Source organism: Apis laboriosa, unplaced genomic scaffold (genome assembly GCF_014066325.1).
Source record: "Apis laboriosa isolate Shangri-la unplaced genomic scaffold, ASM1406632v1 scaffold5_cov152, whole genome shotgun sequence".
Classification (NCBI taxonomy): domain Eukaryota; kingdom Metazoa; phylum Arthropoda; class Insecta; order Hymenoptera; family Apidae; genus Apis; species Apis laboriosa.
Genome location: NW_025223857.1, coordinates 3,037,131 through 3,108,880, shown reverse-complemented (window position 1 = coordinate 3,108,880; position 71,750 = coordinate 3,037,131). Strand labels below are relative to the sequence as shown.

Genomic DNA, 71,750 nt, shown 5'->3' with positions numbered 1-71,750 from the left:
ACTGTTTTCAACAAATACAAAACGATACACGAGACCGACCACCCCCTTCCATTTTATATATACACTCCCTTGGCACCCTCCTCGAATTCCTCGAGGCTCTTTGGATTTCTCTCTGATACGCTTTTCAAATTGATGCGTTTATGGATCCCTTTCTCGACTCGAGTCCCAGGTGAGAATAAATTAATAAAAGTAAAATTTTCTTCGAATGAATATATTGGAAGTAACACGAATCTTTTTCAGATTTAAGTAATATTTTTATTAATTCGGATATTTTTAATAGCTTGGAAGTGTTTATAATTTTTATTTAAATTAGGAAACTTGGAAATTCTATAATTTTGAACAATCATTGAGAAATTAAATTAATGTAAATAGAGAGAATAAATTAATAAATTTCGATTTTCGATCGAAATTTTTAGATCGAGAGTTAGTTTAATTTTTCTAAATAATTGCACGGAGCGGGCAATTTTATCGGAAGCACGTGGTTCCTGCGGGTTCCCTTTCAACTGGGCTCAATAAACAACACGACTGCGATTGCGACTGATTAAACGACGTAACGAGGCAACGATACCTCGTTTATCAACCGACCACAGGAAGTTGGTCGATAAGCCTTCCTCAGACGAAATGAGAATGTAAGAACGGAAACGAAAAACGCGTTAATATTCGCACTTATGATATATAATTTTCGAAAATAATCTTTCCGCCCTTTTCTATACACGACACGTTCGATAATTTCTCCGTTCAATAATTGTAACAAAAGGGGGAAAGAAAGGTTAAGTTCTTGCTTAAGCTCGTTTCCATTTTTCGTATCCATCGTTTCCAACCAAAAATCCGGAGCCTAATCCCCCTAATGTAAAAACAGAGAGAAAAAGAAAGCGTATTCTAAAATACGAGCAACCGGATCGAAGCCTCTCGAAGGCACGATCCTCTCCGTTCCCCCCTCCACTCCTGCTCCATTCTCGTCTCCGTGTCGTTTATGTTTTGACAGAAAACGCATCCGCCCGCTTCCACTCCGTTCCTCCAATCATTCCCCCTCCTTCTCCTTCCCCATCCTCTTTAAACTTCTCACCGAGAGGCGAGGTGCAAAGGGGGAAGAGGAGAAGAAGAAGTGGGGATCCTCTCTCTCGAGGATTTGTAATCTTCTAATGATCAGGCGCAGGTTGGGAATGGAGTGGGGACCCTTTTTCAGGAACCTCGCATTAGAATCGGAATTACGCAGAGAAATTTATTTTCTCCTATCTTGGCTTCCTAAAGTTTCGAAAAATATTCTTCCTTCGTTCGAGTGTGTATTGCGATTGTACGATTGTTTGTTTTGCCTGTTCAAATATCATCGGGATTATATACATCGTTTAAACGAGGGAGAAGACGGAAGATTCGAGCGTTACAATAAGCGCGCATATGCACGCACGCCTTCGACACGAACGAAGTTTTCAAAACAGACGAGAATCTCTCGTTTCCACGTGGTGGGTCCTCGTAAAACGCGTGCGCAATGGTTAATGTGCTCGTTCGAATGTTAACACGTAGCGAACAGTCGTGCACCGGTAGATACGTTTATTTCAATTTTTCTTTCGATCCCCTTCTCCAAGGATGAATGAACGTAATATCGTACGAATTTCTCGAATTAATAAAAAGCGGATATAAGGAATTTTTCCTTATTATCGTTAATATAGATTAACGATCTACAATTTTTAATTCATTTTATTTTATCTCATTATTGCTTTTAAAAATAAAAACTTATTTTTTTCTGTATTAATAAATATCAATTTTATTTTACATTCTTAATTTTTAATTATTCTATATCTCCAATTTTACTAACAATTGTTATTAAACGAACTTTAATTTACACGATAATTTTAAGAAATATTTTTTAATTAAATATTATTTATCAAATATAATTATAATTTAAAATTGTTCTATTCTGTTGAAAAATTGTCGTATTTTTATTATTAATTTCAACATTTTTAAATTATTAATTTCAACATTTTTAATTATAAAAAAATCAAAATCTTAAAATCTCAACGGAAAGAGGATTTTTCGTGGAAAGAAATGTAATCGATCCACGATTTTTCCACGATCCCGGCGAGCGGAACTTCTTCCTTATAACGAATGAAACGTAGCTTGGCGCCAATCCACGGATGCGCGTGGATCGGCTTCGTTGTTGGGGCCCGTCGAGTTTTGTGTGCCAACAAGCTAAATGCGTTTCACGGATGGCCGCCTTCGATCAATGCAGCCCGATTCGACGAGTGCGTGCACTCGTAAGAACTTGCTCGGCCAAGCGGACCAAGGGGGGGATCACCAGTCGTACACCGATGTATACCTTTCAGCTTTCCCTGGTAGACGTCGATTAAGATGACACTCGTGTCTCCTCGAGGCTGGCAAAACGGCAACGCCTCTCCCGAGAGATTCAGATGAAGTATCTTTAAANATATATATATATATATATATATATATATATTATTGGAATACTTTGAAAAGAATATATATTGTATATTCTTGAGATTACTTTAAAATATATATATTTGAAACAGTAAGAATATTTGTTAGAATGCTATTGCAATCACATATTACTTTTTAGTTTGGTTGATTAATAAGAATTACGATAATGAACGACATTTATGATACATAATTTGTAATATTGTTTAGACACTGTCTTTCGCTGGTTGCAACCTGTTCATTCGACAGATGTCTCTTCCTTCGCATACTTTTTTACTTTGGAACAGTTTTAATAATTATTACATATATTCTCTGACACGATCGCTTTCAAGAGATACTTGTTGAATCGCGAATCGAGCCATTCTTCTCAGCTCGTTTCGCGAGCGGAGACGAGACGAAAAAGGGGCTCATTAGTGAACGTGGAGAGGCACCTGCCTGCGCGATGTCATAATTTATGAGGGTGGGGAGAAAGGAGGGTAACGATTAGGTAATAAATAGTAGGAGAGGCCTATCCACCTTTCTCTATCTCCCTCGCTCTCGCTCTCCCACTCGTCGTGCGTATTCGTTTCCATTCGACTCGGGGGAGTGAATTAATAAAAAGACCCCCGGCTGCTCCTCGCCGCACAGATGTCGCCCCTCCGCGAGGGGGGTGTTTCTTTTATTTTTATTGCCAAGGGTTAATAGAATAGTTTGCATTCTCCGAATGTCAGAATACAAAGCGTATATATATAGAGGGACAATAATTATTTATCTTGCAAGAAATGTAAATGATAATCGATTCCCCGAGAAATATTAGCCGCGAAAATAAAATCCAGAAACGAAGAAGAATCGAATCGCGAAAGTTCTATCGTTTAAAAAAAAAAAAAAAGAAGAAGAAGGGTTTGATAGGGACTCGTGTAACGACGGGGTTAATAGTTTTCCTTGGGTTTCGCGCGTCGAGTGGCCACACGTGCGCGTTTATCGGCTCTGATTTATGGTTCTTTTCCGCGGCCTCCACGCTCCGTTTCAACACCCTCCTCCTTGTTTTGCATTTAACGGGGGCGGGATTTTGAATAACGAATGGAACGCTCCACGTGGCGTTTCGTGTAATTGCGATTGAAGCAAGGTGAACAAAAAGGGGAAGGGTGGATAATTTATTTTTTTTCTTTTTTTTTTTCATTAGGAACGTATGCTAATCAACTGGCTGCTTAAATTGCATATTTTTTTTTTCTTCAAATTTTTGCTATAATTCTTAAAAATATCACCATTTCCGATCGAATTTAAAAAAGAAAATGATCAAGGAAGAAATATCTGTCCTTTTTCCCCCTTTTATTAAGTATAATAACAGCTTAATAAATTTAAATTTCTCAAAATTTCTTACGATTTTCTAACGTATTTCAACATAAAAAAAAAAAAAAAAAGAACGTGGATGATAAATCTTTTTTTCCTCTTTTCCGACAAAGAAGGCGATTGGTCACGGAAAATTTGGAAACCGGCCGATTTTCTTCCTCGATGAACTCGATCGAAGGAAGGAGAGAAGGAACGAATCGAGAAACGAGAAACGGGCAAAGGGATTGCACCCCGCACCCCGTTCTCGATGATTCTCGACTTTCTGGATCGGGATTGAAGAGGAGGAGAATTTTTTCTAACCCTTCGAAAGTTCGATTCTTCCGATCGAACGCGCAACCCTTTACGGCCCGGAATCGAGTTAACCAGGTGATAGGATGACGTGTCGTTGCGGAAAATCGAGCAACCGGAGAACTTCCGGCCGATTTCACGAGAACTCCGTGAAACGGTCGATCGTCCCTAGTTTTTTTTTCTTCCGATCATCCTCTCCAATGCGCCTCGATTTCGAGAAATAGATTAATTAATTGAAAATCCTGCGAAAAAAATTCTCTTTCCGTTCATAAATCTGTGGACGAGAATGTGTTTGAAACAAAGATATTTACATTCTTCTAAAAAACGAATTGATAAACAAATTTATAAAGGTATATTATACAATTGATAAGTTTGGACAGAAAGTTTGGTTGAAAATAGAAAATTGTCCGATCCGAATAATGAAAGAGAAAAAATAAAAAAAGGTTGCGGACAGATATAATAACAAAGTTTGCACCAAACGACACGATTAGCATGTCACTTAATTCCCCGTATCCCGTAGCTCGTAGCCCGTTCCACGACATTTATTTAAATTTTACGCTGTTCCCCGTTGCAGATGCGGATTGGAAAGGGGTACAACATCCGTGAAATCGCGCGCCCTACGAGGACAAAGGGCCGCGTATCTCATCGTGTACGTTCGGCAACCTAATTGTCTCGTCCTTCGAGATATTAATTTTCCTTTCGTAACCCTCCTCAACGAGCCTGTTTAGTTTAATTTATCAAAGATAGAAAAAAAAAAAGAAAGATACAAAGAAATATAAAAAAATTCTATTGAAAAAAGATCAATGGAAACTAATTTTCTTCGTCGAAATTCTTCAGAGAATGCGCAATGTTTATTTGGAACGTTTAATTGAATTTCCATCCGTGCTCGAGGCAACCCTCGTACGATACGAATCCCAAGGATTCCATGCGATCTTCGATTCTGCGGGGCTTAGAGAGACCTAACCTATCTCTCTCTATTTCTCTCGCATACTCAGGTGTCCGCTCCCACAGGATTGATCCAGGGATGCGTTCGAGTGTTTGACGTTCGTATTACGCCGAAATCCACTCGTTTCTCGACACGTATTCACGAAAAGAAAAAGAACGATCTATCGCGTGATCAAGATGATATTTGATCGAATAGGATCATTGGATCGGTTGATTTCTTATAAAAATATTATAATTTGAAAAGTATGTTATTAAAAAAAAAAGATAGTATCGATGTATATTTTCATGACAATGAAACACCAAATCGTTTCACGCGATCATCATTCGAACTCGACAAATTCAATCTCGCAGCAATTTCTCGAATCAGTTTGCTTCAATCTTTATTTTATCTTTACCTTTATTTTGTCTTCGTCAGCTTCGACTGGTGTTTCAGAACGTGGCGCATCTTTAATGTCGAAATTGTCGGAACGAAAACCACTGGCATACTATTGATACACTTTCTCCGTAGATTTCGCGTAACTTTTTTCTTGCCTGAACAGTATTCTTACTTTTTCGATAATAAAAAAAGTAAAATATGCTGCTCTTACGTCTTGCATCTTTGTTATCACACACGAAAAACACAATCGCACAGAATCGAACGAATTTTTCTTATAAATAAACTCTCGAATTATATAATAACGGTTTAGAATGAAGTTGGCTGGAATAAACGTTCGACTAGCGACACTCGTGTGAAAAAATGAAATTACTTACTACAAATAACACACACATATATATATATATATATATATATATATATATAAGTAGTGGAAATAGATTTCCAAGATAAAATATAACAAATTTGAAACGAATAATATCGAGGTGATATTTTTTAAATCGCGCAGGGTGGAAGGAAAGAAAAGAAAGAAATTCGTGCGTGGAAAGACGGAGAATTGATTGAAATAAATATCGGCTTCCCTTCCGTGGAAAAAAGAAAAAAGAGGAAGCCGACGTGGAAGTTCACGGGACCCCCGGATTGAAATCCACGCACGGCTTATCCCGGCTTATTTCGGCTTATCCCAATCATTTCTGCCCCGCTCGCCTCTCCTTCCTGGTGCCAATTACGTCAAATCAACGTCACGGGACAATGCGTATGCGCGACGCGTGCACGTTGCAGGTACCGAGATATCTAAGGTAAGCGGGCAATGTCGATCGATCGATAAAACAGGGAGAGGGGGACCATTTCCATTCATCCTTTTTTTCTTTTTTTTTTTTTTCTCTCATTTCTTTGCTCGGGATTCGATTGAAAATTCTTTCCAACTAGTAGATGAGAATTTCTCTTTCGAATCAGTTTTTTTTTTTTATTAAAAATTCGATATTTCGATCTTAGTGACGAATAAAATGGAATGGAAATAATATTAAAATCATTTTTACGATTCTAAACATTTTTCTTTCGTTAAAAAAATACGCATGAATGAATCAACGATGAGAATGACTAGTAGGGACGATAAAGATCTTGGACTCTGGACGATAAATCCTCCATATACGATGACTTTAAACAACCTTTCGTCCCCGCACGAAATCGAAATCGCATTGAAAGCGGCGATTTGCATATCGCAGTGTCACGAGCGACCCTTGTTCTACGCCACCGAAGGAACATCTGCATCATAAAGAAGGCAGAAGTGCAAAGTGGATTACGCGGTAATGGATAGGCTCGCGATCGATCCTATTAGACTGCTCAACGATCTCTGCTCGACGGATAAAGATAATCGTCGATCCGAAGCAGCCGGTGTGTGAAACGACATACGTTTCTGAAATACGAATCCGAATTCAATTCGATATTCACGAACAAACGATACCTTTTGTTTCTTCTATTCTTTTTCTCAATCGACGTCGAGATTTTACAATATTCGTTCCATCAAAATTGCCACCTCTCGTCCGAAAAATAAATAATTCTCGTACAAATTATAATCGTTCAACAATTCTTTCTTTCTTTAAAGAAAAGATTATTCGATTATTCTTTTAAACGGGACAGAGAAAAAAAGAAAGACAATCGTTTCAAAAGCGCGGATTAAACACGCGTCTGGAACGGTAAACACAGGGCTCGAGAGTGAGAGGGGGGGGGGGGGAGAAGAGGGAGTTGGAAAACCGTTCGTTAGAGAAGAATCGGGCGGAGAGGAGGCAAACATTACGAGGTATTGCGTATCCTTTTCGCCATACGAATCTAATTGGCACTAATTTCCCGGGACCTGTTCCGGGAGAAACGCAAACAAGGAATAACGGGGATACGCTCAATCGGTCGCACAATATTGACCCTACCTAGGAGCAGGGAGGAACGAATGGAACATAATACTCGCCGCCCCCGCACGGCAAACGAGCTGCCAAAGCGTTCCATTCATCCGGCACGAGTATTGACAGCCGGTCATTAGAAACGAGCGGCGGAAAGTACAGAGAGGTACTGGTTGCTTCCATTCCTCGTTCCACCATCGTTCGAAAGCGACGCGAACGGTGGACAGCGAACGGTGATTATTATTATCGAGGAGGATTTTTTATGGTAACGACATTGTTATTGGAGACGAATTTGCCCGAGTTTGAAAATAATAAAATCGAGTTATTAATTATTTTTCGAATTTTATACGAGAAATCTAAGAATCGAAAATTGAGAAGAGAATTATTTATAGGATAATTATTCTCAACGAAATTCACGATCGAAGCGTTGGATATTGGAACGATGATTTTGCTAGATTGAAAGTAATAAATAATCGAGTTTTTGTAAATCTGGGATTTGAAATAGGAGGAGGGAACAGGAGAATCATTACTTTTGCAATTTTCGAATTTTATTTTTAAGAATCGAACGATCGAAAATTGAGAGGAGAATTATTTATAGGATAATTATTCTCAACAAAATTCACGACTCGACGGTCGAAGCTATTGGATATATAGAGATTGGAACGATTATTATTACTATCGAAAATAATACGATATTGATATCGGAGGAATTTCGTAAATCTGAGGATTTAAAATAGGAGGAAAAAAATCGGATATACGCGTATTGTGTCCAAAATTATCCACGAAAATTACTCGTCAGGTTTGAACCGACGAAAATACGCCCACGCCCGGTAGCGGATCTCTTTGGATCCATAAGCCTCGTAACGCGATACGGTGTGCTACCTGAGCCCTGAACTCTGTGTGTCTGTCTGCGCGTCAGGGCCTTGGAAACGTCAGTCTGGCTTTTCGACTCTTGACTTTGACTGACGTCCGTATTGGCTCGATCGAAACGTTCGACGTTTCGCGAGATTGAACGATTTTTCGAGGGTTTATCGAGAGCATCTGCCTGCCTCTGAAATCAGGGGTTCCAGATCATCGATTACAATACGAATAATATATATATGTTTGTATATATAGAACGTCTCTCATCGTCAATGGTGATTTATTCATACATTTGCTATACGCGCGTTTGGAATGGAATTAATTTTCGAAATTTTTTAAATCGGTGAAAGAAAAGGAGAAAAATTGAATTGAACGTGTTTTTTCAAGCGTTTTGCAAGCCAATGCTGCGCACGCTACGTGACAAACGGATTGTCATAGTCCACTGGCTGCCAGTCGATACTAAGCATGACGATGAAAACCTCCGCAGTCAATGAGCCATGCCCATCGAAGAAACACCGAGCAACGACACATTTAAAGAGCGAGTTATAATGAACATGTATTCTCTTCATTTTTCAAATTACATTTTTTATTTTAATCCTTTCAGGTTATTCTTTCTTCAACCGTCAACTTGGATTCCCTTACCACATCGATCGATCGATCAATCATCAAATGTTCAAAATCAAATTACAAAATTTCTATTTTACCAATCTTATCACCATCGAAAGGATGAAACAAAATAAAACTTTTCACTACTTTCTTCTCGACTCGATGCAAAGATAAAAATAAAATGTTAAAACGATATGATCCAATTAGCCAATTAAACGTATGATCATTGGTAGACAAAGAAGTCACTAGGACATATTCCCTAGGACTCGATCGACAAAATTTCCATCTTATCAATATTACCATCGAGAGGGTGAAACAAAATAAAAACTTTTCACTATTTTTTTCTCATCTCGATAACAAAAATAAAAATAAGATGTTAAAACGATACGATCCAATTAGCCAATCAAACGTGTGACCAATGGTAGACGAATCACCGAAGAAGTCACTAGAAACATATTCTCTAAGACTCGATCGAGAAAATTTCCATCTTATCAATATTACCATCGAGAAGGTGAAACAAAATAAAAACTTTTCACTAATCTTTTCTCGATAACAAAGATAAAAATAAAATGTTAAAACGATCCAATTAACCAATTAAACGTGTGACCAATGATAGACGAATCACCGAAGAAGTCACTAGGACATGTTCCCTAGAACTCGATCGAGCGTAAGAGCCAATTGAACGAACGGGCTCACGTCCCGTAGTAACGTGTTCCAGAATATGAATATTTGGAATCAGGGGGGAGGAGGGAGGGGAGTGGGGGGACACGTGGCGAGCGATTCAGTGCACCGGGGGGTGGCGTACTCCTCTGTGAACGGGCCGACCTTTGAACGTTGTCGCAGCCTTAGCCTTCCGCCCTAAGCCCTCGGTAATTGCCAGCATCACGGGGGATCTAGGCGGCCGATCCACGCGAATCGGTGCGACTGCGTTTAATTACACGTCACGTACCGTTCAAACAGGCGACGTCTCTATTATCCTTCCGTTTCAATATATATATATATGTGCGTGAAGGAATAAAAAAAAAAACTCGAGCTTCCCCTGTTCGAAAAATTTTCTTTCTTTTTTTTTTGTTCTTCTTCCTTAGATTTGTTCCAGGATTTTTCGCGTAAATTGGCACGATTTTTTAGGTTTTCGCTCTTCGATGTAAAAACGAAAGAAGAGATATTTTAATTGAATGAAAGGATTCGAGTTCCTAATTTAAAAATTTATTGAGTCTTTCACCGAGTAGCAAGCCGAGAATATTATAATTCCTCTTTTTTTTTTCTTTTGTGTAGGATTTGTGGAAATTGCGACTCGATTATGAGCGTTGATTGAGCTTTCGAAATTTCGAGTGTATCCAAAAATGTAAAGAGGAAATCTGACTTCAATATTAGAATTGCTTGCCAAACAGCAAATAAATATTACGCTTGATAAAATGATAAAATTACCATTCCTCCTTTCTTCTTTTCTTCTTCCGGAATGTTTAAAATTTTGAAAACGAACGAAGATAGAAATATTTTAATTGTAAGAGAGAGCTCGAATTCCCTTTAAACTGCAAATTTGTCGTCGTTTTAAGAAAATCATATAAAGATATTACGCCTGATAGAACGATGAAAACTACCATTCCATATCTTCTTCCGGAAACCTGTTACTCGTTCTAAAATTACTCCTTACGTTCCAGCGAGATGGAAAATTGAAGTCGATATTCCGCGATGCCGTTGTATAATATTCTTTTTTCCCTTCCTTTCTTTCTTTTTCAGCCGGGCTGAAGGAATAAAAAGGGCGAAAACATCACGATCGTGTGGTCGGAATTTCTGCGGTCTGTCTTGCGATATTCGCGGCTTCGAGGAGACCGCAAAGACAATCGAGATGGCTCCTCGGACGTTCATCTCGACTTTTACCACGCCCGGACGTGCACCGTTAACTTTGCGAATTGCGACTCCGTGTTTTTNAAAAAAAAAAAAAAAAAAAAAAAAGAAGAAGAAGAAGAAGAAAGGCTCGATACTTCCAAAATACTTAATATACTTAATATATTCTCAGTCAGTAATCGACAAATATTGAAATATAATTTTACAAACTCGAAATCTTTCCTCCTCCTCCTCCTTTCAACGTATATCATTGAAAGGAATAGAGGCGGAAGTAAAACGAGTAAGAGAGAGAGAGAGAGAGAGAGTATAGATTCTCATGGAGGAAAGAAAGGAAGGGAAGAGAAGAGAAAAAAGAGCAACGAGCGAGGCACGTTTTCCCTTTTCCACGTTTTATAATCCGCGAGCGAGAATGTCGAAAGGGGTACCCTTATTGTACGACATAATTTACTGTCTGCAAACAGACGGGGCGTCGATGTAAAACATGTGCAAACACGAGCCGGATTATACCGATGCGAACGTCTCTCGCCTCTTCCCGCCGCCGCCCCTCGCGCCTCTCGCTCCGTTCGCTCGTTTTCTCGGTGTCGTTCTCGATTGAATGCCCCGTGGAAACAGGGATTTATTTCGAGCCGTGTAAAATGACTCGAGTTGAATTGAGTCGTACATACCTATATATATATATATATATATGCTCTTCACGTTTCCCTCTCTCCTCGAGGATCGAGGCGCGTCGTTTTTCAGGTAGGTAAAATTCATCCACGAATCCCACTTTTCCCCGTTCGAAATAATAGTAGAGTGTAATTTAATCGAATTGGAAATGGATCATCGAAAGGTATATTTTTCCGTTCCGTTCGATGGAATGATTCCTTCGATTCCTCGGAGGAGAGAAGGAGGAATCATTGGATGAATAAAAAACATTTGAATTACGATTTCCAAACGATTTTCAGATCCTTCCCAAGATTCTTATTTCCTCTGTGTAAAAATTAATTAATTTTGTTTAATTTAATAAATTAATTTTTTTTAACAACTTTAATTTTCTCAAAAATAATTTCTTCATCAATAATTTCATTTATTTCAAGAATTTATTTAAATAATATTTATAATAACTCTATATCTTTTATTAATTTATTTAATCTTATATTCAAGTTATCTTTCAATTATAACATATTTATCGTGTTCAATAAATTCTTTATTAACTTTAATAACTTTAATTTAAAAAAAGAATACATAGTTGGTTTGTATTACATAATACAAAAACTTTTAGAATTCTTAAGAAAGCTTAAGAATCTCGAATTTTGGGAATCGGAGGATAAGGTGACGAGATTAATTGGCAAAAAAGAAAAATTTTTAAATCGAATTGGTGATTCTTGTTTTGGAAGGTGAAATTTAATTTTTTTATAATATAAATGAATTTATAATATTTTTTTTATTATTAATGGCTCTTACTAAAAAAGAGGTCAAATTTTCTATATGATTACCAATAGCAATAATAGCTTCAGTTTTATCATTACTTCATTCTTCAACATTACTTACAGCTGGAATTTATTTATTAATTCGTTATATGGATTTATTAAATTAATGAATTTACAAATACATATCTGATTTGTATTACAAAAACTTTTAGAATTCTTAAGAAAGCTTAAGAATCTCGAATTTTGGGAATCGGAGGATAAGGTGACGAGATTAATTGGCAAAAAAGAAAAATTTTTAAATCGAATTGGTGATTCTTGTTTTGGAAGGTGAAATTTAATTTTTTTATAATATAAGTGAATTTATAATATTTTTTTTATTATTAATGGCTCTTACAAAAAGAGGTCAAATTTTTTACATGATTACCAATAGCAATAATAGCTTCAATTTTATCATTACTTCATTCTTCAACATTACTTACAGCTGGAATTTATTTATTAATTCGTTATATGGATTTATTGAATTAATAAATTTAGAAATACATATCTGATTTGTATTACAAAAACTTTTATTCTTTTTACTTTAATTCTTAAGAAAGAATCTCGAATTTTGGGAATCGGACATATATATATATATATATAAAGTGACAAAAGCGAGAGGAACGAAGGCGCAATTAACGAGATTCGACGAGGGTCGACGAGGATTAATTGGCGCCAGGGATAAAAGGAGAAGGAAGGGGAGAGAGAAGAAGGAGAAAAAGAGGATCCCCCCTCTAAAGGGGGGAAACAATTTCGCGAGAAGAGAGCAACGAGGGTCGGCCCCGGATCGATACACCACCGGTTCACCGAGCTTTCCTCCTCGCCTCCTCCCTGGTATCCATGGTGACGCGATAGCAATGGCCGACGCGGACGTCGCGGCGCCTGCGTCCACTGCGTTCATTATAATTGAATTTCGCCTCGTGGCAAAAAAAGAAAAACACGCCTCGACTCTCTCGTCCTCCTACTAGAGACTTGGTCGAGGAAAAAAAAATTCTCGATTCTTCTCGTTGAAAAATTCTCGTTAATAAAATAAAATGTAGTTTACGAGATATAAAATATTCCAACTTGCGTTTAAATTTTTCACAAAGAAAAGAAGATGGATTTCTCCTCCAGAGAAGACACGGTTCTATTCTATATTTTCACGAGAATTTCACGGAAGAGAGGATTGTCCTCTTCGTTCCTCGATGGTGAAGGTAACAGAAGGAGGAACAGCGAGAATGCTCGTGTTCCACGGCGCAAGAAATCAGAGTGGAGATCGATCGTCCATTATTGCGAGACGCCACGCATCGCTTCCTCCCTCTTCTCCATTCCATTTTAAGAGGAAGAAAGGGAAGGAAGAAAGTATCCGTTGCGCATGGCGGAAGATAAAAATCGACGATCGCTTCGGAGGACGGCTCCCTTTCAAACCTATTTTCCCCATTCTTCCTAACATTCTTCCCAAGATTTCTTTCTAATCTTCCTTTTAGTTTAGTTTATTCGAGGATATTATCGAGGATGAAGAATGCTTAAAAATCTCGAAATGTGTCACGACGAGTAATCATATTGTGAAAGAATCGATCGATCGATCATGCAAGATCTAATATCCAATCCAATATTAAATCTAATTAAATCTTGTTCAAGCTTGGAAGCAAGAAAGTTCAATAAGCGCAAAAGTTATATCGTATAAAATTACTCGAAATTGTTAGGGTGGTTAGGTTAGCTTATTACGTAAGCTGTATACTTCTCCATTTTTTTTTTTTTTTTTTTTTTTTTGCTCTGCCAACGAAGATAAAAAATTGGAGCGAGAACGGATTGCGAGCGACAGGTTCAGGGTTCACGATCATCGATAAGTGGTAATTGATTTCACGCCCCTTGATTTACGACCGAGCCGGCACAAAAAACCTCGCTTTTGGGGTAAAAATCCAACGAATCCAACCCCATCGTTCCTTCCATCTTAACTGTCGACATGTGTTACCCCTTCTGCTCCCCGTGAATGGGGTGCAGAACCCGCGAATTTCCATCTTTATCGGCGAAAAACGAGGATCCGTGATCTTTTGATCTTTTGGCCACGTCACCATATCTCCATTCAGATCCAAATTTAATCCGATAATATTCAACAGATATTATAATCCAAGATATCGTTTCATCATTTCAACAATTATAAAATATTTGATCGTAAAATATCGGAATTGAGAAAGCTTTAAAATTAATTCCTGTTATTCTTCATTTGTCCAACTCTGGTTGAGGAGAAATATATATATCGTTTCGTGCGAATTTTTACCATACGATAATTAAACAGTGTACAATAAAACGAAAAGAAAACGAAAAGAAGACGTTCGTTTCTCCGGTCGAATAAATTCTGCTCCATCCGTGGAAATGCTTCTTTATTAATTTTTTCCACAGGCTGTTCCGAATGGTCGCAACAGTTATTCAGAGGCACGGGCCACCGGGCGTGAAAGCGAGTTTAACGTCGAATAAATCAAAATAAAGGGGAGGGGGGTGCGAACGTAGCATCCCGCTGGGCGACGGGTCAGAAAGATGAGGGGTGCTCGAAAGAGTTACCTGCTTAACGTACCCGAGATCCTTGTTGAGCGCACGCCTCGCGAGGATCCATGGTGCGTGAGCATCGACCAGTGAAATTTTTATTATCTCTCTCTCTCTCTCTGAGTCGCAACGGGTGCGAAAAACGTCAAATATCGTTTTGAAAATTGACGATTGAATTGACTCGTTGAAAGGTTTTGTAACTTTCGATCCGATTATTTTTCATCGATTTCTTATTTACGAAGAGAAATGCACGAAGGGAAAGGGAAAGATAATTGAAATTCGAAACACGATCAAAGTTTTTCGTGGCACGAATTTGTCGTTGTTGAACCTTCAACGATCGAAGGAAAAATGGAATTTATTAGAAATTTGGCGAGGAAAATGGGCAGATTTTATTCCGTAAACGATAGTTTTTACGAAATAAATTTGTTCGCAGTTAGAAAAAAAATGTCATGTTGGACATAAATTACACGGTTCTAGTTTTCGCCGTGGAGTCCATTATTATTACACGCTCGGCTGGCCTTTCTGTTTGCCTTTCCCATGTACCACGAATAATCCACGATTTCGGCCGACTTGTATCGCGCCTTCGCATTATCCCGAAACGGGTAAACAGCCCGTCAGCCTGCTCTGGAATCGGCTTAAACGCCGTCTCGCTGACGTATTGACGCGAGCGAAAGGGGTCGAGAGCGCACCGAACAAATTCTCGACCATTTTCAACCTCCAAGCAAATTTCTTTCTTCTCAAAAATTATTATCATTGTTATTATAACAAAGATAAATCATTAATTCTAGAAAGAGTAAGTTATTATTAGTATCAGAGGAAGAAGAAATGTAATGGAAAATTTCATTTTATTTACTTAGGTATTTATAGTATTCATCCATTGTGATCCAGATGACATGATATGATGTGAAAACACACAATTCTGTCTTCAATTATTTTCAACCTCCAAGTAAATTTCTTCCTTCTCAAAAATTATTATTATTATTATTATTATTATTATTATTATTATAATCACCAATTCTAAAAGTTATTATTAATATTAAAGGAAGAAGAAACAGCAAATTTTTTCCTTTTCAAAAATTATTATCTTTGTTATTATTATTATAACAAAGATAAATTATTAATTCTAGAAAAGGTAAGTTATTAGTATTAGAAAAGAATTAGTATAAGAAAAATTTTATTAGTTATTATTATAGTATAAGTTTATAATATTATTGTTAGTAGAAGAAAAGAAAAAGAAACTTGCTTACTTAGGTAGTAATCCCATCCATTATGATTTAAATGACATGAAAACAATTCTGTTGTCAATTATTTTCATTCAATCTCCAGGTAAATTTCTTAAAAATTATTATTATTGTAATAAGATAAATCATTAATTCTAGAAAGAGTAATATTATTTTTAAAAAAGAGTATCATCCATTGTGATCTGAATATGATGAAAATACATGATTCTATTCTAAACATTCTCTGACTATTATTGTAATAAACAGATAAAGCATCAATTCTAGAAAGAGTGAGTTATTATTAGTATTAGAAGAAGAAGAAACATAATTTCTAAATATAAAAAACAAAATTTCTAAATATAAACATTTTCATTATTCATCCATTATGATCTGGATGATGTGATATGATGAGAACACACAATTCTATTCTAAACATTCTCTGACTATTCTAAATAAATTTCTTCTGAAAAATTATCATTATTGTAACAAACAGATAAATCACCAATTCTAGAAATAGTAAGTTATTATTAGTATTACATAAAGTTTCTTCTTACTTACTTAAATATAAACATTTTCATTATTCATCCATTATGATCTAGATAATATGATATGATATGAGAATATACAATATTCTCTGACTATTCCAAATAAATTTCTTCTGAAAAATTATCATTATTGTAACAAACAGATAAATCACCAATTCTAGAAATAGTAAGTTATTATTAGTATTACATAAAGTTTCTTCTTACTTACTTAAATATAAATATTTTCATTATTCATTCATTATGATCTAGATAATATGACATGATGTGAGAATATATAATTCTATTCTAAACATTCTCTGACTATTCCAAATAAATTTCTTCTGAAAAATTATCATTATTGTAACAAACAGATCACTAATTCTAGAAAGAGTGAGTTATTATTAATACTATTAGAAGAAGAAGAAACATAATGGAAAGTTTCTTGCTCAAACATATAAACAGTACCCACCCACCTATGATCCACATCTCGTAATACCTTTCACGATATCCTTCGGTACGGGGTCGAGCCAAATGCACGTACGCATGTACCATACGGATTAGCTTCTTTTTCAAACCCACCTTTGATCCGACGAATTTCGAGGAGGAGAGGGACGGATATAGGCGCGATTCCAGCAGGGAGGAGGGAGGGAGGAGAAAGGAGGGGGAAACCAAGCATCGAGGAGGCATTGAGACCCGGCTTAATCCCCTGATTCCGTATCCCCGGCTCCGATTCAGCCCTCCTCTCCTTCCCTCCCCTCCCCTCCACTTGGACGGCCATTCAACGAGGCGAAGGTAAAGGTATCCTCTCTTTAAGGAATCTGTAACGCTATCCTGTTTACAGACAGGATCCTCTTGATCTATGGCGTCGGTTGTATTTTTATATTTATACCCTGTAAGTAGACACGTGAAATATCCTACGGGCTTCGAAACTCTCTCTCTTTCCCTCTCTCTCTCTCTCTCTCTGTCTCTCCTTCAAATTTTCTATTATAACAGTGTTTATTATTATTATTATTATTATTATTATTATTATTATTATTGTTATTATTATTATTATTATTATTATTGGTTATTGAAAGGAAAGGAAATGAATAGAGAGTTTCGTCGAATTTTTTTTTTTCTTTTTTTTCATTTTGCCTGGCTCTAATTCTCTTACCGTTCAAATATTCGAACGTGTCCAATTGTTGTATTCAAATTCCAAGATATATAAATTTTTTGTTTACGCGAAAAATTTCCATCGACGATTTCTTTTTTTTTTTTTTTCGTAAAAAAAGAAAAATCGCGATCGAGAATGAAGGAAGGAGGAGGGGAGAGATCCAAATGCGTTCTATCTCGATGAATGGATGCGTCAACGTTACGTTTCAATCGAAGAAGGAAGAGAGACGAGAAGAAAGAGGAGAAAAGGAAAAACGGTCCAAACGGTTGAAAAGGTGTCCAGCAGGTAGAGGAGGAGGTGGTGGTGGAGGTTCCCTTTTTAATGCCATTTCGTGCCATTTACACCTCGACAACTTATAGCTGCTATATATACAGCAAGAGAGGCAAGATCGAAGGAGGATCTCCTTTGGACTCCTCTGTTGGCTTTATTGTCAGAGCTGCCTATACACGGTGGCCATTGACGAAACGACTTCCCGTCACGCCATTGCTCGCAGCTCGTTTCCTTTTCATTGATCTCCTCTCGAGGCGACGGGGACCGAGGTTGCGCCTTTCTCTCTCCCTCTCTCTCTCTCTCTCTCTCTCTCTCTCTCTCTCTCTTCTCGCGCCTCGTCCAGGATCAAAGGTAAATTTAACGACGATCTTTTCGAAAATCGGTGCGATTTTTCAATTCCCTCTCTCTTGGGAACAGGTACCTGTGCGAACCTGGAATTCCACAACGACTATTATTAATCCACCAAAGTCGAGTTTACACGAGAGAATTTGTTAAGTGGAAGGAACAGTTTCGAGCAGTGTCTCTCATTTAATTTCTTTTTCCCTCTCGAGAGGAGGAAATTTTCACCTCGTTGAGAGGCTTTACTCTTGAAACGTGAAGGGATGATTGGAAGTAATCGATCCTCTCAAAAGTAAACTTAATGGGATAAGGATGTGCAATTACAATCACGTTTCGAAACGCGAAGGATAAACATCTTTCGAAAATACCACTCACTCGTGTATCATTTTCTCGGAGATTAGAAAAATCGAGATCGTATATATTTTTTTATAGATACTTTTAATCTAAGAAGAAAGGAAGGAGGAAGGGGAAAAAATTAGGTTTTCAGGAGAGGAATTAAAAAAAAAAAAAGAAAGGAATCCAGGTGAAATCAGGCGAGCGGAATCGGAAAAAGTGATGTTTGAGAGAGAAACGCGTCAACGTTTTACCATTTCTACGTTATATGATGGATGGTTTTTCACGTTCCTCGATCCGTGTAATTCGCACGCGTAAGAGGATACGAATGGAGTCATTGTCCGGCTGTCGTTTCCTTCGACGGCTGACGAACGGATCGATCGGTTTGCGCATTTTTGGGAAGGGAAAATAAGCGGGCCACCCTCTGTACCTGTTGGCCCCACGGTCAACCCGTGGCCGGCACGGATTGGGAAGGGCCCAGTGGCACGATTCCACGCCGATGCAAATGTCGGTTCCGCTTCTGTTACGCGCTTCAAAGAGGAGGACGCGACTTTTGTACGGGCCGGCCGTGGACAGGCCTCGATTTTACGGCAACGGCTCCCAGGGGAGAAGCTCGATTCGCCGCCAATAACTGGATCATCGTTTCCGCCCTTTCATATTCCCTCTTTCCTTTCCTTTCCAGATGCCCCCGGAAGACCGACCGATCTCGCAATAATCGATAATAATTAAACTTTTCGATCGAATTTTTTCCATTTTCCCTCCCGAATTTTATTTTACATTCCATTTTACATTATTTTACATAAATTAACATTCCGAGTTTTATTTTATTTATTCCTTTTATTTATTTTATTTATTATATTTATTTATTTTATTTATTTTTTTTAGTTATAAAATGTTAATTACAATATTGGATGATAAGAAGAGGAATAAGATTTTTTCGTTTTCTTTCGAGTAATTAAAATTTAGTAATTTATTTTTTTCAGTTATCTAAAAATAGATGAATTTGACAAAATCAAACGTTAATTATAATATTGGACGATAAGAAGAAAAATAGAATTTTTTCGTTTTCTTTCGAGTAATTCGAAATAATTTATTTTTTTAGTTATCTAAAAATAGGTGAATTTGACAGAATCAAATGTTAACGAAATATTAGATGAGAAGAGGAAATAGAATTTTTTCGTTTTCTTTTGAGTAATTAAAATTCGTAGTAATTTATTTTTTTCAGTTATCTAAAAATAGGCGAATTTGACAGAATGAAACGTTAATTATAAAAAGAAAAATAGAATTTTTTCTTCGGAGTAATTTTTTTTTTTATTTTTAGTTACTTAAAAATAGGTGAATTTGAATTAAATGTTAAAATAATTAGATAAGAAGAGGAATAGAATTTTTTCGTTTTCTTTTGAGTAATTAAAATTCGTAGTAATTTATTTTTTTCAGTTATCTAAAAATAGGCGAATTTGACAGAATGAAACGTTAATTATAAAAAGAAAAATAAAATTTTTTCGTTTTCTTCGGAGTAATTTTTTTTTTATTTTTAGTTACTTAAAAATAGGTGAATTTGAATTAAATGTTAAAATATTATAAGAAGAGGAAATAGAATATTTTCCTTTCGAATAATTAAAATTCGTAATTTATTTTTTCAATTATCTACGGGTGAATAAATTTGCTTCAAGCAATTACTAATGCTTAAATAACATTTATTCGTAGCTTATATTATATAATCTCAGATCGTTTTGCAATACAATTATTTCGAACGATCTTTCGAAATTATGGAAGTAAATTATGGAAATTGTGGAAGTAACTTCAACTATTATCGAAGTCAAACGTTAACGAAGTATGATAATGAATAATTGGTGACAATTTATTTTTCGCAGAGTTTAATTTTAATTCGATCGTCCAGGGATGAATGGATTTGACGGAAATCAAATATTATATTCGATTATGAGGCGGCGGTGCGTTTCGCTGTTGCGAAATGATGGATATGGAAACAAAGTTTTGGGCAAAGAAGCGGTTACGGGCCGGAACCTCGTAAAATCGCGAGCCCCGTCGGCCGGTTTTTCGAGCTTCTAATGGAATATGATGTCAAGCTCGAGCCGCGGCGCTTACGTTGTAAATCTCGATGAATTATCGCCGTTTAAACGACTGTGAAATTAGCGGTTTAGAGTGCCGCGTCTCGGGATCCTCTGTATACGGGACTCGTAACTGTCTTCTAGGTGCTAAATTTCGCGCGAGCCCGTCCCGAGGATGAAATCTCGGGCCTCGAGATTTATATATAAACGAATTTCTCTCGCCCGCCCCCTTCTCTCGCCTTATTTCTAACCTTTAACGCGATTTATCTACTCGCTTTAAATAGGAAAAATGCAAATACGATATATAATCATCGCTCTTCAGTAATCAAATTACAGTATCATATATTATTTATCCTCTCGTATTCTCTGGAATTCTTTTTAAGTAATTTAATTATATTAATCCTCCAATTTCCTAGTGATATAGATTTATAAGAATTAATTAGTTTTCTAGAGTTCCCTAGAATTTTTACTAGATCCCCAATTCCTCAAGCAATATTCCATAAAATAATTGATAAATTATTTTTGTATCGATAAATCACAAATGCTTCATAATAATTTTTTTTTAAGTATTAAATTTATAAAAACGTTAGTTCTCTAGGATTCTTTAGAATTCTTACTAGATCCCCAATTTTTTAAATAACATTCTATAAGATCGCATTAAAGCAAGATAAATTCATTTAGAAAAGATTGTCGCGCAATATTTATTGATTGATAAATTATTTTTCTATCGATAAATTATACAAACTCTTCGTAATGCAATTTTTTTTAAGTATTAATTATGTTAATCCACTATAGAATTCCTCTCCACCAATTTCCTAGTGATAGATTTATATGAATTAGTTAGTTTTTTAGGGTTCCCTATAATTCTTACTAGATTCCCAATTCTTCAAGCAATATTCCATAATTCGCATTAAAGCAAGATAAATTCATTTAGAAAAGATTGTCGCACAATAATTCATTGATTGACAAATTATTTTTGTATTGATAAATCATACAAACGTTTCATAATAATTTTTTTTAAATATTAAATTTATAAAAACGTTAGTTCTCTATAGGGTTCCCTAGAATTCTTACTAGATCCCCAATTCCTTAAATAACATTCTATAAAATCGCATTAAAGCAAGATAAATTCATTCACAAAAGATTGTCGCACAATAATTCATTGATTGACAAATTACTTTTGTGTCGATAAATCATACAAACGCTTTATAATTTTTTTTAATTATTAGATTTATAAGAACGTTAGTTTTCTAAGATTCTCTAAAATTCTTACTAGATTTTTATCCCCAATTCCTTAAATAACATTCTATGAGATCTTGCATTAAAGCAAGATAAATTCATTTAGAAAAGACGCGCAATATTGATTGACAAATTATTTTTGTCAATCGATAAATTATACAAACGCATCATAACATAATTTTTTTTAAGTATTAGATTTATAAGAACGTTAGTTCTCTAGGGTTCCCTAGAATTCTTACTAGATCCCTCAAGCAATATATCCACAAGATCGCATTGAAGCAAAAGATAATTAAATAAAAATAATTGAATAAATTATAAAAACGCTTCGCAGCGTGCGAATTCTCTGAATTTTAAAAAACTATTCGCTACAAAACGATGAAACAATGAACTCACTGTTGGATAAAATAAAATATCTCGTCGTTCGTCAGTGTGGAATCGTTTCAATCTCGAGCGCCGTTAAATTCCTCTGGCCGGATTCTGGCGCAATTGGCGGCCCGTCCGTCGGTGAGAGCAGCACGATCCGCGGGTGGTCCCAGAAGGAGGTGGGCCCTCGGAAGGGTTAGGAGAGCGGCGGTGGCCCGTTCGAAGCCTCGCTTCGAAATCGATGGTTCCCAGCGTGACGTCAAAATAACCAAATGTGTCAACAGTGTCGCGAGTCAACGGGGTTCTTGATCGAATTACACGGGCGGGGGCAAATTTACAAGGTGCTACCCGCGGCGTGGCCCTTTCTCTCAATTAAGTAGCGCAGCTGCGGTGCACGCGCGTCTGTTCAACAGTTCGGCTCGCGATTCGAAACTCGCTTTTTCAATTCGAAATAAAATGAAAAGGGAGGAGGAAGGAAAAAAAAGAAAGAGAGAGAGAGAGAGACAGAGGAGGGAAGAAAAGAAGGAAGGAAAGGTAGGCAGATAGATCCCTCCTCATAGATCCATTCAACGAGGAAATTCGACCAGTTTCGTCCGGGGAAACTGACCGCCCATCGAACTGGACGCACCGGTAATTTTCTCTCTATCTCCCTAATTTTACGAACTGGACACGGTTCCCCCCAAAAATCCACCCTTCTTTTTAGAGACAAATTACCGTTCCTTTGAATAGTTCCTTTCGACAATTCTTTCAAACGGTGTGTTAACTCGTTCGATTGCCAATAAAATTATTTTCGTGCATTTACAGATCATACGATTTCTCCTCCTCCAGTAATTTTTCAATAATTTTTTCCTCGATATCGAAAAAAGAAGAAAAGAAAAGAAAACGAAACAAATAATTTCTTTCGAACGTAACGGCCGAGAAGGAACGGAGGAGAGAAGAGAAAAATCGGTAGGAGGAGGATGGAACTAGGCGCGGTGTCGGCGTTGGTCAAAGGGGATCGTTTCACCCCCCCCCCCTCCTTCCTCCGGAAGGTTAAGCCCTGACGGCGGCCCAAACAGTTTTTCGTCGTAATAAAACCGCGCTTACGCCGATAATAAAAGCCTCACGATCTCACTGCTCTGTTTGTTTCTCCTGCCAGACGTCTCTGATGTCTGCTGGATTAACGACCCTCCCCCCTCCACCCACGCCCATCCTTCCGCTTGCGGGAAACGGCGACCGTTTTCCGCGACATCGCCTCCATCTACCGAGAAATATAACACCCTCCGTCTATATTTATAAGACAGCGCGTCTAAGAAACGGGGACCACCGAGCGTTTACGATGTTCATTCATCGTAAAAATCCCTAAAAATCTCCCTGTAATCTCCCTTTCGCGATTCCCATTCATACATCTCTACCCGACTTGTAATAGAAAAAATTGCAAATTTCCGAATTTCCGTCGTTGAGAAATCGTCTACGATCTTTTCATGAACCCGCCCCCGAGACGAATCGGCACACGATTAAATTCTGTGCAAGCCAAACGCGTCGACGAGTCATCCCCGAAAAAATCAACTAGGAGGATAAAAGATAGGGAGAGAGAGAGAGAGAGAGAGAAAGGAATCCGACTAATAACAGAGCGAGAGAAAAAAGGAGAAGAGGAGAACAAGGGTGAAATTCGTGTGGAGGGGGAGAGAGAGGGGGGGGTGGGTTTTTAACGAGAGGGTGCATCACCTGGTAGGACCATCGATCACGAGAAGGAGGAAGGGCGGGTATGGAGCGAGGGAGAGACGTGCATCCACAATTTGTCCTCGTCACGTTTGAAACGTGGCCGGTCTTGGAGGCGCGCGAAACGAGCGAAAGGGGTTCCCTGCACCCGGTTTATAACCTTGTTACATCGACTATATATTATGAGCGGGCCTACCTAACCGGGGAAGCCTCAAGCGTGTCCATTAACTCCTCGTCGCAGGATATTAACGTTTTGTATATTGTGCACGCTCGCGCAACCGTTTCTCAAGGGGTGAAGGGGTGAGGGAAGGGGTCGTAAAGCGCAGCCGGTGTGTTATCCACCCGCGAACATTCCTCTCCGCTTCCTCTTTCTTTTTTTCCCCTTTTTCGAGTCGACGAATTATTTGTTGGAGGAGAATTCGAGTTGCTTCGAGTCGAATTTGGATCCGATAATATTTTCGAACATTTGTTGTTTTCTTTTTTTCGAGTCGAGACGACGAATTATTCATTTCGTTGCTTGGATTCGAAAATATTTTCTTCGTTTGGAAAAATCCAATTTTCCAATTTTGTCGGGTAGAATTAGAGCGGATTGAGAAGAGATTAAACGTTATATATATATATATACATATATATATTATTAAGTGTTTACGATATAATGTTAAGACAATTGGAATAGAGTCGCTTTGTTCGGTTATAATTACGTTTACCTTGAAGAAATAAAAATTTTAGATTAATAATACCAGATGTAGCTACGAGTAATCGTTAAATTAGGGATCTAAAAGGGTCTACGGGTCTAAATCCTAAATCTTAGCGTGTCCCTATTGTCTCTTGATGTATGCCTGGTTCCCTTTAAATTTAAATCTCCTTTAACCATCATCTGCTTAACAAATATTTACTCTAACAATTATATCGTTAAATTTTCCATCTTCTTCTTCTTCACGAATAATTTCAGTTTTCCTCGATTGTTCGAATGTTGCCTACCCTTGGCGGTTACAATGAAGGGAAGCGAGAAATCTCACGTTCTCGTGTTGACGTGTTCTCGAGCACGAAAGGCAAAAGGATGTCAGGGCTCGTAAAAGTTAGCTGGCAATCTGGAAGGGTCGACATAAGGTCAGGCGATAAGCTGCTAGGCGCAATTAGGACGAGCGAGCCTTTATTTCCCTAATTCTCGTTTTAATCAACCCGATTCCGTGCATGCGACACCCATTGTTCCTTAGTCAACTTTTGTTTTTCGCGCGCGAGCGTGAGCGTGAATTGAAAACCCCCTTCCCGGCTTAATCAGCCGTTACGCGCCTTTCAATTAAAACCCACTTTAAATGGCACTACTGCGGAGAAGCGTGCACAGCGCGCCATCTTCCGATACTTTTTTTCATTTTTCTCTTTCCTTTCGTCTCCTTTAACGATCAAGACGCCTGATAGTTTCCATACAGAGTAGTTTTACGAAAGGTTTTAACATACAGAGTTGGAGAGACAGAGTTAAAGTGTTTAGATGTTTAGCGAGGTGTGCGAAAATTGATCGTATTATGGGGATACGTCGAAGCTTAACGCCGTTTGAGGTTATAACAGATACACGGGTTGACGTTGAATGTGTTGATCGAATTTAACACGGGTATTAATTCATACGTGAAATTTAATAACAAAGGATAGTTGGTTCTTTTGATTGATATTTGATATATAGGATGATGATAACATTTGAAATTAATGTAACGTGAAAAAAAAGCACATATCGAGAGGTTAAACTTGTTCGTTGAAACTTGTCGTCATTCGAATTTCGATCCAAGTGTAAAAAGATGTATAAGAGGGGGATTATGGGTGAAAGTCGTGTTTGAAAGATCGTAAATATGGATAAATATTGAACTATTTTCAGGATTGGAGGAAAAGAAGAGGCGGTCAATCCATCGATCATTTGTTTGACTTTCCACGCGTGCTCCCGGCCGGAAATAGAAAATAGCCTCGTGCCTGTTTGCCGATCCTGTTTGCGCAAGCTGACCCTTCACGGAGGCTTCTCCTCTCCAAGAGTTTTTGAAGAGGTCCTCGAAGGATCGAGCACGCAGATGTTTATTTTGACGCGACCGAGTCACGATTCCTCGAGTGCTACAATCTTTTCGATATTCCTCTTGTCCACCACTGGGAACAGAGGGCGCAGCTACATAACCATTCTTTCCGCTACAAATTCGTAGATAATAATATAATATAATCTTCTATTTGTTAGTAAGAGTAACTTACAATTTTTCGAAAACTTTGTAAAAAATTACGTACAATTCGTTCAACTTGATGCAACTTTTCCGCTCGAAAGGCGACTCTCAATCGTTTCAACTCTTTATCCATGCTGGATTTCGTAATCTCCAATTAATAAGAGCGCAGCTATCGATTTCTCATTCCTTTAATCAGAAAGTGTATAATATCATTTTTCTGCTAAGACAATCGTAAAATAATCTCGAAGAAAAGAATTTTTCATTTTTCTTCGAGAAAGAAATATCGTTTAAACAAAAATTCGGATCCCGCTTTTCCATCAATTTCGTCCAATTTTATCCGTTTCCGAGTGGAACGAAAGGGAGCATCCGGGGATACGAAAAGAAAGAAGGAATCGGCGACGAAGGGGCACAAAAAAAAAGAGAGAAAAAAGAAGATAGCGGATCGGAAGGAGCTTCCTCGAGGAGAGGCTCGATTACACGGTTACTTTGTCTTCTGTGAATGGGGAAGGACGCTGGTCATGGTGATCGTGCAGCAGCGAGGAGGACGAGAAAAATGGCATAAGCGCGAAACCGCACAAAAGAGGACTCGCCACGGTTTTACCTCGTCTCGCAACGGTTACTTCTCTCATCCGTCTTGAATTGAATTCTTTTATTTATTTCCCTCCTATTTACGAGTATGGAAGGTAAACAGTTTGCCCGTAAAGAAAGACCGCGTTTCGCGTTCAGGCGTGATCAATCGGAATATTCTTAAAGAATTCTCTCTCTCCACTCCTTTTGCTTAATTCAATTACCGCTCTGTTCTTTGTTCGATTATTTTTTATAATCGCCCCTCTTCCCCTCACCTTTTTTGCAGATTCTCGTTTCTCTTTCCCTCCCCTTCCATTCCACGTCGACTTAGCGAACCGCGACATCGACTTTCTACCAACATTCCTCCCAAGAATCGTAAATTAATAATTAATAAATAATTGGAATTTTATATCTCCTTAAAAAAAGAAATTTCTAAATTTTTAAAACTTCAAAAAATCAAAATAACCTTCAACACGACAAATCTTCGAGAAAGAGGATTCGACAAAGAGAATAATAAATGGGCAAAAATCGAGAGGAGATCTAAAAAGGAGGAGGCAGTTGGAGGAAAGGAGATTCCACGCCGGTGCGCACGGACGAGGAGGAAGAAGGAGGAGGAGGAGGAGGAGGAGGAGGATCCTTTCTCGAGGGAGAGGGAGAGAGAGAGAGAGGTCGGGCGAGTTTTTTTCCTCCACCGGTATCGATTCAAGACGGCGTATAATTCGATATCGATACCGTAATCCTATATGTAAGAGGCACACGCAAGGTCTCGTCACGTTGATCGGCGACCACGCGCATCGGTTGACAATGGTTGTCGGCGATACGCGGTGGCCGGCCGATAACGGTCCGCCTTGTACGGATGCTGACCGGATTGCTGGATCGGTGGAGCGAATTCGCGGTGTCACGGAACATTATTTCAACGCGCCTGCCTCCAACCGTTGCAATTCCACCGCGCTGGAACATGGTTTGCAACATGCCCTGCCTTTCTAATCGGCCGCAGGAACGCCGAGAATCATCATCTTCCTTTCGTTCTTTTCATTCGATTTCTCTCCATTCGATCAGATTATCGCGGAGAGAAAATTTTTTTCTTTTTTTATCCTCTCGGCTTTTAAAGTATTCCCCCCTTTCTCCTCCTCTCAATTTATTTTTCCTCATTTAAAATTTATATTTATATTTGTCTTGTTATCAATTTCTTCTCTTTTAGGAAGATTCCTCCATGATTTCTCTTCTTTCTCCTCCTCTAAATTTATTTTTCCTTATTTAAAATTTATATTATTATTATTAAAATTATATTATATTAATATATATATTATTAAAATTATATTATTTTAAATTTATATTTATATTTGTCTTATTATCAATTTCTTCTCTTTTAGGAAGATTCCTTTATGATTTCTCTTCTTTCTCTTCCTCTAAATTTATTTTTCCTTATTTAAAATTTATATTTATATTCTTTTGTCTTATTATTAATTTCTTCTCTTTTAGGAAGATTCCTCCATGATTTCTCTTCTTTCTCCTTTCAATTTATTTTTTCTTTTTATTTAAAATTTATATTTATATTCTTTTGTCTTATTATCTCATTCTCTTTTAGGAAGATTCCTCCATGATTTCTCTTCTTTCTCCTCCTCTAAATTTATTTTTCCTTATTTAAAATTTACATTTATATTCATTTGTCTTATTATCTCATTTTCTTTTAGGAAGATTCCTCCATGATTTCTCTTCTTTCTCCTCCTCTCAATTTATTTTTCTTCATTTAAAATTTACATTTATATTCTTTTGTCTTATTATCAGTTTTTCTTTTAGGAAGATTCCTCCATGATTTTTCTTCTTTCTCCTCCTCTAAATTTATTTTTCCTTATTTAAAATTTATATTTATATTTGTCTTATTATCAATTTCTTCTCTTTTAGGAAGATTCCTCCATAATTTTTCTTCTTTCTCCTCCTCTAAATTTATTTTTCCTTATTTAAAATTTATATTATTGTTATTAAAATTATATTATATTAACATATATATATATATTAATACATATATTATTAAAATTATATTATTTTAAATTTATATTTATATTTGTCTTATTATCAATTTCTTCTCTTTTAGGAAGATTCCTCCATGATTTCTCTTCTTTCTTACAGAATAAAAATTTATCGTTCCCATCGATCAGAAGGAAATCGAATCTCTTCCGGATCCGAATCGGTTGGAAATTTACAGAAGAAAGTTGTGGAAAGTGAGCGCGGAGAGGAGTCTGGTTGGAAAGGAGAGCACGTGCTCAAGTCTCCCCCGTTCCTTACGCACGCCCGCCAGCTGCAAATATCGTGCACGGGAATCCAACGAAATCCACGCGTCGTGCACGCATGCAGAGTGCGCGGAGAACACGGGACCCATCTGGCGTGTGCGTGACCTCCTTGAATTATCGCGGCCAACACTTTAGAAACTCCAAGCTTTGCCCATTTCCTATTTCGCCTTTCCTTTTCTCTTGCATACCTTCGAGAACCTTGCCCAGCCGCTCCCAATAGCTCCCATTTCTCCGAGTATCCAAAGAAACGTTTGTAACAACAGCATTCTCATTCAAATTACACGCGACAGACAGACAACGATTGCACGCGCATCTTCTTTAATTAAATAAAACAACGGATAACAATTGGTGGATTAAAAATAAGAATATCCCAATTTCGTATATTTCGTATGTATTATTTAAAATTATTATTCATTTCCTCGAAGAAGATTTCAGGCTTTCGATTTCTGTCCTCGACGCAAAGGGGAAAAGGCTGGACAATAGGCAAAACGCGAAACGAGATGCTATCGATTAACTATGCCAAAGTACCGCCTCTCCTCTCCTTCCTTTGTCCCCCCCGCTTTTCACTCGCGAAAACTTCCCAACCCCGCCTCGCCTCCCCCTGGAATTTCACGCACACCCCGTGCACGAGGGGAGCGACCCTGCCGAGCTACCCTCCGAGGGGGTAGGATCCTCCACCCCACGGCCAATCGCGGCCCGTGCACGCCCAGTGACGTCACGCGCACCCCTCCGCACCGTAATTAGCCAATCCCATCGCCGGCTGCCCACCAACCAACCCCTGCCCCGATTATATTTACGAGCCAATGATTTCCTCTCTCTCGAACCTGCTCTCTTTTCCTTTTCTCTTTTTTTTTTTAACCGTGTAAGTTGCAAAAAAGAACAAACAGGAACACGCTCCTCGAACGTTTCTTCCCTAATCCTCTTTGCCCGGTTTTCATCAGAACCGGATGGGTCCCAGTAGCGATTTTAAAATTTCCAACTGTTAATATATTTCTCGTAGGGAGGGATTATTGGCTCTCGTGGGAGAAGCTAGAATCCCTGGCTAAAAAATGAAAGATACACGGGGAAGAAAGGGCAACAAAGGCTAAGAAGGAAGAGAGAGAGAGAGAGAGAAAAAAAAATAGAGAATGAGCTCTGTTCGAAGAAGAAGAAGAAGATCTTCGGTAGATAGCGATTACACGGTGTACGATGGACAGCAGGGAGGAAGAAAAGGAGACGAGGAAACGATGACGAGGGGACGGTTTCGATGACAATAATAAAAAGACGCGTATCATCGATTCGTAGGTGTGCTCTCGAGTATCGCTTTCTGCTAAGTTGGGGATAATCCGCTTAGGCCGGCCGCCCAGGCCTTTCGTTCGAACGCCGGCCTTGGTGGCATTGTTGCCGGCGTTTTGTGAGAAAACAGCATTTTCGACGCTCGAGGTGGCGACAAGAACGGGGCTTAACTTATCTCCGTCACAACAAGAACCGACCCTCCCTCCCTTTCCGCGGAATCCTACGTTTTTCTTCCTGCACCTGATTCACCTGAGAATATCGTAAAAAAAGTAGGTAGATGCACCATAATGATCGTTGTTTCGCGAAACAAACCCTTCTCACTTTAAACGGATTATTTTTAAAATCGCTCCTCCCCTCAATTTTCGTGCTCGACGAATCTTCGGAATCGATCGTCGATCAATTTATTCCACCGCTTATCGATGCTTTTTTTTCGCGGAAAAAGGGGGGGGATGTCAAGTTGCAACGGTATTCGAGGCAATAGCCCTCTTAAATATTCGATATTCGTGATCGATGAAGGGGTTGCAGGGCCACCCCTCTCCTCGCCTCGCATAATCCCATGAATACATAATCTAGATGCAAACAGCCGCCACGCGTGGCCCGTTTTAGAACGGCCGTGATATTTCACGGATTACGAATATTTGCACTTCGTTTCACGGTATCTCGATCCTCTCCATTCTCTCTCTTTTTTCTCTTTTTATTTATCATCCAGAATCTTGTGTCTCTTTCGTCGTTCGGAAAAAAAAGAAAAAAGAAAAAATGAAGTTGATGGATGAGTTGATCGACGGGGATTTTACTTTTTCTTTTTTCTCGCCTCGTAAATTCCTTCCACGCGCGCGGAATTTTCACGTGTTATTCACATGTTAATTGATAAAGAAAGACGGATGATTATGATTTCTAAGATGGGGAGAGAGAGAGGAAAAAGGATAATTAGAAAATTGTTTTGTAAATTTTTCGTAGAATTATTATTTTTTCTTAGCTGTATATCATACGTGTGAACGGTTCAGTTTGTTCGTTCATCGTGTTAGTTTTTTCACGCGTTGAACGCGGAAAGGACGCGTGGAAACGAAGAAAAACTGATAAATAGTATAGTAAAGGCAGTAGTAAGAATGACAAGCTCGTTGAATTACAAAAATTGATCGTTTAACTCGCTCGAGAGAGAACAAAAAAAATTCACGAATCGCTTCCCTCTGTGCATATCTTTTTTTTTTTTTTCTTTCCACCTTACTTCGATAAAAATGTAATAATTTTTATCTACGTTTGCTCTACGAAAGATGCGATAGGTAAGAGGGTTTTATCGATCGACGCGTTTAAAAAAAGAAACTAAGCTTAATCGGAAAAGAACTAGACGGTACCAGTTTATATAAATAATTTCGATTAATCGAAATCATTCGATTGGTTTATTATTTCAATTCTCTAATTAGGCTCCACTAATAATAATGTAAATTCATCTAATCCATCTAGTAAGTCTAGTAGATTTTTTTTTTTTTTTATTAAATCTTCAATTACTATGATTAATACTAAGATTATTATTATTATTATTACTACTATTACTATTATTATTATTATTATTATTATTATTATTATTATTATTTCTTAAAAAATATATCAGTCCAAATAGAACTATAGATAAAATATATAGAAAATTTTGTTCTTTTTTTTTTTTTTTTCTTTTTTTTTTTACACGTAGTACCGTCTCCCATCGATCCTTTCAAGGCGATACGAGAAAGCAATGGAAAATAAAATTAATCAACAAATCGTTCCTGCGCATGCGCTCTCCGCAGGCCTTTTAATCCTTTGCACTGGTGCGAATCGCAAATAGTACGAGGAATAGTACGATTAATAATAGAAAATATCGTTATATTATTATTTACATATTAACGTACAAAACTAGAACGTTTCTAGCAGGCGATCAATATATATATATATATATATATTATATATATTATATATATATATATATATTCGTATATTAATATTAATCTTAATCGTCCCATAACCTCATCAATCGCCGTTTCATAATTGAACCATGTTTACGAATACAAATATATTCGCTCGTATATCATCGTAATTATTATTATCGCAAATTACTGTTACTCGGTAAAATTGTTTCGCAACGCTTCGAAACGATTCTTATTAACGAGAACGAAAAAAAAAAAAAAAAATCGAAATCTCTTTCCTCGATCGATTTACGCGTGTATCTGTATAATTAAACATTGATCGTTTAAAAAAAAAAAGGAAAAAAACGAGTTTTTACCTATAAACGATTAAACTGGCACGAATGATATGCAAAAGGGGAAAAAAAAAAAACAAAAAAAGGTGGTAAAAAAAAATACGCTACAAACTAACCTTAATATCTAAGAGCTATATGTTATCGTTTTCACGCTCACGCGAAGGATCGGAATCACTTGCACAAATTTTTATATACGTTTCTTCGATTAATCCTAAGTTTACAGTCGTAAGCTCTACGATTCGAGTGTGTCAAGTTACAATTAATTGAGCGTAGGCAGCTCGTAGTATTTGTTCGTTAGGAGTGCAAAGGCTTAAACAACGAAGGCGTTTATGTACATGTACACAATGATCGAGCACGAGGATGCGCTTCGTCAACTTTGTTGAACTCGTTAACACCTCGGCCTGCGAAACGTAATATTACTCGGTCGGTTGCGCGTTTCTTGGAAAGAATTAATCGTTAGTTAAATAATTTATCCAAGCGTTATATTAGCGTTCACTGTTTTCTTTACTATTCGACGATTTTTTTTTTTTTAGAATGGAACTTTCAAGTTGGATGAAATATTAATATTAAACGATAGTTTTAGATAGATGGAAAATTTTTAACGCAGCCAAGGTGTTAAAGAACACAAATCAGCAAATGGATGACGATCGAAGGAATAATAATATACATTCACACTTCCTCTCGTGGCTCTCGCACTTTCTCTCCCTTATAAAAATACGTTGGACGGAACCGACGACGAGTTTATAGTCTCCTCGTGCCTTCTTTTTCTTTCTTTCTTTCTCTCTTTCTTTTTTTATTCTGTCTACTTGTATCTCTTTTGTTCTTTTCTTTTTCTTCTTCTCTTATTTTCTCGCTTTAATTAAAATGGCGTTAAATTTGCGTTAAAACGACGATTGTGTTTTTGAGCGCTCCGATTTCAAAAACTCCTTTCCCATCTCTGTTCCATCGAGAATTCTACGGGATCGAAGAAGAAATAAATTCGAAAATTCGTTACTCCTCTCCACTTCTTTATCTTCTTTGAATTGTTTCAAATTATGCTCCTCCAATATTATAATTATATAAATATATATATACATATGTGTGTGTGTGTGTATGTATGTATATAAATCGAGAAGCCCGAAGAGAACTTCGATCGATTTTTAAAAAAAGTTAAGTCTTAAAAATTGTAGAAAGACTGATATGCAACAGGATCACAAAAAATATTCGATGTTTTTTTTTCAGCAGTAAAGGTAATTTACTTGATCACATGGTATAAAAACATGGTTTGTTAATAAAACTCTTATAGGGACGAGAGTGTACATTTTTGTAAAGTGAATATACATATTCGAATAATTCGTTTTCTTTCAACTTTCACGCGAGTGTCGAGAATATAATTGTTTCAAAAACAACACGCGATAATGATATATAGGATTCGTTGATATTCGCGTCGCTCGAAAAATTTCATCGGTTAAAAAAATACTCGAATCTCGAACAGTCGAAAAATACAACGAGGTCGAACGATTAAAAACAACCGCCCCTGGACCCTTTTTCTTATCTTTTTTTTCTATTTTTTTTTTTTTTTCTTTCTTTCTTCCTTTCTTTCTTTTCCGTTTAAATACTCTAAGAGAAGGGATCGATCACTTAAACTAAACACAAAAACGTTTCGTCCCTCCCGTTAAAATAATTCTCTCGCCTTTTAAATCTTTAAAAAATAACGCTATATAGTCTTTTTTTTCCTTTTTTTTCTTTTTTTTTTTTTGTTTGTTTACCACCTCGTCAACCGACCGATTCTCTGATCCCAAAAAATTGTCACTGGAACACGATGTCGAAAGGTATCTTCGCAGTATGTCTACGATTCATGCAAAAAAATGAAATCCAAAAAATCTCTTTGAAAAAACATTATCATGCTCTCTTTCACTCTTTCTCTCTCTCTCTCTCATCCTCTCGATAATCGAAATATTCATTATTGTACACAGTTTTGCAAAAAGCTGTGGTTTCGAAGAGTGATTTAGCAGATTTAACGATCTGCAATCACGATAATTAATAATGTTATCTTAACAAGTTTATCTTTTATCTTATATAAAACTACGCTCGTTTGGGAGTATCTCATTCGATTCGATTCTCAATTCTCGAATTTAATTTCGTTTCGGACAAATATAATAGCAGACGATTTTATATATATATATATATAGGCCATTCCCTCGACGATGAAATTATCTCTCGTAATGCGGCGTTTAAAAATTTCGGGAGGTAATTCGCTCGCGAACGACGAGGAAAATAAGAACGAAGAAGAGGAGGGGGGAAACGTATTAAACTGGTATCACTGGGACAAATGAAAAAAGAGACGAGAATCGAAACTGAAATTTTGCTCCACACAATTATCTCCAATGTGACAAGAATCTTAGAATCGTGTCATTAACAAAGCGTTTTCTCTCCCAAAATTAACTTTTTCGTTTTTCTTTCGAAATTTCCAATTCTTTTTTTATTTATTTTTTTTTTCTTTTCTGCAAAACTCTCGTGTCGAAGCAACTTTTAAACTTTCAAAATTCTATCCAAAGTACTTAATGGCTGTATGTAAAAGGGAAGTAGTACAAGAATTTTATTATTATTCTCGTCTCTTTTTCCGATAATTATCCTTAACTCGCATACTCTGAATTTTCGTCAATGCTTCGAATTTCAAAAATTAATTCTAATCTCTCTCTCTCTCTCTCTCTCCGCACCTCTTCAACTCGCAAGGAGCTTCAACATTTCTTTTTTTTCTCTTGTTCAATGCGATATATATATATATATATCGGGGGTCATTTTTCGAGTCATACCTATTAATTAGAGTATCTTCTTCTCTCTCTCTTTTTTTTTCTTTTTTTATTTAGTGAAAGGACGCAAATGGCTCTTGCAAAAATACAATTTGTTATTTTTCATCTTCTCCTGTTATCGCTAATAAAAATTGTTGTGTATTTAATACCTATTCTTTTTTTTTATTATTATTATTATTATTATATTTCTTAATTATCTCACTTGTCGTATTATTGATCATCTTTTCTCGTATTCTTTTCTCAATCGATCAAGGTTAGGTTAGGTTACATCGCATGTGTAAACACGGGCACGAGATTGGCAAGAAGGCCATGGATAATATTATTACCGCGTAATTAATTATTCTCAATAATTTTCTCGCGGATAAACTATTATTACGAAGAGAGGAAATATGATGGAGAAAAATTTCGTCCTCGCGATACCGCCATATTTATTTCTCCTCGAGGCGAGGGAACGCATGCACCACAAACTTCACTAAAACCGTCCGTAAAAACCGACGATCGATATATATATAAGATATACGATATATCTGTCTGTACACAGCGTAATATATTAAATGATATTACACTTTTTTTCCCTTTTTTTTTTTACATAATATAATCATCAACACCTTTTATATATATATATAATATACGTATTTCACGCATTTACACACTCACTCTCTCTCTCTCTCTCTCTCTCTCTCTCTGGGGTCAATGAGCAGATCGCGATCGACGAAACTTTTCTCAAACTGTTCTCGAAGGAGTCAGTGGTTCACCCAGGTGTTATACCTTTAAAAACGGGACAGGCTCCAACTCTTGTGCGCGATGCGGAGCCGATGACGAGCAAAGTCGTCGCGCGGTCTCGGCAACGAACGCGAATCGAGTCCGTCGATAAACGGATTTCAAACAATTTTTACATTCGCGACGATTCCAATACGATTCTCCTCCTATCGGTTGTTGTTTTGGATCGTTTGTTACTAAAGGGCGAAGAAAAAAAAAAAAAAAAAAAAAAAAAAAAAAAAAAAAAAAAAAAAAAAAAAAAAAAAAAAAAGGGGAGGGGAAGAAAAAAGTATCTGTTGTTGTTGTTCTTCTTCTTCTTCTTCCGTTTCACAGCATCGTTTCAGCATCGTTTCAGCTTCATCATCTTCGTCAATTTCACGGATGTCTTCCGCTGCTCGTTCGTCTCCTCGAACGTGGCGCCGGATCGGAAGTTAGGACCCGGAACGAGGCGAGGAGCGAGGAGGAGAGCGTTCCCCGGCGAACTGATCCGCCAAGCTTCCCCGAGTAAGGCAACTCGAAAGCGTGTTGATGATTCTCCCTCGTGGTCGGCGTCCACACGCCCCTCTTTCCTCGAGTCTTCTCGATTCCCTGTCAGGTAACGACGAGTCTGGCGGTCGAGTTCACCAAGTTCCTAAGCCGTGGTCACTCGATGCTCCTTATCAGCACGGCCAGCTCGCGGAACAAAACGCCCAATTTGCCCGGCGTCCCTTGTTTCTTCAACAGGATACCTCTGATCGTCGAGATCTTCTCGAAACATGAGAGGCACTTGTGGTATCTGAAAGGAAATTATTTGTATTAATTATTTTCGTTAATATCGATGTATTAATTATATCAATTGTTGTGAAAAGATTACCTTTCCTCCCGTGACACGTCGACACCGATCGTGTGAAGGGGCGCTTCCACGTTCGATTTTATCACGGATGCGAAGTTTCGTAGGATCAATCTCAACGCCGAACATCCTACAGTTATGTACCTGAAACAGGCGAGATAAAAATAAAAAGAGAAGAAAAAGAAGAAGAAGAATCACTTTGCGACAATTTTATTAAATTACGTTAAAAAAAAAAAAAAAAAAGAAAAAAGAAAGAGAAAAATCGGATTCAGAGGAGAGGAGAGATGAGAAAGGCGGTGGTTGCGACCGGGCACCGATGCTTGTCACGGCTAGTTTGTTCCAAAACGTGTTATTAGCCCATAACGATGCCAATAAATAACGAAAGGCACGAAAGGCTTGGCCCTGCAATTCGACACGCTCGCTTTTGGCCGGCGATAAAGGGTTCACGCGAGCTCCCGTTCGAATCGGCGAGACGAATCGCGCGGCCCGCCCCGTAAATGTTCCACGATCGCCTCCACCGTCAATATTTTACATTATATACACGCCACCACTACCATCATCCGCGGGAAAATAATCTTCTCCCGATCTTTATAATCTTTATTATTTTTAATCGAGTTTTGAAAACGTTTCTTTATCAATATCGTTATACGATTATTAATATTCTCACAAGTAATATTTCAATCCAAGATCTCTTTCCTTATTCAACGATGATAGTTAATCTAATGATATTTAATTAAATTATATATTTCATTTTGATAAATTAAATAATAAATATTTGGTAAGTATTAGTGTGTAAAATTTCTAATTCTTTCCAGAAAAAGAAATTCTTTTAATCCTTTTTATCTATATAGAGATAATGGTCGATTTTGGGAGAAGGGGGGGAAAGGATCGATGAATTGGAAAACGATCGAAACGACCCTCCGTCACATGGCACGCGACACAGGATCGAATATTCATCGGTGCGCGCTCTTTTTTTTTTCTCACGAGCCCACTGCCACCTTTGACCAAAGGACGAAAGCACCGTGACGAACCAACCGTGAAAATGGCGGATAGCTACGTGCAAACCGAGTTACGTTACGACGTCGAGATGTGTATGTTTAGCTGGCAATTTCCTGCCTGGATTCACCCTTTCGATTATTTAGCTGTCGAACCGTGAATCGAATGCATCAGCAATCAGTGCGAGCTCGTGACCGAATCTCGAAACGAAATTCGAACTTTCGAATTTTCAAGGAACGAAAAAAATACTTATTTTGGTAAAACAAATTTTATATATAAGATACGTTTGAAAGGAAAATAAAAATTGATTGGTTTATCTAGAAATATAGCATATCCTTGATAAGAATTGTCTTTGAGAATTTTTATTTCAAACTTTGCATGTAGAATCATCGACTCTGTCTTTGTCACAGCTAAAAAATAAGACGCTTTTAAACGAGATCGATGAATATGTATTTATGAAAGATCGAAAATTGTATATATATTTTTAAAAATCGTACGATTCCATAATTAGCTTTTTTTTTTCTTATTTCAAGAATCGTGCAACTGTGAAGAACTGTGGCAGAAAAAAGAGAAGAATGGACAGCAGCTGCTAGACGACCGACAAATTAGTCGGAATTCACATATATGGCATCGATTACAAGTTTCCTGAACGTGAGCAACGGGCATAAACGACCAGCCATAGAAAGCGTCGAAGAAACGAAAAATTTATATGTATTTGCATGTTAACGATATATCCACATTATTTTTCGAGGATTCGAAGTTATAAATGGTAAGATGATTTCTAATTAATTCCGATGACTAAGATTTAAGTTACGATTTTTATTATGGCCGATGATGCAACGATAAATTATCTTCATACGTAAATTGCACATTTGTCATTCTTTTCGTTTTTTTTTTTCTGTTCTAATAATAGCAATGACAAGCAAGGAGGCAAAACGCGAAGACGATGATCGTCGCAATAAATGACGGCGTAACGAATGGAACAGCAATTTTCCGGACTGGTGGACTTACATTCTAAACGGATGTACTATTATTAGATCGCAGTTTGATATTGGCTTTGCCTTTCAATTAATATGGGAAAGCCTCGAGGCTTATCTGATCTACGATCTCTCTAGTTTTAATCTGGAAAAAATCAATTAACTAAATGATCTTATCGTATTAAATTTGATAATAAATTAAACGTAACGATCGCTTTGTTCGATAAAATTCATGCCTTATTTTTTTTTTTCTTCTTTGTTTATAAAGGACGTTCAAGGCGAAGCGATGAAATATAAGAAGCGCGCGATCCATTGGACGTTAATAGGCGTATACGATTTATAATGCGCATTGTGTGCGTAATTAGAGGAAGAACAGGGCAGGAAGAAATGGATAACCAATGCACACGTGAAAGGAAATGCTCGTTTCTCGTCACGACAGCTCAATAGCAACAGCTTGTAACTGTGCACCGGTTAATTACATTGTTTCGAGCATCAGTCGTACGACAAGCTGTTAGATCCTTCCGAGTTCTTATTCGAAACTACTGTCTAAAATAATATAATTTCGATTAATTATCGTTTTAATATAAATTATTCCTTTCTTTCGATAGTCGAATAAACGATATTAATAAAATGAAACCTATGCTTTTCAAGAATGCATCACAGCCGTATCCAACTTCCTACGCTATCATTAATATTCATGATCGGCTGTCAGGCCAAGAAAGAAAAGGATTTACTATCCGTAACTGTCCATGAAGTGCGTCAACATATGCGTGGCCCTTCGAGTTTCGAGATCGGACAATAATACCCGCGACAGCCGAGGATTCAAGCGTCGAATTTGCATCTGCCACTGTCTTCTATTGTCTCGGCTAATTTTCGCGAACCCTTCTTTACTTGTCAGTCTCTTCAACTCGTATTTCCCCGTTCCTCGAATTAGCCATTCCCATACAAACGGCTGAGCCACGTGAAGTGTACGCGACCCTACTCGAAATACCCTGTTTGGTCTCGCGTTTGCTATTCGAGAACTCACTTCGCATAGGGGTGTCTCGATTTTCTCCAATTCATCGAGCGTGTTGTGTTTCACGATGGAAATTGAAGTAACGTTACAGGATATGAGTAAACGGGCATACACGTGTGTTGCGTATATACACATCCATACTTTATACATCAGTATAGCGGTGTGAGATATTCAACAAAAAAAAAAATGTGTGAAATAAAATGAAAAAATAATGAATCTAAAAATAATTAGAGATTATTAAAAGATGTGTACTTACATTTCGTATTTACTTTGTAGCAGATCACCGATTGGACCGAGTAGAGAGTTACATAAATCCAAATTCCACATTGTTCTAAAACAGAAAGTGAAGTAAAGTATGAAAGAAAATTGTAAGAAAGATATACGATTTCTAATTGTTTATTCAATCGTGATACTTACGGTTTCAACGTTAGTATTCCCAATAGATCCACGATAACTGAAAGATCGTTCATTGCCACGGCAGATTCCACAGCAGCCTGAAAAATAGAATAATTTCTTATTAATCTTGCCATAGTCGTTAGTTAACGATATACATTGGATGGTATATAATTACCTTAAGATCTTTATTATGCCACAGAGAATAAATAATTTGCAATGATCGATGACGACTCGTAAGTACCGCCATCATAGATTCATGACCACGCATCATGCTGTTGAGTACTTCAGCTTCCGACATCTCGTTCAGAACTCCCATTTGAGAAAAACCTAACCCAGTTGGATTTGCATAGTGGTTCTGTTAAAGAACACGATCATTGTATCACAAGATAATTCAACTTTTCCATTTTAGTTTTCTAGATAATGCAAACTCACTGGTAAAAAAGTTTCAACATCCAAACCGTAAGGTTTATCGGCACTTATGGGAACAAATTCTCCTTTGTCCGCGTTCTCAATACTCGGCCTTATTTGAGAAGCGCGAATCTCTAGCTTAAGATTTGGAGCTACTTGAGCTTTATTTGATTTCTTTGTGGCGAATGTCGTGGCTGTGGAAGCGTTGCGCGCGGACAGCGACACTGAGGTAGCGAAATTCCTGTTCAGCGAAGTGGACCTAGATTGCGCAGTATTCGGCCTGTTTAACGCAGGATCGGAGGGACTGTGCCTTATACTATTAATTCTATAAGAACGTTAAACGTTTTGTTTTCAATAATTACCATTGTTACATAATATTCTAATTATACAACGTCATATTTATACTTACTGTACCGGGTAATCGCTTTCGTAACCCTGTTCTCCATCTCTACAGCTATTTTGTCTTTTTAAATAATGCTTAGGAGAATCTGGGCTAGGTGCTCTATTCTTTAGTTTTCCATCATCCATTACTGGAAGAACGGCAGCCATTGGTGCTACACGAGGTGTTAACGTAGAGTTTGATCTTTGAGGGCCTAGAGGTTGTGGAAGTGTTGTTATATCATTATTAGGACAACTTTTTTTTCCAGGAAGAGGTGTAATGTTCTGTCTTAAAGGTGGTATAGATGCCAAATTTTTCGAAGTTCTACCAAGGCCATTATTTGCTTGAAGATTCGCTTTTATTTGGCTAGTAGTCGTAATCGAATTTCTTTGAAGAGGCGGCGATGTTTTAATTGGTTGAACACGAATTGGTACAGGCTTTGTTAACGATAACGTTGATGCGGATGGAGGCGAAGATGACGGTGATGAAATTGGCGGAACTTCTTCTGAATCCACTATATTTAAGCTTGACATTGAGGTAGAAAAATTTTGCAATATTTGTGGTTGTGTAGGATCTATAAAAAGAAAATATATGGAATGATATAAAATTGAATATTTTGTACACAATACATATAAATTTTATATTAATAATTCATGCAATATTGGTGTAAAAGAAAAAGATAGATACAGAAAATTTTTGTTTTAAGAATATAGAACTCACCTACATCTTGAGGCTCCTCGAAAGCCTCAGGTTCTGGAGGTGGAGTGCGAGACACTGAAACATATCGTGCATAGCATGCTCATTCACAAACCATACAGCATAACATCCAAATTGTAGATGCATTTGTATTTTCAGACATGTGATTATAGGTGAGTAGTTAAGAGTTAGCAAGAACAGGATTTGAATATGTTATGATACATACATAGATCTTGCAATAAAAAAGAAAGAAATTATATAATTATACTCACATGATCTATTGGGCTGAAAAATGTCATGATATTCAGTAACATTAGGAATATCTGCATATGTTGATTCATCCTCTGGATCAGTTCCAGATTTATCTGCTTCTTCTATAGTTCGTACATCTAATCTATAAACAAAATATCATGTAGAAAAAAATAATATAAAATATAAAACATTGTATGAAACATAAATATCATGTAGAAAAAAAATGATATAAAATATAAAATATAAAATTGTATGAAATATAATGTATGAATATAAAAATTATTTACGAAACTTACGTATGTTTTTTTAATCCAGGTGGTCTTTCTCTAGAAAAACTTTTCCTTAACGAATTTCCATGACTAAATGGAGAACCAGATGTCGAAACTCCTCCTAATGGAGCAATTTTCTTTAAATCACACACGTACAAAACAATATTTGCAGTGTGATAACTTGCACCAATCTAAATAATTAATAAAAACAAATTCTGTATTATTATTTATTATATATATTTGATTACATGTATATTATATATATTTTTATTATATAAATTTATTAACAATAATCTTACCAATTGATTCTGAGCTATAGCTATATCCTGTACTTTCCCCCAACCAGTTGGGATGGAATCTAATGTTCTACCTGGTTCCCAACCATAAACTTTTAACACATCATGGCAACCAGCAAAAAGACATTCTCCACCTTGACTGAAATAGAGACATCTAACAAAAAGAAGAAATATTAATAAACAATGGAAAAATTTTAATAATAATGAATATTCTATAATATTTATGATTACTCACCTAATTGCAGAGGAATGACTTTGGTCTGTAGAAGATACAAGTTGAAAAGATTCCAAATCCCAAAAATGTACTGTTTTATCTGCACTTCCACTGGCTAGTAAAAATTCATGAGGATGAAATTCTACTGTTGTTGCTGGACCTCTGTGTTCAGAAAACTCTCTTAACTGTCTACCAGCTCTTAAATCCCACAACTATAATTAAAAAAAAAATCAATTAATTATATTAATCAAAATAAAAATGAAATTTGTAAAATAAAATATAATATTTACCTTAACCATTCCTTCCTCTCCTGCACTAGCTATCCATTGACCATCAGGACTAAATTTTAAACTATTTACCATCCTATTGTGTCCTTTATAAGTAAAGATACATCCTTTTCTCCTTATGTCCCAAAGTTTAATAGCAGTATCTAAACTTCCTGATGCCAATAATTCTCCATAAGGATGAAAATCCATACAACGTATACCTGCTTTATGTCCTGTTAATGTACGAGCTAATTTAGCATGTTCTAAATCCCAAATTTTTAGTGCTCCTGTTTGCGAGCCAGCGCATACTAAATCTTCTGTCTGTCCAAATCTTACACATTCAATAGGAGTGGTATGACCACTCAGGCTCTGAAAATCAAGAAAACAAAATTATACAAATATACAAATAATAAATTAAATGTTAAATTGATGTAAAATAAAATTTTATTAATGTTTCAATTCACTTTTTAAGTAAATAAATATAGAAAAAGATAAAATTATACCATAATACAATTCTGTTTTCCAACTGCCCATAAATTTACTTTCTTATCATCACCGCCAGTGACCAAAACGCGTCCAGATTTGTGACCTAATGCCAAGCAATTGACATTGGACGAATGGGCAACAAAATCCTCTGTACAGAGAAAAACATTCCTTTAAACTGTTCTTTAAAGTGCCCTGAACAAAATGTCAGTTTTCAACGACATATCATAAAGATAATGTATTTTCGATTTAAAAAAGGTTATGACCATAATAAGAAAATGCAGCGGACAATTAATAGTTGAATCTCAACAATAAACTTGTAAACATGAATTGTTTACTTATCTCTCAAAGAAGAGAGACCGCCAGAACAAAATCCGTTGAACGCACATCGAACATTGATGTATTAAATAAAGAATATATGAATACGAATGGGATAATCACTTACGGAGTTTCCATGACCTCTTCGTGGACGAAGCCATATTCCGGGACCACAGGATTGCGTTGTGCACGACTTATTTGGCAACGACAACAATTTGAGATTTCAGCTTGCAGATGCACAATTTTTTTTTGCTCGAATTCGTAGGTAACATTTTTACTTTGTGTTATTATTCAGTGCATGGACGATCGTTCAACGGGGCCACAGCATCTCGCCGCGTTGTGGTCCTGAAGGCAATCCTTTCCTTGAAACTTCTGTCCGTTTTCACAAACCGTTCGTTCCACCTCTTCGTCGTATCTCATTTCTTGAATCTGCCTGTCCGTGGGTAGCGCGAACTAACGTGACGTTGAAAAATATCGAAGTTCTGTTTCTATCGAGATTACGTTTCAATCGATCGCACCAGATGTCACCAGTTCTCTGGTTAATTGAATTTCAACCTTAGTAAATGTCAAACTAACGTAAGGGGAGGATGATAATTGAATTAAAAAAAGAACGCGATAAAATATTATCGAAACTTGCATATTTATAATTAATTACAATATGTCGTATTGTTATGTGAATTATATTATATGAATTACGTTACATGTGATATAATACTTCATAGTGTTATATAAATATTCAAAGTGAGGTTAATTTTCAAGTTAATTCTAATTTTTAACATACATAAGAAATAAAATGTTTGTCTTTAATCAATTATGTGTGTTTGCAATCAGAAATAAAAAATCATTTTGCTCACAAATATTTAAAAGATATTGTGTAAAATATGTGCAAGGACAGTCTCCAGAACCTCGAGTTCGTGAATATTTTTATTATATCGATCATCAAGGCATGGTATAATCTGCTTTTTAATTAAATTTATAATCTTCAAAAGTATAATATTTTTAGAATCATATTAATCTTTCTAACATTGTTGTTTTTAGTTATTCCTAGATGATTCACGTATGAAAAACTTCACATCATGTTTTAAAGGTGTGCATAAAGAAAGAAATAATTTATTATATATTACAATTCATATATCATGGGAGCTATATCATTTTAGATAAAAAGTTTTTGGCATTTTTTTTTAAACATTTAAAACAAAATGACACTGGCAGATATATGAAAGATTTTCCTTATATTTCTCTTTGTGGTCCAGAGAGAAATTTTGTCAGATGTGATGATTTGCCAATAGTTTTTACAAAAATTTTTCAAAAAGAAAATAATGAAACAGGCAAAAATGAAGATTGGTTTGGTTATGCTCATGCAGAAGAATTATTAATGGTACATCTCATTTTTATAATTAAATAAGTATAAATTTGATATTGATGTTTAAATTTCAATAATAAATTCATTATAATTCATAGGTACCATTTCAACCAAAAAAATTATATATGAATCAATCAGGAAGAATATATCATCCTGCACCAAAAAAAGCAGGAGGAATTGGTCTGGTAAGATCAAAAATTGCAATTGAGCTTAGTTCATCATTTAACTTTGAAGAAGGAGAGGAAAAGGGCCCAACTCATTTTTTTTGGAAAGATAAAATGTATACTTTAGATTGTAATTGGTTTAAGGATAAAATATTGCTAGCTATCAGATAAAAATAAATAAATTTTATTTTCAATTCAAAAAGAAAACAAAGCACAATATATGAACAACTTTCATAAAATGTATATATATATATATATATTTTTTTTTATATATATATAATAACAAAGATTCTATAATTTTTTTCTATCTAAAAATTTTGTTAAGGTAAAGATGAAATGTCAAAAATTCTAGCTGTAAAATCATCAGATGTTGTCAATGCTTTTTCTCCATTTCTAAAAAAATGTTATTATTATGTATTTTTTTAATTAAAATATTATTATAAAAAAAAAATACAATTCATTTAACTTACTCAGATATATATAGGTCAAGAATATCTGCTGTGTGTGCTACAAATGAACGTAAACATTGACCATTTTTTCCATCAAAACACCTCAAAATACCATCTAATCCTGCAGAAAATAATACAGTCGTATTTCCCTTCCATACAAGTTTAGATATACCACTTTCTTGTGTTATTTTTTGTCTAAGCATCTAAATAATAAATAATAGAAATTATTGTAATTTTACTTAAATTTTATTTCAAAAAGAAAAGTAAAACTACCTGTTTTGAAATATCCCAAATAAAAATTTCTCCATTCACTGTACCAGTTGCAGCAACTTGAAATGTTGGATCTTTACAAAAAACTGCTGTCTCTACCCAATTATTTATCTCTTTATTTTCTTCACTATTTCCAGCATCTTGATCATTAATTACATTATTCTTCTCATTATTATTAAGATTTTGCAAAATAGAAACTATCTAAAGTTGTTAAATGATTTTACTTTAATTTGTTTGTTGTATAAAAATTATTAATTTTATTACCTTTCCAGTATTTGAAGTACTGATTATTGTTTTTCCATCTACAGCTGCAGAAAGTATTAAATTGTTATCAGAATGACAATCGATAGTAGTTATAGTATGAGAATGACCATATGTAGAAGATATGAATGATAATACAGAATTAGTTTTTAAATCTAATATCCTAACAACTCCATCTTCATAACCTATTGCTATACGCTTGCCTAAAATATTAAATATAATTATAATACAATGTTTTTATTTACAATATAAGAAATATAAAGAAATGAATACCATCTGGAAATATTGCACCAGTCTCTGCCCGGCAGCCATATCCTTGTAAAACTTTGCAATCTCCATCAGGTATTTTCCACATATATATTTCGCCATCAACAGATCCTGCTAATAAAACATTTGCAGCTATATGCCACATCATCCACTGTAATAATAATATTTCAGTTTACTAAAATTAATAATAACATAGTAATTTCATTATGAAAACTATAAACTAACAGTAGCATCACCCATATTATAATCCCAAATTTTAATTTTATCAGCTACTTTCCAAACTTGTATCAGACCACTCATATCTCCAGTAGCTAAATATGATTCATCATAATTAAATGCTGAAAAAATAATGCTGTCTTTATGACCTGTGCAATCCAGAATAATTTCTCCTGTTGATGTATCCCAAACATAAGCTTTATCTTCTTCACCACCTGTAGCAGCTAGTTTTCCATTTTTACTCAAAGTACCGCAAAAAACAGAACCTACAAAATTTTAATATAAAATAATAATTTATCATCACAATATTAATCTTATTATAAAAATAAAAATTTTACTCTTACCTCGTTTATGACCAGTAAAAACACAAATTGCATCTCCTTCTGAAGGATCTTCCTCCATTGCATCTTCTTCTTCAATATCTCCTGCATCATATGCATCTATCACTTCTTCTACATCACCTATATATATCATATCTTCGTCTTCTATTTGCTCATTCATATCTGGAGAAGGTGGTGGAGTATCCCTGTGCATCGTTTATCTTAAAAACTTAATAAAGTGTGCAACAGGTCACGTTTTAAAAAGATATAAAATATATTTAACTAGAAACTATATGAGATAAACAATTCCTTCGCACAAAAATTATGTATCTCGTTAAAGTTTTTCACTTTAAAAAAAAGTCTCAACACTATTCAAAATTCAATTTTTGAGTCTGTCATTCGCAAAAATGGAAATTCAATTCAAACATTCGTCAACAACAATCGGATTTTGGAAGCACCAGCTGATTTGGAAGTTAGTTACAAAAATCATAGGGAATTTTTATTCACTGTTATTGGTATCATTATTTATGGTTTTATAATAATAGCGACATCTTTTAAGAAGAAATATAAATTGTATTTACCATCAGAAGAAAAATTAACTTTCTTTAAAAAATTATCAAATTTTATTATATTTAAAATTAAAGTTATAAATTCATATTATTAATTGAAAATGATTGAAATTGATCTTCTATAAAATATCATATATATTTATTTTTAATAACAATATATATGTGTATATATATATATATATTATAATTTTTTTATAAAAATAAATTAATTTATATTCAATTATTAAGCATTTTTTTCTTATAATTTATGTAATAGATAAATATTATGTAAATATTATTTATATACATTTACAAATATTGATATAATTTAAATAAATGTTATTATATGTCAATCCGTACCTCATGTTTCGTCATCCATCTCATCCGTCCTCCTACTCACTCTTCTTTTCATAGTCTTCCTCTTTCTCTCTAATAATATGTGCTTATTCCCCTCTTCCGTTAGTATTTCTATCTTTTTCTACATGTAAAAGTATACGCCCGACGACCGGCAGTCTCGGTCAAACTTCTGTGAGGTGTGTATGTTGTGGATTTCCTAAATTCGTCAATGTCTGTCGTGAATTTAAATCATAAAAATTCCAATGAAACATTTACGAAAGTTGTATCAATCAGTTCAAAAACATTCAATCATTCGAAAACAAAAAAAATTAATCATCAAGCTTTCAACTTTTCGACGGCTCTTCGAAAGAAATATCGATCAAATAAAATTTCAATAAACATTCGAAAGATCAATTGATCATACAAGTAATTAATAAAAAAAATTTATTGTATAATTAAAATTTATTAGTGAAAAATGTCACGCGGGATATTGAAGAACCGATACATAAAAGACGAAAAAGAGAACAAACGTTTTATTGGGCAGATGAATAGGATAATAATCCTGTAAAATCACCAAGCGAAAGTGGGAGGAAATAAATTAGAATATTATAGTGGGAGTGAATTTCTGAACAGTTAAGCTTTAAACAGTGCAACAGTCTTTGGGGTAAGATCATAGTGAAGCCACGTGTCGCGCTTGTCAAATCAATTATTTCGTATTGCATTCACTTTAATGATATACTTAAATGATAAGGCAAACAAAGGACAAATAATTTTTGTTATCTATTCATTCTTCATATGCGATAATTTTAACTATCCACAGACATAGTTATTTAAAATACATATTAAATCAAATAATATATCGACACAATATCCGTGTGAATTAAGTAAATTATGATAACGAAAATAAGGAAAATTGAATAAATTTTCACGAGTTAGATTTATTAAAAATATTTATCAAAGAATTATCAGAATATAAACAAATTTTGACAAGATATGCTCTATTTGAAGATAAAAATAGAATTAGTCAATATACAAAGAAAAAAAGTTACGATTTTTTCACGCTTTTCAATAATTTAAAATGGAAGCTAGAAACAATAATGAAAATTCTCTCTGGGTGTTCGGATATGGATCTTTGTGCTGGCATCCAGGTTTCAAATATAAAAAAAGCGCGGTAGGACACATCAAAGGATTCATTAGAAGATTTTGGCAAGGAAATACAACGCATCGGGGAACAATAGAAAAGGTAAGTCTTTAATGTTAGAAATTTGTAATTTCTTTATTCTCTTTTATTCCTCTTTTTTCACGCTTAAGAAATATCAATTCAGAATTCCTTCATAAATATTTACATTGTTCTTCTTTTTCGTTAAAAATCCGTCTATATACAAATTTCACAATAATATTTGCAGTTGATTAATGATGTATAAAATTATAAATTATTCTTAATAAATTAGAAGTGAAAACATTAATTGTATCATAGAATTTCGAAATATATTTACATTATAAAATTATTATATTAATATTATTTATATTGTACACTTTAAAAATATATATATATATATATATATATGATGTTAATAGATATATAAATATTTTCATTTTCATTTACAATGTATAAACATCGAATAGAGTTCGACGACAAACTAAATTTTTCATACGAACTTCACCTCAGATGTTCTATTTATATCTTTAATTTTCTTGTTCATGAATTTGACACGTGAATTCTTTCACAAAGACTTGGCAATCTTCCACGCACCGTTATGATAAAGATGAGTTTTTTTATTTAACACATTTTACAACAAATGTGTTTATTATGAATATTTGATAATATAATATAAATATTTACATTACATTTCTTATTTCTCTTTTTTGAAAAAAGAAATATTCTTATTTTAACAATTTAAAAAATTTTTCAATATATTTTTGAAAATTATAAAATAAATAGTTAATAATAAAATTTTTTTTTAATATCCAGTAGCATATAATGTTTGCGGAACGATACTACGGCTCAGTAAATGCTTACGGATGCTAGCATTAAGACTGATGAAAATCGGATATAGTTTCACCTAAAGCGCGTTCTAATTTCTCTAATTGATATATTATTATTTAATTACCCGAAGTATATTTTTCTAATCATATAGTTTAACAATTTTAATTTCATTTTAATTTTTTATATTCTATTGTATTTCTTTTATCATTACATAGACAACTTTTATCAAATAAAAATTTTTTTTCATCTTGTATTGCGGTTGTCTGTCAATTAATGTGAAACCAGTTATAGCTCGTAGAAACCAATATCTTTTGCAGATATATGATTTTATATGTTGTGCATGCATATGTTATATACTTACGTCATGATTACGTTATGATGTAAAAAATACAATTAATTTCTTTGCAATTGAAATTATTGGTTATTTATTTAGTGATTTGTTATCTATTTTTATTATAGCCTGGACGTGTAGCTACATTGGTTGAGGAAAAAGAGGTAATTCCACTTATTTTTATCATTAACCTCAAATTTATGCATCATTACTATTGATTAATAATGTAAACGTAATATCTCCAGTACTTGTAATGAATTGCTTCCGTTTCGTGATAAATCTTTTCTTTGTTTATAAGGGTGTTGTTTACGGTCGAGCATTTCAAGTTCAAGACAGTACAGCGTTACCTTATTTGGAAAATCGCGAATGTACTTTAGGAGGATATATGACAACAATTACAACATTTTATAGTCGTGAAGGAAACAGAAACTTTCCAGTCATCATTTACATTGCTACCAATAAAAACGAACACTGGCTTGGTGATGCACCGCTTCAAAATATAGCAAAACAAATCTTCGAATGTTCAGGTCCAAATGGGCACAATGTCGAATATCTTTTACGGTTTGTTTTCCCATATACGATCGTTCTGATTTACTCGTTAAGTTATTTTATGTTTTTTTTCTTTTTATTTTTTTTTTTTTCTTACATTTCATTTTATGTGTCACGTACAGATTAGCAGAGTTTATGCACCGTTATCTACCAGAAGCTCATGACGAACATTTGTTCACTTTGGAAATATTAGTGCGTTCAAAGATAAAGGAAATGAATATATGTCTGAATACGTTAATGGGTGACCGAAATTTCAATATTGATATCGAGGACATCGATGTGAAGGATGACGACAATGACTTAGTCACCAATAACGCTACTGGCAATCTCAGGAAAAATTCCTTCCAATTTACTCTTCAAGTACCTGATAAGACTATGCGTTGTCTCAAAATGTAGTTTACATTTGTTAATGCTTCAATATTTGCATTTTTGCAGAATTTAAAGAGGCAAACGATAGATAGTTAAAGAAAATAGGATAAATAAATCATAAATATTCTTTATAAATATTTATATTAAAACGTTCGTATTTTTCGAGAATAATTCGTACAATATTTGTTCTCAAATAATATACGAATTAAATCTGAATGTAATACAAATGTATTTTAAGAATAATGAAAGCCATGTTTTGGCAGCTTCGTATTATAAAATATATTTGCATGTTAAAATGTCGCACTTTTATTTTTAAATGTGTTGGACATTATTTCAAATGATATTTTTTAAAAAAAAGTTGTGCCTTAATTTATTATAATTGAGCATAATTGTATGTATTACAAGTGTTCCTTTCTATAATTTTCTAAATTGTAAGTTAACAAATTTTGTATATTGACATGCAAAATATAGTAATTTATAAAAGAGATAATATTAAAATATTTTATTATTATTTTATCATTTCTTATATCGTAGTTAAAATATTGATTCGACTCAAAATAAAATTGTAGTTATCAATGAGAAATGATGAAAATATATTCAATTGATATCTCGTATCTCATCTATCACGCGCTGAGAGTAAGGATAGACAAGAAGAGTAAACAATGAGAGAAAGATAGAAATAGGATAAAAATTAGGAAATCAGCGCCATCTTCAGAGTGCCGTAAATGAAACTCGTAATAGCAAAAAGATCAAATAAGAATTGATCTTTATCGCCATCTCTCGAATATCGAAGATACCTTATTGAATCATATTTTCAGAAATACGCAAGAGATGGCGTTAATTCTCAATTCCTATTCTACCTTATCCTGTGTTTGAAGAAATGTCTTTAATAATCAAGAGATGGCACTGATAGCCAATTCTTATTTGTTCTCCTTGTCTATCATAAGTTTCATTTGCGGCACTCTCGAGATGGCGCTGATTCTCTAATTTTTATCCTATCTCTATCCTTTTCTCATTATCTAGTTTCTATCCTTATCTATTCTTGTTCTTGGCGCGTGACCATAGACAAGAAAGATTTACATATTCTTTTTACAATTATAACTGCTTATTTAATATAATATTTTTATTTAAAATCACGTGCAAAGCCATCATTCCTAATTAATTAAAGTTATTTGTAACATATTGAAGAAAATATTTGTACCGTTATCGGCAGATGATTTTCGTAATTTTTGGTAAAAATATAAGGAAAAGGGAACATGGAATTCCTGGTTATGCCGCGATGGCGTGGTGGGCCTCGAACATCTTCGTTATTATTTCAGCGAAACGAAGCGTGCATAGGTGCACGCTCGAGTTGGTTCCTGTACGAGTTGTTAACTTCTTCGTCGAGGATTCTGACCAATTTATTACACATAATTCGTCGTTTCTTTTTCGAAATAAGTAGCCCGAAAATCGTTTGGCGATCTCGCAAAAAATTAACCAAACCTCGAAGATATAAAGGCAGAATTATAAAAGCTTTGTATATATATATTCTCAATTATACTCTGTGAGAAATAAAATTTTTCGTAATCGATAGCTTTATAATATATCTCTTTACATGTAAGTATTTAAAAAATTCGCAAAATTTGAATACCTATCTTTATTCGACAGAAAAAGAATCTTCGAATTAAGTCATTACGCAAAAATATCCTTTGACAAGTTTGAAATTTCACATTCTTCAACTAACGATTTAACGTATATTGCAATATACGTTCAGTGACGAAAAAGAATCGCGTATAGTGTGGCGAGAAACGAATCGTTACAGTCGACGATGATCCGTTTAAAAAAGAAATTTCACCGAGTTAGCGACTTAACAAAAACCGCATAGAATCACGAGAATTACATATATATTTTTACACGATTTCCAATGGACAATCTAGACAGGGAACATAGGGACGAAGACTGGAGAATCTCTTTACGGAACGTACGTAAACGAACGTTCGTCACGCATCGTGGCGATAAAGCCAGCCAGGTATCTCGAGGATAACGTTACTCTTGTGTTACGTGTATGCTGTCCTGTAATTCCATTAATGCATTTTGTGGACAATTTTAAGAGATTTTTTTTTTACCGTGAAAATTAAAACAAAAAAAAAAAAAAAAAAATAATTACAAATTTATATCCAAAAGTGTATCCAAGAAGAGTGTATACAACTATTTTATTCTAACATGTAGAGAATATTAATATTTCAATAAATTTATATACAAGTTAAAAAGTGTTTTATACATCGATTATATCCAAGCATACTAAACTATTTTATTCGAATATACGTGGAATGCTAGTTTAATGGAAAGAGGGCAGAGTTTGAAGAAATCGAAGTTTCAAATTTTTGTGTATAAATTGCGCATAAGCGAACACGAAACGATCGTCTGGGAACGGTCAGGACGAAAATATATTTCCGCCCGCAAATAACTTCCATAAGCTTGCTTTCGTGCGGAAAAGTCGAATATACGGTTATATTCGCTCGTCACGGTTATTAAACGCGTATTTCTTTTCTTTCCTATCGTGCACGACAGATATTCAAAGCGCGCATCGATTTGAACCACCCACGAGAAATTTCGATTGCGATGCCAATCCGCACAGACATTCAACTGTATTTCAACCTCGAACGTTAGAGAGAGAGAAAAAAAAAGAAAAAGAAACGCGCAAGATTAGAAAGTTCTCAGGTTGCGCGTAACGAAATATTCCCAATGTCATGCGTCGATCATTTTTTACGCGGTATTAAATTGAACGAACGATGTCGTTTCCTTGCCTCTTCATGGCCGTTGGATTTCCGCAATAATGGGATAGGCACTGTTACACGTTTTCCCGCGTTTTTTTCTGAAAAATGGCCGGTGGTATATAAAGAAAGAGAGAAAGAAAAAGTGGCGAGACCGTGGGCCGGTTTAAAAGGCGTAAAGCACGACTTTATTTTATTGCTGGTGTGACGATTTCCGTCACGTTATTGTGTCAAGTACTAAAGTGGCTAAAAAAGTCGCGATGTAATTTGTTCTTCCAAATTGCGATATGAAACTAATCCAGACTATTAAACTTTTTTCCTAAAATATTATTTAAGATGACGAGTACTTTATCGAGAGTGAAACTTTGAAGGATTTTTTTTTTCTTCTTTTTTTTGAGGGAATTTTTCACATTGACAAGTAAATTGTTCTTATGAAAAATCTTTATTTCTATTTTGAGACACGTAATGAATGACGTAAGATTTTCTTTTTAACTGTAAAATTTCTCTCTTTTTGTCTTTTATATGTAAAAAAAAAGTAAAAATGGCACGATTATCTGGACAAAAATCCGAGCCATCCGTGAGTGAAAGTTTGCCATTTTTGTTTTTACGGGACGATCTAAACGCCACTGGTCATGTTACGATTATCCACAAGTAATTAAATTATCCTCCCTTATTGTTACGTAATCCACGAAAGAGTGAAACTGCAAATCAATTATTCATCGTATTGTAAAGCGAGAGCGGGTCGTTTTTACCGACCGTGAGAGCGGTGGCTTGCAATAAAGCCAGCCTCCTTTTGCGGTCCGCTCGTTTTATCAAGTAAAATCCTTTCTCTTCTGACGCACGGATCGTAACACGCGCGTTGGTTCATGCATCCTCTTAATTACGCGAATCCACGCATTCACGTACAATTTACGCCGATTAACCCGTGTCTCCATTCTTTTCAACGATCAACTAAAATAAATCGTAATACGGCCAAGGTTGTGCGCACCTGATCGACAATGCGCGCATTTATTTCTAACGTGCCGTGTTAAAACTTAATCGGAGCGAACGACTTGTCACGCAACAACACCTCGTATTATTATTTTATTGTCATACATGTGGCGAATAACTGTGGCGCGTTAGAAGTAAAATTCAAATTCGAAGCTTTTTAATTTTAGATTAATAATTTTTTTATAATTAATAATTTTTTCGTGTGAAAAAAAATTCTTCATCTCTTCCCGATTCTTTTCTTCTCTCTTAGCTTAGAATAGAATCGCAATTTTTCAAAAAAAGAAAAATCAAATTGTTGATTTTGTTGACTGTAAATAACACGCTCGTATCGATATTTCTTTTTTTTTTAAATTTAAAAATTTACTCTCCGATTTATTTTATAGAATATTTTCTTTATATTATATTATTTCTTATATTCCAATTCAATATGATTCTATAACTTTTAAAAAAATCAATCTGTCAAAGTGAGGTATTTTAATCGAACGTAACTTGTTACTCGTTTCGAGTCTTTTACAATCACATTATCAGTCGTATTCTTCCGTGAGAAGAGTTTGTACTTCGGAATAATGACATTAAGTTGCCACAACGTATGAAATTTCTCCGGCAATGCGTAATTTAGGAGTAATAACCGGGCAGATGCAGATCAGAATCGTACAGTGCGGTGAACGCTGCGGCATTTCGAGGCATTATTGCCTCGTCTCTTTGTTCCTTCGTCTAAAAAGCTTTCACCAGAGACGTTTCCTCGTTTCCTCCGCGTCGCGTGTCTCTTCCTTCTTGAAGCATTACCATCATCAACGCAATTGCGATGCGTGTCACTGTCAACGTTAAAACAAACTCGGTGAAATTGAAAGTATACTTTAAAAACTTGGTGTTTAATTAAACATTTCTTGAGAACTTGCTTTCCTTCGCTTTCCAAAACTCTCAAAAATTTTACTCTAAAAAAATAAAATATTCCAATGAGTATTTCATATAAAATAACACTTCTATTAGAAAAATATATATTTTTTTGATAGTAAAAGTTACTCTTTTATCAAATATATTCTTTATCAAATACATTAAGGGTTTTTCTAAAAGCTTATTAATTGCGAGCAAACGCTGGAAAAATTGAGATTTAATTAAAGAGAAGACTTAATAAAAATAGAGCATGAAAACACTTCTATTAGAAAAAATATATATATATATATTTTTGATAGTAAAAGTTATTCTTTTATCAAATATATTCTTTATCAAATACCTTAAGGATTTTTCTAAAGGCTTATTAATTGCGAGCAAACGCTGGAAAAATTGAGACTTAATTAAAGAGAAGACTTAATAAAAATAGAGCATGAAAACATTTCTATTAGAAAAATATATATATATATTTTTTTGAGAGTAAAAGTTATTCTTTTATCAAATATATTCTTTATCAAATACCTTAAGGATTTTTCTAAAAGCTTATTAATTGCGAGCAAACGCTGGAAAAATTGAGATTTAATTAAAGAGAAGACTTAATAAAAATAGAGCATGAAAACACTTCTATTAGAAAAAATATATATATATATTTTTTTGATAGTAAAAGTTACTCTTTTATCAAATATATTCTTTATCAAATACATTAAGGGTTTTTCTAAAGGCTTATTAATTGCGAGCAAACGCTGGAAAAATTGAGACTTAATTAAAGAGAAGACTTAATAAAAATAGAGCATAAAAACATTTCTATTAAAAAAATATATATATTTTTTTTTGAGAGTAAAAGTTACTCTTTTATCAAATATATTCTTTATCAAATACCTTAAGGATTTTTTTAAAAGCTTATTAATTGTGAGCAAACGCTGGAAAAATTGAGACTTAATTAAAAAGAAGAGTTAATAAGAATAGAGCATAAAAATGAGGAGCACCTTGACACGTACGATTCTATGAAATTAGATTATATGGCTAAAACTGTCTCATTAGCGTCATTAACTCCGCGCATCGTTGATCATTTAGCCGCGTTATTCCGCCGTGGCGCATTAATTAAGCGTATTCACAGATTTATTAGTTTTACTGGGTCGCAGTTTATGAACACGCTTCAACAATAAGTATATCTTTTCGCATACCTATTCGCATGGACTAACAGAAAGCGACAAATAACCTTACCATAATACTAGAATTTCATCATTTTTCAAAATTTTTTTTTCTTATCACACAAGATAAATCACTATTGTACTTATTTAAATGAACCAAGTTTCTAATCATATCTTGACTTCCAAAAGAAAAAGACTTGTTGAACTATCTCAGAGTTTCCATCTTGGCACATTTTCTCTCCTTATCAAGTTGGATAATTTATCAATTCGTGTAAGAGGATACCTGAAATAAATAATATATATAAATAAATAAATAATAAATAATAATATCTACATAAAATAATAAATATATATATTTATAAAAAATAAATATATATATATATAAAAATAAATATTACATTTTATAAAATATATATATATATTTATAAAATAATAAATTAAAAATGTTAAAAATATATGTATCGTTAAAATTATACCATACTTATAAATTTCTACATTTTCTACAAATTCAGATAACACGCGTAGTCATCATCATCATCATCATCATCAATTTTTGAGGAAGCGAAAAGCGAACGATTCTGAAAAGCGAGGCGTCAGATTGATTATCCTATGCATCTCGTCGATCGTTTAAACGCGTCATTACGTTCATCAATTAATCGCACTTGATCGCATATACACATATATAGATACACGTAGCACTGTAGATGCGTTCGAGGAGACGAGAGAGAGAGAGAGAGAGAGAGAGAGAGAGAGAGAGAGAGAGAGAGAGAGAGAGAAAGGTTTCTGTGCCGCAACGAAGCCTGTGGGCAACACGACCGTGTATATTCGTTTACTGGTCGAGCTATTGAAATATCTGTGCTTAGCGCTTTGCACGATGCACCTACGCGAGCTTCGAGTTTCGAGGCTGTGATACACGCTGACCCTTGATCCCCCCGTTGAAATAAATCGCACGATTTATCTTGTTTTAGCCCGTGATGGGTTTAAGGATAACGATTCCATTGTGGATTTAATACAGTGTGCGATAAATGTTTGTACAGCGAGGTGCATCGGGAGCATTTAACGTAATTGAAATGGGAATAAGGGCCTGTGACACATTTCGGTTGAAGTTGAAATAACGGTAAGGTTCTACGATCCCTGTAGATCATTTTAATGCGCGCAGATTGTAGATATTACGATAGAAGGCGATGCGAGAAGCGTGTTTGAAATCTTATGCGAAGGAAGATCTGAGGAAGAAGAGAGAAGCTAAAAAGCAATTTTCAGGAAGATATATATATATGTATATATATATATAATGTTTGCTCATATACGTACGTGATATTCTCTTCATGACAAAATATTGTTTATTAATTTTCGTAAAGGTTAGAACGCGTAAAGTTGATTGATATTCCTTTTTTTTTCCCACTTTTCTTTTATTTCGCATGCTTTAAATTCTTATTTCCGATTATCATTCAACTGTTACACGTTCAATTTCAATTTTGAATTCTCGCATAATTATTTCCAACTCTAATTGCATTGCGAAATTACTTTCTTACGTTTATAGATAATCGACTCCTATATATAGGCGATTACGTATCTTATTCGTATCCCAAATAGTAAAAAACCAATGAATACTGGTTTGAAAAGCTTGTTGAAAACGATCTGCTCGCAGCTAACCCTTTCACAAAACTCGTCCCTTAAATTGTTATTTCTTATTAACGCGCGGACATTTTATTGCTATGGGAATGAATATTTTACCATCGTGAGAAGCACACAGTCGAATTATTCTATCGATTACACACAGCCACTATCAGGAAGGATATTTACCGGAAGAGCTCGCGGAGTCAACGACCTAACATAATCCTCGGAATAATCGCCGTGATTTTTCCATGTTCGTTTCTGCGATTCGTGTGTTGCGCTCGGTGGCACCATTGATCGAAGCGAATACACAACCCGAACGAGCTAACGGCGCTGAAAGGTTAATCATATCTATATACCGGGTGGTCGAGAAACAGATTTGATTCTAAATGAATAGCAACATATAGGTCATGGGTCGTCAACATTTGCAAGAAAAGACGTGAAAAATCGAAAAGAATTAGTTATCGTCAGTAATTATGTAAGCAGTTATCTTTTCTATTTCATTTTGCATTTTTCATTGTTTTTCGTATTACTTATTGGAAATCAATATCCGCCATCATTATCGAGAAATTGTGCCTATATACGTAATTGGCCAAGGTGATCGATAACAGATAGCGCGGGAACATTGAAAGAAAACCGGAACGAGGCCTGATTTCTCGAATCGTATCATCGAACGGATGGGTTATGGTGATCAACGATCGGCCGACAGATCGATCATTCACCAAGCGCAATACACGTACACGCGATTAATAACGAGTAAGAACGTGGCTCACGAAGTTCGCATAAATTCATGGGGTAGCAACCTACTTATCACCTGCTACGCTCGTGAAACGCTATCCCTTTAATATCGTTTTACACGGTACGTAATTATCAAAGTAGATCGTGGACGGCTCGATAGCGAAACAATAAATTCTGGCAGACATGGCGCGCGATATTCGATCAGTGTGTCGCCATCGATGTTGGTCGGCTTAGAAAAATCTATTAATAGATTTCCAGCTTTCATATCTTTTTCGGTTATCTTGAATTATTCAGCATAGTTGTATCAATCTGTTAACAAAAAGAAAAAAATTAGAAGATATTCATTATTCGTGATAAAATAAAGCTTATTAATATTATATTATAATAATATAATATAATAATAATAATATAATAATATAATAATAATAAATAATATATAAATTATTAATAGGTTTCCAATAATTAAAATATTAATATTTTGAAGATATACTCACGACAATAGAATAAAGTGTAAAATCGATTAATTGTAAAAATATAATCTAGTCACATAGATTAAGTTATAATTGCCAATATAAGTAACATGATCTTAATTTAAATATATTGAAACGCAAAATAATTTGTGTAAAGATGTATGGTTGTACAACATATGTATCTGTCTATTGAAAGTTGACATCAGAGATTGGCAAATGAGAGAGTTTGGAAGATAGAAAGATGCGAGATGTCAGCTGTAAAGTCCCTCTGGGAGAGAGAAATTTTACTTTTGGGAAGGGATAACCACGAGTAAAGTCATCCCGCTTGCGTCATCCACCTGCCGTACGCACCGTTCGTGTCCGGTACCGTTTTCGGTATCTGTTTCTCTTTTCTCGGGCTCATGGCACTGGAGCTGCCGTGACCATGAACTTGTCGATTCAATTTGACGCCGAATAATCGTCACAATTATCTTCTCCCCGCTTATTACTTACGCCAAAATATTTTTTGGAATTGGAGAATAATTAAGTTAATCGTTCTTATATATTTTATGATCTAAAAAATAAACATAAAAATGAAAATAAATGACATTTCTTAAATGAAGAATGGATAATGTGATAATTAATTTTTCATTACATGCTATTTTTTTTGTGAAATTTAAAATAATTAATCTTTCTTCAGAAAATTTGTATACTCTATAAATTAAAATGAATTAAAATGAAGAAAATAAATGATGAAAATAGATTTAACGACAATATTTTCTTAAAATATAAAATACTTTTAAATAAAAATTTAAGTATAAATGTTTTTTAAATAAATAAATGATCACTGTACGTTATATGTAATGATATGATATTATATGTGACTATATGGCAATATGATGATTAATGTTCAATGAAGAAAAATATTTTTAATGTTGATTTCATATTGATTATTGCGCATAAATAATTATAAAAATTCTTGAGTTAAGAATTGAATGCAAGAATCGTAAAATTCCAGGCATACTTTTGTTCTTGCATCATAAAGTTTTCTGCATCTCCGCGCACAATATCAACGACTGAATCACTTGGCTTCTTTACTAGTTACTTTCAAAGCTTATTGCGCGGTCTCAGTCCCATGGAAACGCGGCAGCGTCATAATTGAAGTTCATTACATCTCGTTCAAGAGTCGGCTTTTGCAACAAAGATCTCTTTAACATAACCTCTTTTTCATTCGATGTACAATCCACATCTACTATTATACCTGAATCAAATAAAAAAAATATGTTATATAACTTAAAAAAAAGAAAAAAATAAAAATTATTTTCAAAGAATAGATGATCTTCGTTAGAAATTCAGTGTTGATCACAGGAGCCCTTAATGGTAATGGTTTGACTAGTTCCGTTGAACAATTTGCAAGAAGATCAGACAGGAGAAATTTGCAATTAAAACGGGTAAGGGATCTTCTTTCCCTCGGGGAGACGCACAGATGCATTCCGATACGAAGAAGCCTCGTGGTCGCGTGAAAGTTGTTCTCCTCTCTTCCTTCATTAATATCGGTTTCTTTTCCTTGCCAGAGGACACGAAGCCGCCGCTGGCTCCTCCAAGTCGCGATTTGCCAATAGCGAGTCGATGAGCTCCGAAGTAACCTCCGGCTAACCCATGACCACGTCATCCTAACCTAGTCACGTGAGCGGTACTTTAATATATGGAGAAGATGAGACACGCGGAAATGCAAGACTTTATATCCATGAAGTACCTGTAGAAGCGTTTCTTCGATTTCCAAATAATCTTTGAGGTTAACATCGTTCGAGACGATATTGTTTCAATTACTCTTCATAACTTTAGAATTATTTCCACTATTTCAGTTTTGTTTGTTATTAATAATAACAAATTGTTCAGAAGATCTTAATTTATGGCAGTTCTTCTTCTTCTTGCAAGGAATATTTATCGTAGGTAATAACGTTTGATATATCGTATCTTGTTAAAGTGTCAAGGATTAGAAATATGTAGAGGGAGTTACTATCGTCTAGAAGAATTCATCCATAAATAGAAACTATTAAAATATTCAATTTCGCGAAACGATTGTAAAATGGCAAATCATTTGCGATTACTTGCAGATTTATTAGAATCTTGACCTACGAGAGATTCATCGAAGCCTTAGGCTCCTTTTTCGACGAACTATTTAGGTACCAGCACGTTGCTCCTGCTTCCGGCGTTTAAAGTTAGGATGGACCGAACAGTATAAAAAAATAGCCCTAGGCCGATACACGCATCGGCTATTATTATATTAGAAGCGATTATTCGTCTTTGTTCCTGATCCGACTATTCCTGTTCGTCTTTTTGCATCACGATAATCTGTTACTAGAAATTTTTAAGAATATTTTAAATAGGAACGTGTATAAGATAATTTGAATATAAATTTCTAAAATTAAGAATATACTTAAGATACCAACATAAATACTATCCATCATAGAAGATAATCACAAATTTAGATATATGTCATTTGTTTACTTAAAATACTTTTGTTTACTAAAAATAGATAGCAGAGCATCTAGAAACAGCGTGAATTTATTTCAGAGGCCAAAATGTTGGCAATTTTGCCTTAATCGTATATTCACGAGAAGATTAGATATATGTTTCAAGATCGTGAGCCCGTGGCTTGATGATTAGCCTAATGGGAAATCCGGGTCTGCTCTCTCTCTATGACTTGACTTAGGGTCACGAAGTCAGTCAGGTGAATTCTTCTGTTTCGAACAGACAACCTCCGGATTACTTTGTTCCTTGCGACTCTTCTTACCGACCTGTCACTGACCGTTTGATGTGACGTTTATGTGCCATTGTGATGGTCGGAATACATTAACCCTTTAGAATAGGGAATTCATCTTCCGTACAGCAACATAGATCTTGATAGTGAATAATGAAACGATGCATAATTCGAATTATCGTGTTATAAATTGACAATATGACTATCAATTAATTGTTCAGTATAATTTTCACATCAAGGATTAAAAATATGTTCTATTTTTATAGAAAAATATAATATATAAAGTATCTGAAAAATAAAAAAAAAAATAAGAAAGAATAAATAAATAATTGTAATGTATAATTGTAAATAAATAAATAAATAAGTAATTGTAATAGTAATTCATAATTCACGCAGCGTCAGTGTTAACATTTCATTTTCATAAATTATTCAGAAATTAGAATATAAATCTATAGATTCAAGATAATCAGTCCTCGTGAAAAACGAGGACACAGCCTGTAGATAATTTATATCCACCACTCTTTGTATCCGTGCTTCCAGCTTCCTTTTTACTCTTTGTCCGCCTGTCCTGTCGTGTTCCTGTCCTCTGCGTACACCAGCGGCATTAGATTCCTCTGTTTCTTTTTATTATTCCTTACCCTTATCTTTTTCTCCACAATACATCACTTCTTTTGTCGTTTGTCCGTCGTGAATCGTCTTGTTCCACTTGCTCCTTTCGTTTCCTTCATTTTCATTTTTCTTTTGTCTCTTCCCGCGGCCAGACTCGTGACGAGAAATACGAAACAATCCGCACGCTCGGGAACACACACGTCGCTTTGGAAAATACTTTTCATTATTCACACTTTGTACCTCTTTGCATGCGATGCGCTCGAAATGGGAACCTTAGACTTTCTTATTTTCGAATAACAAATTATCGTTAAAGCGTTGACGCTTAATCTGTTATACGTGATTTTCTGATCTCATTTAGATGATCCTCCTTCCATTCCCATAGCATTCTTTCTTTTACGGATGCAACACCGTCGGCGGTTCATTAATTAGCGCGTTCTTTGCAGAAAAATCCATAAGATCAGAATGAAAATGCGGCGGATGCGTGTAAAATTGCAGAAAACGATGTTCTCTCCCGGCATTTTTGCGATTGTGATATCATTATCGTTGTTATTAACGTCGAAGGACGTGTCTTTACGCATCGGCGACCGCGCGGCTGAACAAGCAGCGTAGAATAGATATTTGATGGCGGTGCAACGCGATTAAGAAAACTATCGATTGTCCCTGAATGATCGAAGGTGAGTGAAGATCAAATCTCTCGAGTAAATCCTGTAAGGCGTAATCGCTTAGTTATGGCGTTCATTTTTCTTTCCCTTTTTTCCTTTTCTTTTCTTTTTTTTTTTTTTTTTTTTTTTTCTTTTCAACTAGGTATACCTACGGTGATTGTAACCCGCTCGACCATCGACTGGATGCGTTCTCTTTATGGTAAGCGCGATTTGCCAACGCTGCAATTGATATTTACGAGGACACGAGTACCGTCGACCAGAAATAAAATACTATGCCTGAGAGCAATCTCGAATGCAAAGACAAGTTATTCGTCAATTTTTTTCTTTTCCACCTGCTATATAAAAGTTTCTATAAATTAATTACCATATGTAAGAAGTTATCTTTTGAATTGGAACAAAAAAAAAAAAAAAATACAATGTGCAAAATTATTCCAATCCTTTCTTTCAACAATTCAAAAAATATCTCTTACTTATAAATATTTACTATAAATCAATGTTAAATTTATATATTTTGAATTTTATCAAAAAATGTGCCCGCACATTTCTTCTAATTATAAAAACAAAAAAATGAAAATTATTTCTAATCTCTTGAATTTCGAGAGTGAATAAAGGACAGGAAATGAACGGTGAATTCATTGCAAAATTGTCGAACCGTTCTCCGCGAGTTTCTGGGGGATCTGATTACATAAACAAACGGAACCTCCGGTCCATTACGTAAAAGGCTCGCCTTCGCACGCGGTGTGGGATCGACGAGGGAATACGATGACGATGTCAGATGACGGCGACGCCAATGATGATGTGGCCGACGAAGGTGAGGCTTTCCGCTATAATAGGATTAATTCGTAGGAGCCGATGAATGCACGTGATGCGTCGGTGTTCTCTCTTTCTTCTCTGTTTTCAAGGTGGGCGAACGCGTATGCAACGCTGCATCGTAATTCCTGTTTCATCGTTGCCGATCTTCTATGCAACAGCCACTACCTTGTGTCCTCTGCAATTTCGCTCGCATAAGTTTTGGTTTATAAACGTTATGGCGGAATATTTGTTGAAAATTTCTCGTCATATCATAAGGTAAAATCAAATTCAAAGAAATTTTACAGACTCGATTAAAGATGATAGATGATTTGATGATATTTCCTTCCTTGGAACGTTTTCAATACGCGTTGAAAAATATTTGTATCCTGAAAATAGAAATTGATAATTTTAAAGATAAAATATTGTCAATACTTTTTTTCACTTAAAATAATTTTAAAAAAAACGTATATATACATTCCTAAAAAAATAAAATTAAATAAAAATTGTCTACCTCCAGATGACTCATTCGAAGATGATACACGAATTTTTGGACTTCACATTTCTACTGAAAATTAAAAAAATTGATATATTAGAAAAAAAAAAAAAATATAACAAGAGATCTTTCGAGGCGATCTCTATCGTTAATCTCACATCTCTCGCATCGCGTTAAACATAATAATAAATGCTTGACTCATGAAGCCGTAGAGAGAGACGAATTAACATCATCGGTTGATACGATTAATTCGGTGATTCATTGTTCGCGGTAGGAAACGAACGAACGTATAAAGTAAAGAATGTGTCGAATCGATGGTAAAAAATTCACGGAGGAGAAATTCGCGTTCCGAAATAATCGGGCGGGTTGCTGTTACGAAAAAATCATCGGCCCGTGTTATCGCGCCGGCTCGTCCGTTACGACGAGGCTCCTTCACGACGAATGGGAAACCTACGCGTAATTAGAAAGTACAAGGAGGCTCCGATCGCTGAGAATGCAGCGTAACGCAATGCAAGTGGAATTCCGTTTGATTTCCGCGGCTGGCTCCCCGCGAAGCCAATCAACTTGTTTGCATCCTTCCGATTATTTATCGCGTTCCTTCTTTTTTTCTTTTTATTTTTTTATTTTTTTTTTTTTCACCAAGAATCTTACGCTTCCCTCTTTCACATTTCGTCTCTTTAATTTTCACATTAGATTTTCTAATTTTTCGTTCTTCGATTAATATTAATGAAGAATTTTCTACTTTGTTAATTATTCTTCTTATAATAATATTCTAATGTATTCTTTTTTTTTTCTTTTTGATACCTCAGTTATTTCAAAGAGAAGAATTTAAATCTATATGTTAATTAACACTGTTAGTAGATACCTATTAATTAAATTAAAATTTTATATAAAAATTACATAATATTTACATAAAATTAAAAATTTTTTATTTTTAAAAGATTTTTAAAAGTATATTTAAATTATTGTTATTCGATATATTTTGGATTTATATCGCAACAAGATACAAGATTTCATTAGGAATGGAATTATTAAAGTTGAATGATGTTCGAATCATTGAAACGAGAATTAAGTTTTATCGATTGAAAATATAAAATTAAAAATACGGATGATGATTCCCGGTTTTGCTGTGAAAATCACTCATAGGTAAGAATTCTGATATCACGCTTAAAGTAAGGACTATTAATACCGGCAAAGAGAGCCGCTGGAAATATTCAAGCCTTGCATTCGAAGGGGAATAGGTTCGCGGTGGTTCTAAAGTACACATGGTCATACTCTCTTCTACACATACGTATGTGCATATACATGTATATACCGAGCCGTACTCTTGCGGTTACAGAGTGTTTGCACGACGCGGAGATGAGAGAAGAGAGGAAAGGATGGAAGAAGATCCGTGCCACTCGGTCATTGGTGAACGTACCGTGCCGTACCGTGCCGTACCTTGCTACATCGTATCCCTTTGCATCGTTTTATCGTCCATGCTCCTAAGATATTCTTCCTCTTCTATTTTATTTTTATTCCATTTTTATATTCCATGAAATATTCGAATTTCGAATCGTCTCTTGTCAATCAAAAACGTTGAAAAAACGTAGAAAACCATTTTTTGAAATTGAAAACTATTTTCCTGTAATAAGTAGACATTTATTATTTTCTTTGAATAAGTGAAATTTAAAAAAGAAATATTGATTTGTAATCTGTCTGTTATTTAAGTAAAATGATCGTTGATGTAACATAACGTGAAAATACTTTACCCAATAGTAGTAGTAGTAGTAGTAGTAAGTAATGTGTATTTAAGATAAGAGAACTCGGTGTATGATCGAGGTTCTATATATTGAAACGTTGTCCTTATCTCGAAACTAATTTGTTATAATAGCAATGCCACTATTTCAAGGATCATTGGTTTTACGATTCACTATCTTTCGAAAGATCAATTTTAAACACACACAATATTTTGATCAATTTGTTGTCATCACGTGTTGTCATTGCAGCAACTGAAGGATTAATTTTAAAAAATTCACATTGTTTGAACGACGCGTAAAGAAAAGAAGAGAAAAGAGAAGAAAAATAACGGAATTGTATTACGTCAACAGTTTCTAAAATAAAAAGCAGCGGTTTAAAATGTGCAAACACGCCGCGTTAAAATCCACACACAAGTTTGAAGCCAAACTCGAGCCCGCATTAGAGCCTGTTCAGTACCGGTAAGGTCAAAGGATATCACCTGCATGCCCCGTACACGCATCCCCTCCGCGAAAAATCCTCGAGCATCCGCTATACTTGACCTCTTACAGTAATCTCCATGACAGTGTTCATGGCGCATAAAAACGAAATGCTAAAAACAATTTAAATTATACACCAAGACACCGTCACGTCGACTTTTACCCACACAATTACGTTCCACTCGTATCATTAACAATTTCCATCGATTCACTGTGCTGAGTGTGAGCGTGAAACCTAATCTAATGATCGATTATAACAATTTTTAACAATTTTCAATTTAAAAATTTTGCACTTAAAAAATTAAATAATGAAAAATAATTATTTAATAAAGATCAATAAATTTTGTTAATGAAATTCAAATCAACAATCTAGGAAAATTATACATTTTCTATCAAAGAATATTTCTACATTTTCGATGATACAAAAAAAAAATAATAATATTTTGTATAACTTTCAGAAAAGGCGGAAAAAGAAGACGGAGGGAAAAAAAGGAGAAAGGAAAAGGTGCGAAGCGGCGCGCGACAAAATCGAATCGAAATTCTTGCGTTTAAGCGGTGCTAAGGTCAAAGGATATCAACCGCGTGCGCGCACATCCTGCCGACGAAAAGAACGCGTCGAAGGTCTCCGTAGAGGTTGACCTCTTGCCGGTAGTATCCTCTTCCCCTCTTTATCGTTCCTTGCCCATCCTTCTCTTTCGACGCGCACGATGTTCGAAGCGCACTTCGTACGTACGCTTAGAATCTAGGTAAAGCCGGCCGCGGCACCGGTAGACCGTTAAGGTTCGATCACTTAAACGTACGACACGAAAGGGGAGGGCATGCAGCTCGCGGAGAAGGTGTAGGAGGAGGCATACCTCTGCATACCTGCGTGCGAAGGTGTGTATAAAGCGGGGGAGCTCCAAATGTCAGAAAGAATCGAGCGGAATAGAGTGGAGTGAGCGGAGAATATGATCGTCCGAGCTGGAAGAATAATTATATTACCGGAACTGGGTGGAAAATTTTCGTGAAAAGTCAATGAACGATGCGTATCGATGGATATAATGTAAAGAATGATTTTATAATTTTTATTTCGTCACCCGATCTAATTAGGAATTATTCTGAAACGTTATGATGGGATATTTGATCATTTTGTTATTTTTAACCGTAAGAGCATTGATAATTTATAGTTCGCGATGCATAAAATTTCGTTAATCCTCTGTTTCAGGATTAAATTCATTTCAGAATGATTGGAAAATATTGTGCAGAGATCCGTTGATATGAAACCTGTTCGAAAGGCGAACGATTTCTTTTATTACTCAATTCTTCGATTCTCGCGACAGAGATCAGTCGTTTATTTTCCTTTGGATCGATACAGAATCGTTCTTTTCTCCGCTGCATCTCGATACAGTCCGTAAAAACCGAGAGATCACGCGGATGGAATTGAAGCGAGTGGCACGGACACAAAAGGAAAGGCGCACCGTTGCACTTGTACCTCGAACGACCACGGTTCTCCCGCTGGTGCATTCTAATCGAGTGACTATAATTAAGCTCGCGAAGCTCGTATTGGCGCCACGTGAGTATTCCTGGCGGGACGTGCCGGCGCGCGCGAACCAGTATTTATTGCGCGACAAAGAAATTCGCGGGACATGCTTCTCTAATTATCTATCGTGCGTGATACTTCGATGAATTATATCAATTAACGGACAATATGTACTCGGTGTTTCACTTTTTTTAACACGATGTATACATTTCGCATTGGTTTGCAAACATTTGGCATTTGACATGGTAGGAAGTGAGGTTAGAACAATGAAAGAAAAGAAAAATTCAATCTGCAAATGGAAATATTAAGCGGTCATTTTTACAAAGTGGTTAGAATTATTCAGGTTATTAATGTCGAATCGATGCCTACATCGATGGCTTAAAAATAAAAAAGCGATTCACGTGTATAGCCATGCTGTAATATCGACGGGGCATTAAACTTTTATTGGACATTTCGAGTGAATTTCCATTTTTACGTGAAAAGGTGATTCTAAACGAATCATGAAAATCAAACTGATACTCTAGCAATATTTATTTTTACATAAAATAATAAAATAATAAAATAATGATAATGAATTATAAATTTTTAGTCTAAATTCTAACAAACAATTCTAACAAGAACAAGGAAATAAAATTAACAAAAGAATGGAAATTTCGAAAATGATGCATGCATTATAGAAAACGAGAGAGTGAATATCAACTTTTCATCCTTATTATTATGATTATTAACGTAACAAGAATGAAAAGGAAAAAAAATAATAGCGCTACAACCGCTCCCTAATTCCAACATGCTAGAAATAAAATTCTGCGAGCCACGGATGTCCGTCGGCCATCGAAAAGAAGTAATCGTTCTGAAAAAAAGGTCGTTTCTGAAAAGAACCGGCAGAGAGCATATAGTGGTTGGTGCACCGGTTATCGACGATAATGGACCGGATCGTCGATTCGTATGTACGTCGCGTATAAAGGCGGTGCATAGTCGAATCGTGGGAATCGATCGGATTACATCCGCCCAATTAATTTTTTTTCGCCGGAACCGCCTCTCCGCGCATCCCCCTCGCGAGAGCTGTCCTCTTTCCTCACCGAATGCTCTTGTTTGACCCGGTGCACCGAGGTGCAACGTCGCGGTGCACCTGGAAAGGGAACCTGGAACCGGCCGGAAGCGGTCGCTGATGTTTTTGGCGTTCAGAAGAGATTTACTCGAGCCTTGTTCAATTTTAGCCCCAATATAACACTTGAGCGTCTTCCTACCGTTATTGCCGATAATCTAACCTTAACGGTAATACGACACTTAAACGATATTTATCCCTGAAATACAAACGTTGTTCAATATTTCTCTTTAATGTAAACGTTCGTATAATTTATGATTTTTTTCTAGATTTTTATTTTCTTGATATAATATTGATCGTTTTATCTTTAGCTGATAATTTAACTTGTTATAATGAATAACGCGTTTTGTCAAATGTAAATTTATGTACATTTATGTAAAGTAATAGATTAAAGTAATGGAAGAATAATTGTTTAGAATATATCATATTTGAATCTTAATCTTATATCTGGTTTCTTCATTCTTTGAAAAATGTGCAACTAAAGAGAGAATATAAATTAACTCGTATTAAAAACATATAAATAAGAATACAATCGCAAAATGATAGGTTATTTAGATACTTTTAGTTACTTTTTTTTCCGAGGCGCCACTAGGCGTCACGTTGTCAATTAGTAAACACGTTACCGAAAGAATAAAGAATCTATTCACTACAGAAGAAATCTTTATAGAAGATACGTGGAAAAGCAACGAAGCGTGTCGCGGTTGGTATACGAGCTCGATTCACAACGATACCTAGAGGAAGAAGCGGATCAAGCTCAGAAAAAGAATAGTGGAGGGGAGAAGGAAGAAGATCCTTAACGCCGTCTCACGTGGCTGTAAACTCTGCACGCCAATACACCGAACCGGAGGGCAAGTGAAAGTCTCTCAAAAGACGACGACGAGGAATATGAGCATGTATAGTATACTATATGTATACTTACGTAGATGCAGAACTGAAAATGTATATTTCTTAGCTGCATGCAATTCCACACATCTTTTCGTGTAAATCGTAGATAGATCTACAAGAAATTGTTAAATTTAACTTTTAAATAGTTTCTTTTGTACAAATTTGTTTTAGGAAGATATTAATATTATAAGTAAATCAATTTTAATGATGTAATCGATATCATGTGAAATATACAACATTTAAATAAAATATATTTTAATATCAATTAAAATAAATTATTAATTACCTTTATATTAGTTGTTTAAATATATTATTGAATGTTTATAAAAAATAATTATAAGAATGGGAAACTTCTTTTTGATGAAGAAGATTTGAGGAATGAAAATAATTTCTCGGTTCATCGCGTCCGATCATCATCGACACGACGAATGGAGGCGCCAAATTTCCTGAGGTGAAATTCGACGTCGAACTGACGAAGGAATTTCGGAATCGTTGAAGCGCAACGGAATCGCGACGGGCCACGTTCAATCCTATCTTTGATCGATTGCGACAGATTTCGTCGGACCGCCGATTCCCTTCCGACTATTCAACGCTTTCGCCTCGTTGGCTTTCCTAGATTCAGCCAGATATTCCATCGTGTATAGAATGGTGAAAACTTCTTTAAACTTGTTCCGCACACTATTTCGTAGCTCAAGCTTGTCTATCGTGTTCCAAATCGAGAATCGATCGGTAGTCGGCAACAAATCTCAAACGATATTTTCTGTCAACGTCGCATCGTTGCAAACGGATTGTACAGGTTAGAATGATGACAGGTAACTGAATTGATACCCTATTCTTTTTATAACCTCGATTCTAAACAAGAAATCGATTGATCATCTCGATATATACACTTTCATACGAGATCCCACGAAACATCTGTCGAATAGTCTGTTAACAATTGAAACGATGATATTGTAAAAACTTCATGATTTTCACTCGCGTTCCTAGTTTATGCGTATGCGCATACGCAAATATTCTCGATTCTTAATAACATCG

At 35.2% G+C, this 71,750-nt stretch overlaps 4 protein-coding genes, 3 long non-coding RNA genes and 1 pseudogene across 12 annotated transcripts; 3 read left to right on the top strand and 5 right to left on the bottom strand.

Moving 5' to 3' along the window:
- Positions 1-15,013: 15,013 nt before the first annotated feature.
- LOC122718277 lies at positions 15,014-21,350 on the bottom strand (annotated as a pseudogene).
- A 14,734-nt stretch (positions 21,351-36,084) lies between these two features.
- On the bottom strand, positions 36,085-44,105 carry LOC122718010 (katanin p80 WD40 repeat-containing subunit B1). Of its 2 annotated transcripts, XM_043942640.1 has the most exons (15): positions 43,782-44,105; positions 43,357-43,487; positions 42,878-43,222; positions 42,609-42,799; positions 42,377-42,527; positions 42,105-42,268; positions 41,829-41,950; positions 41,581-41,634; positions 40,891-41,434; positions 40,506-40,806; positions 40,249-40,428; positions 40,095-40,171; positions 39,934-40,008; positions 36,714-36,833; positions 36,085-36,635 (listed from the first exon to the last, which is right to left on the bottom strand). In XM_043942640.1, the coding sequence occupies exons 1-15, from the start codon at positions 43,813-43,815 to the stop codon at positions 36,503-36,505; spliced, it is 2,622 nt and encodes an 873-aa protein (XP_043798575.1). In that variant the 5' UTR covers positions 43,816-44,105; the 3' UTR covers positions 36,085-36,502. The 2 variants fall into 2 exon arrangements, with proteins under 2 accessions (XP_043798575.1, XP_043798576.1); XM_043942641.1 differs by lacking the exon at positions 41,581-41,634.
- On the top strand, positions 37,627-38,950 carry LOC122718013. The gene is made up of 3 exons (XR_006347307.1): positions 37,627-37,942; positions 38,219-38,454; positions 38,599-38,950. It is a non-coding gene; the product is annotated as an uncharacterized LOC122718013 (long non-coding RNA).
- Positions 44,106-44,214: 109 nt separating the features above from the next.
- LOC122718012 (UPF0598 protein CG30010) lies at positions 44,215-45,495 on the top strand. Its single transcript, XM_043942644.1, has 4 exons — positions 44,215-44,603; positions 44,693-44,741; positions 44,812-45,032; positions 45,116-45,495. The coding sequence occupies exons 1-4, from the start codon at positions 44,448-44,450 to the stop codon at positions 45,350-45,352; spliced, it is 663 nt and encodes a 220-aa protein (XP_043798579.1). The 5' UTR covers positions 44,215-44,447; the 3' UTR covers positions 45,353-45,495.
- Positions 45,487-47,417, bottom strand: LOC122718011 (angio-associated migratory cell protein). Of its 2 annotated transcripts, none has more exons than XM_043942642.1 (7): positions 46,989-47,417; positions 46,654-46,910; positions 46,435-46,579; positions 46,165-46,364; positions 45,904-46,101; positions 45,652-45,833; positions 45,487-45,574 (listed from the first exon to the last, which is right to left on the bottom strand). In XM_043942642.1, the coding sequence occupies exons 1-7, from the start codon at positions 47,176-47,178 to the stop codon at positions 45,502-45,504; spliced, it is 1,245 nt and encodes a 414-aa protein (XP_043798577.1). In that variant the 5' UTR covers positions 47,179-47,417; the 3' UTR covers positions 45,487-45,501. The 2 variants fall into 2 exon arrangements, with proteins under 2 accessions (XP_043798577.1, XP_043798578.1); XM_043942643.1 differs by having other exon boundaries at positions 46,165-46,208.
- A 1,414-nt stretch (positions 47,418-48,831) lies between these two features.
- On the top strand, positions 48,832-51,569 carry LOC122718028 (putative glutathione-specific gamma-glutamylcyclotransferase 2). Its single transcript, XM_043942680.1, has 4 exons — positions 48,832-49,091; positions 50,295-50,330; positions 50,465-50,727; positions 50,838-51,569. Exons 1-4 carry the CDS (start codon positions 48,927-48,929, stop codon positions 51,109-51,111), a joined length of 738 nt encoding a protein of 245 aa, XP_043798615.1. The 5' UTR covers positions 48,832-48,926; the 3' UTR covers positions 51,112-51,569.
- A 2,428-nt stretch (positions 51,570-53,997) lies between these two features.
- Positions 53,998-62,003, bottom strand: LOC122717852. 4 transcript variants are annotated; one of them, XR_006347255.1, is made up of 7 exons: positions 61,810-62,003; positions 61,427-61,696; positions 60,695-61,348; positions 59,716-60,244; positions 59,291-59,530; positions 56,717-57,152; positions 53,998-55,762 (listed from the first exon to the last, which is right to left on the bottom strand). It is a non-coding gene; the product is annotated as an uncharacterized LOC122717852 (long non-coding RNA). The 4 variants fall into 4 exon arrangements; XR_006347257.1 differs by lacking the exon at positions 53,998-55,762 and having other exon boundaries at positions 56,471-56,872; positions 56,943-57,152; XR_006347254.1 differs by lacking the exon at positions 53,998-55,762 and having other exon boundaries at positions 56,471-57,152.
- A 2,279-nt stretch (positions 62,004-64,282) lies between these two features.
- Positions 64,283-65,055, bottom strand: LOC122718112. The gene is made up of 3 exons (XR_006347321.1): positions 65,009-65,055; positions 64,805-64,883; positions 64,283-64,693 (listed from the first exon to the last, which is right to left on the bottom strand). It is a non-coding gene; the product is annotated as an uncharacterized LOC122718112 (long non-coding RNA).
- Between the last annotated feature and the right edge of the window lie 6,695 nt (positions 65,056-71,750).

Coding starts and splice junctions, on each gene's coding strand:
- LOC122718010 (XM_043942640.1), bottom strand. CDS start 43,815: ATGGCTTCGTCCACGAAGAGGTCATGGAAACTCC. Junction 41,435..41,580: donor CGAGGAGCCTCAAGATGTAG/GTGAGTTCTATA, acceptor TTCTTTTTATAG/ATCCTACACAACCACAAATA. Junction 40,009..40,094: donor GGAATACTAACGTTGAAACC/GTAAGTATCACG, acceptor TTTCTGTTTTAG/AACAATGTGGAATTTGGATT.
- LOC122718012 (XM_043942644.1), top strand. CDS start 44,448: ATGTTTGTCTTTAATCAATTATGTGTGTTTGCAATCAGAAATAAAAAA. Junction 44,742..44,811: donor CTTCACATCATGTTTTAAAG/GTGTGCATAAAG, acceptor ATATCATTTTAG/ATAAAAAGTTTTTGGCATTT. Junction 45,033..45,115: donor ATGCAGAAGAATTATTAATG/GTACATCTCATT, acceptor TATAATTCATAG/GTACCATTTCAACCAAAAAA.
- LOC122718011 (XM_043942642.1), bottom strand. CDS start 47,178: ATGCACAGGGATACTCCACCACCTTCTCCAGATATGAATGAGCAAATA. Junction 46,580..46,653: donor ATAATATGGGTGATGCTACT/GTTAGTTTATAG, acceptor TTATTATTACAG/TGGATGATGTGGCATATAGC. Junction 45,834..45,903: donor TTTGGGATATTTCAAAACAG/GTAGTTTTACTT, acceptor TTTATTATTTAG/ATGCTTAGACAAAAAATAAC.
- LOC122718028 (XM_043942680.1), top strand. CDS start 48,927: ATGGAAGCTAGAAACAATAATGAAAATTCTCTCTGGGTGTTCGGATAT. Junction 49,092..50,294: donor ATCGGGGAACAATAGAAAAG/GTAAGTCTTTAA, acceptor TTTTTATTATAG/CCTGGACGTGTAGCTACATT. Junction 50,331..50,464: donor CATTGGTTGAGGAAAAAGAG/GTAATTCCACTT, acceptor TTTGTTTATAAG/GGTGTTGTTTACGGTCGAGC.